Below are 71,901 nucleotides of genomic sequence, written 5' to 3'. Positions count from 1 at the left end.
AAGAGAAGAAAAAAGTCAAAAAAAAAAAAAGAATACCAAGAAGTCATTTAAAGCTTTCTAAAAGTAATAGAAAGAGGCAAAGAAATATACAGAAACAAAAAAAGAAAAAAGAAAGTGTTAGCTCCTATTGTCTGTAACTACGCTAGGTAGTAATGTGCAACTTAAGAATTACAGAATCCGCCCTTGACCTTAAAATGTTTACAATCAACCTCATGTTATCCACAATGGGAAGCAAATAGTCTAACCTTCCTGGCCACGCCTTGACATCCACATTTGGAAAAATTCTGGGCTAGATGACGTAACATTGAGTTGACCCAATGAAACATTTCATTTGCCTTCAGGTCTTTAGCTTATATAATACCCTCCCATGATCAGTTTCCAACTTCTGGGGGAAAACAGGACTTAGTCTTAACCAATGAAAATGCACCCATCTTCCTGGCACCATCATCAACTGCCAGGCATCTTCCTGGACAAAAGTGGATCCTGCTTGGATTTTAAAGCGCTTATAGGAGAAGTTCTGAAATGCAGTGTGTCCCAATTCTTTTGAAGAGAGAATCACAACCCATTTATTATCAACAATAGTTGAAATGCCAAAATCATCAAATGCTTTTTTCATGAATGTGAACATAATAATAACAATTAAAATATTAGTCTTATGATAGCTTTTTTCCTAATTATTCTTGATATTATTTTATTTTACTTTTTTTCTATCATACAATATGTATTTGTCGTAGAAAATACAGAAAAAAGAAAAATAAGGACTCATCATCCTTGTCTTTCTATGCATGTTTATATATTTTAAATATATTTATCTTTGCATATATCTATAGTCACATTTTCTTTTTAAATCCTTACCACCCAAGGATATGTATATTGCTTTTACCTTTTCTTTTTTATTGTTATTCTGTTACAGTTGTCCCAATTTTTCTCCCTTTGCCCTCCTCCTCCCAGCCCACCCTTCACCCAGCTCCTTCAGGCAATTCCCACACTATGGTCCATGCCCATGGGTCATTCATACATGTTCTTTGACTAGTCCCTTTCTGATATATTTTGCTAAGTGACAGAACAGTGAACTTATGGTCTGCCCACTAGAAACTGTTCACATGAGGATTACCCAATGTCAATATCATGCCAGGAAATCTGGTTGAGAATAAATGATCTGTTGGCTCAGCAGCTTTGAGGCTGTGGTGGGGGAGTAAAAGGACTTTTATCCTGGACCAGGACACCAAGATAAATATATATATGAGAGTCTATTAAATCACCATGTGCTCTTTTAATACATTAACTTAAATTATCACAAAATAAGTCAATTAACTACATATCCAGACTATGAATTCTCTGTTCCAAATATTATTGTCACACCATCTTTCCTCTCATACCCTCTGAACTTCTGAGTTTTCTTCTCAAACATCCATTTAAAGATCATTTCATTATTATGTCCATATCACATATAATTAGAAAAGAGACTCTTCTACTGACTCTAGTATTCTAAAACCAATGATAAATAATTTCCATTTTCTGCAAAATATATCATTGCTGAAATGTACCTCTCCATTCATCCATCCAAATTTTTATTAAGCACCTACCTTTTGCCTGATTCTCCACTAAGCATTTACAAGGTTATAACGATGAATTAAATGAAGACATTGCTTTTGGAGAATTTATAATCCAGTCTTAAAAATAAGACACTCATCATACCAAATTAATATACCAGAGGGAAAAACAGTAAAGCATGGTGGTTGAACTTTTAACTTTGGATTTAGATAGCTTAGAGCTGAATCCTGGCTCTGGCAGTTCACAGCTTTGTAGGGAGGGAGAGTGGTGACAGTTGTCCTCATGTGACGGAGCATTAGATTGGGACAGCTGGCTGTGAGAGATGGGGAGGTTAAGGTTGTGTGACCGCTGTGGTGAGTGAGGTGGCTGATGAGAGAGGAGCATATACAAAGTGCTTCCAAGTTCCCAGCTGGGAGGGATTCACTCTAACTGAGGTTACCAGGAAAGGCCTCACGGAGAACAGGGCTGGCATTCCAGCTCGGTCTGGAAGGAGGAGTCATTCTGGACATACAGAGGAAGACCAGAAAGAGGACACTTGACAGCAAATGAAACAACATATATAAAAGCAAAATAGTAGGAATGTAAGGTGTATATTCTGGAAACACATACTATTCAATCCAAAGAACAAAGACAGAAATAGGATTGAAAAGAAATGTGCAAATCAACTTGTGGGGAATTTTAAACCTCAAACAAGCTAAGGGATTTTGACTTAAATTAGAGTGGACATTCACAAGAAGCCTAGGAGTGCTTCTTCAGGGAAAGTAATCTTTGTGAGTAAGGCATAGGTTCCAATACAAGGTGATAGATTAATACATTTCTATTACTATTATCCCAGGAAAATCAATAACTCTACAGTGTATTCAATGCTGGAATCATGCCTGCTACCTGTCAACAGACCAAAGAGAAATGGCTTCTAGTAACTAGACATGTAAGTTGGGGGGAAAATGTGTTTATGGATGCTTACTTTAACTTATTGCTGCTTCAAGGGCTTGACAAAAAGAGATGACAAGCTTATAGGAAAATTGCAAGGGTGGTCCCATGGCTCAGATCATTGTAGGGAAATATAGAAATGTTTTGTTCTCTCAAACTATCAAGACACAAAATGAAGTTATTATGAAGTAGACCCTTAAAGGATTTAGAAATTGTAAGGTATTCATGAAATCAACCCAGAGGGCACCAAATCAAGATTCCCTGATGAGAAGTAACTCACTTGTTTACATTGCAACTAATTAAATAAAAATTCTTAAAGAGTAAAAATCTAAGACTTCATAAAGTACTGCAATTACATATGACCCTCATTTTAGCTTTTGCTTATATCAGCCAGGCTTCTTTCAGCTGCAAGTGTCAGAAATCAACTCAAACTCACATCAACAGAAAAAAATTAACTCACACAGTTGTAAAGTCTAGGAATTTAGGCATAGATGACTCCAGGGGCTCAAATGGTGTCATGACCCACATTCGCTGTCACTCAGCTCTGCCCTCCTCTGAGTTGACTTCACTCATTTCATAAGGAGATAAGAATAACCACAGCAATTCCAACCTATATTACCTTTACAACGTAAGATCCCTCACAAATTAAAATAGGAAATCTTTCATTTTATCTAAGACTCGCCACCCTCCTTTGTAAAATGAAGGTGTCAATCAGGTTTCATGGAATGTTCTGATGGAACATGCTTAAAACATGTGACCACACCTTGAATCAATTGCAATAGTCAGAAAGAATCCAGCCTGCCCAGCTTATTATTAAAGGTAACACCTGGTGACCGGAATCTGAGAAACTGAACAGAAAAGAAGTTTATTCCGTCATTAAGCATGAGTTCAGAGTGGACGTTCCGAATTGGCAGAGGGGAGCTTAGCTCCGTACCGTTATTCAGGGTCTTTCTGTGTACTTTATACATATTGGAAAAGCAAAAGAGTTTTGAGCAGGGAAATGAAATGACTTGGTCTTATATCTTCATTTTACAAATAAGGAAAGGGACATAAAGGGGCAACATAAGGCAACTACTATCTTGTTCAAAGGATCAGAGTTCTAGACCCAGAATAGCAATTTGTTCCCTTTGTTACCTGTGATACCTCTCTTCATTCTATGTGAGAGTCCCCACCCTCGCTTGTAAAATGAAGGCATCAGGCCACATCACTCCCCTGGTCCAAGTCTTTACTTTTTAAATATCTATACAATGTATACAGATACAGTGCCCAGCGTTCCTTATAAAAATTGATCATCCTTCAAAATATAGACAATTAAACTCCTTATGATACAGTGGGCTTGAGGGAGTGAAGAAGCTGTGGGAGTCTGATCCTGGCCTGTTTGGATATCAAAAACAGAGATGAGGCTGTTCTCACAGGATAGAAATAATGTTTCTACACCCACGTCTTGACATATGGATGTGCCTGGGTATGGTGTTGTGATGAAAAAGTGAGAAGTTATTGTAATTTTAAAGCTTATATAATCTTGTGAAAGCCTTGTTCTCTGAGGCAACTTGGATTAGGAAATTGTACCAATTAGCTCTCCCAAGGTTCTATCTGCCAAAAAGCCTCTTATTTATCTCCTGACTCCAATGTATTATAATTACTGGTAAGAACACAAAGGGCTCCTGGTACTTAAAACACTTAGAACCTAAGCCAACAGATTCTACTGCCTAGCATAGATTAAGTATCAATACATGTTTAAGGAAGAGAGGAGGGAAGAAAGGCAGGGGAAGGCAGGGGAATAGAGGAAGAAAGGAAAAGGGGAATAGGAGAAAGTGAGAGGGAGAGAGAAGAAGGGAAAGAAAGGTAAGTTTACAGCTGTAAATTGGTTGGGAAGATTAGTTTCAGTGCTTACCACACATTCATGCATAGGCACATGCACACATACATACACAAAGATACCGACTTGCCCTTTGCTAAAATCATGAAACATTCTCTTGTGCCAAAGGAAACTGCTTTCAGCAACCTTCCCCCTCAGGGATAAAGGGGGCTGTTGTAGGAAATAAAAAGGCCCATTAAATGTAATCCTGTCCATCAGCACCCACACTGCACGGACGACATTCCCCTGTGTGTCTGAGACCACTCAGTGGGAAAATATTTTGTTTATGATAACCACTCCTATAACACTTAAATATCACTCAGAGGAGCATACATGCTATAACAACTCCAAAATGTAGGTGGCATAGGCAATTTTTTGCATCACTATCCAGTGTGGGTTAGCCATGGGGAAAAGGGTCATTCGGGATGACTCAAGCTCCTTCAGGCTTAGGGCCCCACAGTTCTATGAGTCCTCAGAATCCGCCCAGTTCAGCTGTCAAGTGGGGACAAAGAACGGAGAATCGCTCCTAGAAGGAAGTAGGCCAAGCCTAGAATCACTTACAATCAGACACAATCCGTTGGTCAGAACTCAGCCAAATGGCCCCACCTCACTGCAATGCAGGCTGGGAATGTGATCTACCTGTGCTCAGGAGGAGAAGAAAAATGGTTTCACAAGTAACCAGTCAATCTCTGATACAAATTACCCATTATTTCTCCCTACTTTTCTCACCAATTCCAGATTTCTGCTGCACTTCTGTGACTTCCAATGCCAATAATTTTTTGAAATAATCTGTACGCTGACTAAAGTCACCCAGAGAGGATTTCACTAACTGGGAATAAAGAGGCTAAGGCAGCACCTCCATTATCGAACTCCCAATTCAGCCGAAATATTAAGGAAAAAAACAGTAAAGAAAATAAAACCTTTGGGTTGCCCAGGTGAGCATCCCATGTTGACCAAACAGTAGATCCTGACCTCTGACCGCTCCTCCAGCCACAGCGTGGGAGGCTGCCCCAGAAAGGCGAGCAGCCGCATACCCGTGGCAGAGAAAGGCAAACCCAGCCACATGGAAAACCACCTTGAATTCTGCTGCATAATTCATGTCATATCCTTTCTGGTCAAACTATTAAACCCCTTCTCTTTTTACCATGGTAAGGCCGTGTTTAAAACTTTGTTTCTGGTAACTGCGAGTGCTAGCAGCCCACACCGTTAAGCGGGGTGAGGAGTTCATGCTCTTCTGAAAGTAGCTTTAGCTTGGGAAGCAGAGCCTGAGGCAAAGGCTTAGGTGATCCTAACTGTATTTGGGAATTCAAACGCATGTGACAGGAGAGGAGGACAGGGGAAGTGGGACAAGGAAGAAGGGGAAAAGCTAACTGAAAACACATGGTCAAACGGGCTACTGCTAAGTATCACTAATTGCTCTGTCTTGTAGAATCATCATCCAAAAAGCTACAAATGCTACTGGTTAAGTTTCCCCCAGTCCCATTTCACATTTCCAGAGAGGAAATCATTTTAAAGCCGCTCTGCAAATATCATGAGTTATTGGCTATGCTGTACCAGAATGTCCTGCTCCTGGTTGTTTTCCCTGTGGCTAAGAAATAAGACCCTGAAGCTTACTGCCCATTATTTGAGACTCCAGAGGACCAAATCACTCCCCTTGCCAAATTCAAACCAACTGAGGCCAGCACAAGGAGCAAAATCAACATCAAATCGGTGTCCACTTTATTCCTGGTGTTCCTAGACTGGGAATCATGGCTGGGCCTCCCACTTCCACCTCATCTCTGAACTTGTCCACCCAATTACAGGCAGAGAGCCTAGGACAGAGGAAGCAGAGGCCTATGTAGAAGCAGACTCCCTTTGCTCAATTACCAAATGTAAACCAGAAAGGAAAACTAATCCACTCCCTTGAGCATAAGCTCTCTAAGAAAGAGGGGAAAAAAATGTCTGGTTCTAGTAAATTCCTGGAGAACCCACGCTGGTAACTTGGAACAACTTTTCTAGTCATTTGTCCTCCCTAAGAAAGAGCCAAGTAAGGAAGTAAGGGAAGTGATAATAGATTCCTCTCCAGTCCTTCAGAGGGAGCAGACACGGAGGCCTATTTTCCTTCTGTAAGAAGGAATAGAAGGGTGGCGTGAGAAGAGAGAGGGGCTCCCCTCTACTGACTCTCCAGGGATTGCAGGTGGGAGTTTCCAGCACCCACAGAGAAATAAAAGTCTTCCTTTCCAAAGAAAGTCAGAGCAGAGCCAGGCAGAGAGCAGGAAGAAGGCTCTTCAGTGATATTTAAAACTCTATATAAGAATCCTATCGTCCTTTCCTTTTGCTTCAAAATTGAAATCTGTAAGATGAGGCGTCTGGCATCCAAATGATTTCAACACCAAGAGGGTATTACTGAGGAGAAAGGCAAGCAATCGGAATGGGCAATTGTGCATTCCCAATGGAATGGCACTGGGGAGGTGTTCAGAGTTGTTGCCTCTCCTGCTGACTGGCAGATTGAAAGCCATTTCTTGGAGGTCAGGAGTGAACCTGCTCTTTTGCCTATTTGCTTCTCCTTGGGCAGGCTGCAGGGCTGCAGGGCTGTCAGCAAAAGAGTTCAATTCCCTAAGCACCCCCTGCAAAAAACTTCCTTCTCTATTTATGGGTTGAATGATTTGTATCAGCATTTGCCCAAAGTGGCAATATAACTAGTTCTAAGTAGACTCTTGATGCCCAGATCTGCTTGAACAGATTACCCCATGTCCACAGAGAGGTGGGATAAGGAACTGCATGTGGCAGGAGAGTATTCTCCTCACATAATTTGGGGTACACTCTAGTGCACAGTCAAATGGGTAATAAACACCCCCAAATCATATACAGACCAACTGCGGGCCTCGGTGTGGGAGAGGTGATAAAGTGATTCATTCATTTCTTGGTTTGCTCTTCATTCAACTTATTTACTATCTACTATGTACCTACAGTTACTATAAAAGTTCTACTAATGCATGTATGCACCAAGAATCTGTAGACTGAATAATACATTCATCTTGCATATATGACTGACTTTTTTTTTAAGTAGGTATGTAGTGCAGATAAGAGGCTACACCCTTGCTGGCTTCCTCACCTCCCTTACCCTCAAGCTTCATACTCTTCTCTACCCATACCCACTCTTTGGATGATGTCACCTAACTTCATGGTTTTAAAAGTTATCTATATATCTAATATGTATATCTTATAATAATATTTTATATATCTAGCTTAGGCCTACCTCCCCACTGAACCTGAGCCTAAACTCTTCCACTCCCTGATTGGCATCTATCTGTTGATGTCTATAGACTAAACATGTCCAAAACCAAGCTTATCTTTCTCTACCAAGCATGCACCTTCCAGAATCTTCCCATCCTTCAAGATGGTCATTCCAAAATTTGGGATATCTTTATCCCTTCTTTTTTAATGATAAAAATAAGTAGCAAATTATGCCAGCACTCCATCCAAAATGTATACAGCATCCAGCCACTTCCTACAATTATCACTGCCACAACATCCCTGGGCCAACCCCCTTCAGCCCTCACCTGGACTATCATAATTGCCTCCCAATTTATCTCCCTGGTTCTGCCTTTGGCTCCTTAGCATCCATTCTCAAGACAGCAACCAAAGAGATCCTTTATATACATAAATCAGATCAGCTCACTCCTCTGTTCTAAACCTTCCAATGGCTTCCCATTCCACTCAAAATAAGACCAAAATTCCTTCCAATGTCCCATAAAGGCTATTTATTATATACACTACACCAGTCACCCCGCCCCACTCCTAGTCATTCACTTTGCTACAGGAACATGGGGCTCTTTGCTCTTTCTGGGAACAACTAAGTGGACTTCTATCTCAGGGCCTCTGCTCTTGATGTTTCCTCTTCCTGGAAGACTCTTCTCTAAGTTATCAGTATGGTTCATTTCCTTACTTCCTCCTGACATGTCAGTTTATAAAGAACACTCCATATAAAACAACTACTCTCCCTCAAGACTCCTTACTCCCTTACCACATTTTACTTTTTCCTTTATAGTATTTCACCACCTTACCTGCCAAAGTGCTCTTGCTTATTTCTCTTCAAAAAAGCATAAAATTTGTTTCACTCACTGGTGTATTCCCAGCACCTACAACACTGCATGGCACATTGAAATTCCTCAATAAGGAAAATGTATGCACTATTTGATGCATGAATGAATTGCATTAAAATTGGTAACAATTTCTCATAAAGAGAAAGCTGACTTCATTGGCAAAATACCTTAATAAGTCTTTGGGGTACAAGATGAAATCTTGGGGACATGGGTGTAAGTAAGCACCAAGAGAACAAAGAGGAAGACCATGAGATAGTAAAACAAATTTGTTTCTTGTTGTTAAGAGAAACGAAGAGGTAAAAGAAGGGACAGAGATGGTAGGTAGGACCTATGGAAATGGTGTAGATAAGGACCAAGTGAGGCAGAATGGCCAGTGAAAAAAAGAACACTGCAAAGTGAAAAATAAACCCTATTTATACAAAGAGGTATCCAATATTCCCTTTGAAGTTGGCTTGTGAAATTTCTTCCATTTCCTCTATGCCTAAACCTTGTTAAACTTGTACATTATAAATGTCTTATGTATGTAGAGCAACAACTCTAAGTACTGGACTCTTTCACGTGGACAGTTTGAGGGAACCAGGCAAGAGATGATAGAAGCACAATCAAAAAGCCACAGTCTAAGTTCTGGCTGTCACTTCTTAACTGTAAGTCCCTGGGCATGTATCCAAGTTGGTTTCCCCAAATATACAAAACAGGTATATTTAGCTACCAGCTCTGGGGATGCAAGTACTGTCACATCATTTCTATTAGCTGTGTTAGCAATAAAGCCAGTATCTCCCTCCTGAAGTTCTTCATTCCCATAAATGGATTTTTCTTACCCAGGGGTAGGGAAAATATAGTGTGATCAGCCCACAGGCCTGCTATAGTTTCTGTGTTGGAGCTGGTTCCTTTTTTTTTTTTTTAAGGTTTTATTTATTTTTAGACAGAGGAAGGGATGGAGAAAGAGAGGGAGAGAAACATCAATGTGTGGTTGCCTCTTGCGCACCCCCTACTGGGGACCTGGCCTGCAACCTAAGCATGTGCCCTGACTGGGAATCGAACCAGTGACCCTTTTGTTCACAGACTGGTGCTCGATCCACTGAGCCACACCAGCCAGGGCTGGAGTTGTAACATTTCACTGCTCCAGATTCCTGCACAGCCTGCAGGGATTCTTCTAGAGAGGTAAGTTTCCATCCCTTTAGGAATAGGCTCAGCCAACAAAGCCCAAAAGTTAGACTTCTGCCAGTTACAGACCTACTGGCCTAGACTTGTAGTTGCCATATACCACAGCTCTCCAGGGAACCATGTAGCCCAGGAGGACTGACTGGATCACCCTTGGCTCTTTATCCTCAGCCTCTCAGATCCAGAACAACCCATCTACCTTCTTTCCAGAGTAGGGATGTTTCTGTTTTTCTTTTGATGCCAACAAAACTAAAAGAGCATAGTTATAGCCTCTGCCTTCAGAATATGAGGCTGATTGTCTACACTTTTAAGAGTGGAGACTCAGAGATTCAATAAAGTATTCCAAGAAAAGCTAGCCTCAGTGGTCCTCAAAGCATTTACCCTTCTAAAAGGATGTTCCCTTAGTGATGTTAAGGTGACCACACCTATCCTACTGAATGACAGGGATCTGCCTGCTGATTCCAATGTGATTTCCTGGCACCCAGAGAAAAGAAAAAATAATCTCGAGGGTGACATTGCTGTATGTCCAACTTTGTTATTGGAAGGATCCTATGTGATAATATAAAACTGCTTCATTAATCATGGGGTACTATACTGACATTAGTTGTAGTCAGAGACATGGGTGAAGCAGTCTAACAGTGCAAAGAACAAAAGCCAAAGGGTGAAGCAGGTGAGGAAAATAATCCAGCTCTGCCACTGACTATCTGTGAAATTTTGTGCAAGTTACTTAACCTCTCTGAGCATTCATTTGTAAAATGGGAGTATTATATTAATATAATAATATTAGTTATATTAACACTTTATATTGATAACATCAGTGCAATGTATATTTAGAATATTAATATATTAAAGTAATAATAAAATATGAATAACTATCTCTTGGACTTGTAAGGAATATTAATTAAAGTAGCAATCAAATAAACAACACATCTGCATTAACTCCAGGCACAGAGTAGTAAGCGCTCAATAAATTGTAGCTAGCATTGTTATTATGCGTAGAGCTTTAAACTAATAATGTTTATTGAGTAAAATGTATAAAGAAACCCGCTTACATGTATTATTTCATTTAATGCTTATCTGTGTGGTAATTATTATACTGCCCATTTTGCAGATAAGGAAATTAAGGCCTAAAGAAAGTGGTATGTTATCAGAAGTATATAACTAGATGGTAGCAGAAGGCATATTTGTACCCAAGTGTCTATGCCAGCTACATAACAAACCACTCCCACATTCAGTAACATTTATCTTCATGCTCAGGAATCTGCAGGTCAGCTGTGATTCAGCTGATAAACCCTCCTCAGCTGGGTGGCTCTACTTCAGACTGCAAATTGCAGGTCTGCTCCACGTTTCTCTGGATCCCAGGCTGAAAGGAGAGCTGCTACCAGGGCCATGTCGTTCCTGGGATGGACAACCAAAGCACAAAGAGGCAGGCCCAACCACGCCTGCACATTGCAAGCCTCTGCTCCCACCACATTTGCTAAAATCCCATAGCAGGTCACATGGCTAAGCTCAATATCACTGTAGAAGGCAAGTGTACCACCCTACAAGGCAATGGGGGAGGAATATTTTCAGAACAATAATTCAGACTATCACAGCAGGTCTCACCAACTCCAGAATATGGGCCCTATTCATTATCCTACAGTGCCTCTCTACTGTTCTAAAACAGTGTCTCTCTGACCAAATAAAAATAATTATGAAACATCTTTTTTCACTATTAATCTGCATGGGGTTTTAGGCTGTTCCTTTTACTTATTGCCCATAGTCAGTCACCTGGTTTGGCTCTTTCAAACAGCTGAGAGGGCCCAGCTGGAGGGTAAATGTAAAGTTGATCGTCCATCATCCCATGCTCATTGCAGAAGCCAGACTGTGCAGCCCCAATAAACAACCTGCTGGGTCTACAAATTTGCCATGTTTCGCTCTGTGAAATCTTTATTGGGCACAGTAGGGTAACTCAGTTAATAGTGAGGATGACACTGGAAAGTGTCACAGGAATTGCTACCAATTATTTTTTCCTTAGTATCTTTTTAAGTCACAAGCTGACCAAGCTCAACAGGAGCCATGTCCTTCCATCGGGCATATTTAGTCTGTCTCTGCCTCATCCATTAGCCTCCATTACCAGAGTCCCATAACTCTGTCGCTAGCTGTAAGCCTCTCCCAACAGCAGTGTAGCTTCCCCCCAAAGGAGCTACTTGAAAACACAAATCAAGCTATTTGGCAGGATTTTGTGTTATTGGTACATTTTTGTTTGTTTGTTTGTTTGTTTTTCCTGTAAATTAATAATTTACTGGCTTTTTTCTTTTTTCTTCCCCACAGTGATCCTGATTTAGAAAGCACACGCACAGAAACAAACCCCAAAGCAAACGTGAATTACCACCTAAAGAAATGCATGAAGATGAATTCAAAGCCAACAAGCACCTACCCTGAACAACCCGTCAGTGTCTGGCCTTCCAAGGTGCCCCGGGCCCCAGCTGTCCCGTGGGACTTGCCATCTTCAGTCCAAAGTTTAAACTTGCCTGGCTCACAGTAGCCAACCGCGCTTCACATCCCATGGCTAAGAGTCACCGGATGACTAAGTTTATTCATAATCAATTGCCTTGCCAGTCTATAATCCTCAAAAAAGAAAAATTCTACCATACATAATGTTCAGTCCGAAAAGTCTCATGATGAAGAGTTGTTCTGAGCTTTTTAAGCTGAAGTCCAGATGGGCAGGGGATGACCCTCTGTGTTAAATACATATTTGTCAGGATTGAGGAAGTCTATGTCATCAAAAAACAGAAGATATGTGTATTTAGAGTTTCAGAAAAACCACTTTCCATCTTGTCTCTTGGGATTAGATTCTGAATATTATTCACTGAGGAAGAGCCACCTGCATTAATGCTGGTGTGCTTGTTGACACACTGCAGCATCTCTCGCCCGTACCAGATCCTGGCATTTCTCATCTTCACTGAACCAATATAGAGAGAACAGGCTCTGCGATGTCTCTGGTCATAGCAGATTGAAACTGTCTTCAGGCCAGGTCTCCATATCCTTACGGCTAGCTTTGCGGTTAATGCTGAAATGCATAATTTCTGGGTTTGGCCCAATCTTAAACTGATAATACACCCATACGCGGTCTGCATAAAAGTTTCCACTAGCTCCGTGTGGTCATCAGTCAGACCATGGTGTGTACGCAGAGTCAGGGTCTCAAGCACAAAACACACTCAAAGATCCCCCTTGGCTCTGAATTTACCATCTGCAAATTCCCCCACAAAAGTCAGCTTGCTGGGCTCCAACTGCTGAAACAGATGCGTTTTACTCCTTCTATGGCTTTACTAGAGTCTTGTAGAGACTGAAGGTCTGTCTTTCCTCCTTGGATCCACTGCTACAGCAGGGCTCTAGCTTCCAAGAGTGAAGACCCACTAGAATGAAAAAGCTACCGTGGGTATAAATAGGAGCACTAGCCCATCATTCTTCCCAGGCTGGGGACCTATATCCTTTGTCACTTCCATCACTGCCTCCTGAAACTTCTCATCTCCAATGCGACAAGTCTTCGCCGAACTCAAACAGAATGCTCGTCACTTTTGGCACTAGACTGACCTCTAAGGAGGCTTCACAGCGACCAAGTTTATACCAAAGTACTATGGAAAGAAGTTCCCACCTAGTCAGAAGGGCTACCAGGGAAGGAACTAGATGCCGTGAGGGTAACTTCCCTTTGAGAACACAAGCGCGTCTTTCACCTGCTGCAACTCGGCTCACTGAGGCTCACAGACACCGAAGTCACCTCTCTAAGCAGTGGCCGGGGCTCTGAGCGCAGGTCGTTCTGCTTCTGCTTCCACGTTCTCCTTCCAGAGCTCCTCAGCCCGCCCCGTGCAGCACTGCGCCTGCGCCTGCGCCTACACTAGTGGCTCTGGCCAATTTTTACACTGCGAGCAAATTTAGTTACTCGTCTCTTAGCCATCGGGCACATTCGAACCCTGTGGTTTAATAGCACCGGATGACAATGTTTTTATGGTGAACGAATGAAAAAAAAGTGCCTCATCAGGAGCCAGCGGCCGTCCTCTCTGCGCGGTGAGGTCGTAACTATGCCTGGACCGAATTCATGCAGCGCTTCTCAAACTTGCGTGCCTGAGAATTATCCGAGGGCTAATTAAAACCCAGGCCGCTTGTTCCCATTCCCAAAGATTCTGATTCAGTACATCTAGGGTAGCGAGGAGATTTGCTTTCTTAACGAGTTCCCAGGTGATGCTGATGCTGCTGACTTGTGCTGGCTTACAAACCATACTGAGAGCCACTCCTCTGACTCCTGGCAGTTCTAAAAGCAACAGAGCTGGGGACCCCAAGATGGCCAGGCTTGGGACCATCTCCCATCTCCTTTTCCCAAAACAGGAATTCTCTGTGTTTTTGCACAGCTGGTATTAGAATGAGACTTCGTTCTGGTTCAGGTTTCTGCGCTAAGAATGGTTGGATAACCGTTTCTCTAGATGAAGTCAACGTTTGGGATTGTGCAAACTAAAGGAAGAGAAAGAACTCACCTTAAGAAAATCAGAGGAGAGAAAACAAAAGCTTTCTTCTCACTTATTCAGCAAAAGCTGAGGCTTACTAGATGATGAAAGATTGTGCTTGTTGCTGGGGGGAAAAGACAAATAAGTCAGAGAAGTGCTCACCAGGACTCACTTCTGGTATAACAAGACAAGCATGCAAAACAAATGAGCGCAACTAATTTCTATCTTTGCTATGACCGTCCTCTTTATGGAAAACAAAATAGTTCACGTCTGACTCACATGCTATCCTCCCACCTCCCATTCCAGAAAAGACTTGGCTAATTGATCACAGTAATCCTCCTCGTAACAGGTCCCAGATATAATCTCAGAACCTTTCTCAACATATCACTCTAAGCCTGAGCCACAAACAAGTGATTGAAGTTAGTATTCAAATTGAAAACTGTGGACTATCATTGATTCAGGTTCTGGTTGGAATATCCTCACACTTCTGTATAGGTGCTCTAGACTGAGTGTTCGCAGTTCCTCAAAGTTCGTAGGTTGAAAAATAATCACAAACGTGATGGTATCTGGGTGAGGCCTTTGTGAGGCGATTAGGTCATGATGTGAGAGCCCTCATGAATGGAATTAGAGACCCAATAAAAGAGGCCCCAGAAGAGTTCCCTCAACCTTTTCACCATATAATGACACAGAGAACCAGGAGGCCCATCTTTACCAGGCACCAAATCTGCTTGTGCCTTGAAATTAATTTTTTTAATCATCCTTCAAGTCTCACCGGCCTTCCCTCTGGGAAGCTTTTACCAGCACCCCTTGTCTCAGTTAGTGGTACCCTGCTCTGCCTTCTCCAAAGGTCCCATAACACTTCATACTTACCTCTCCCAGAGCTCTCACTGCATTTGATGATAGCTACCTGTGAGTTTGCCTGTATTAGCGGATTAAAGCAAGGAATAGAGGAAAGGACATAGGCTTTGAAGTTAGTGAGAACTCATTCAAATTCCAGTTCTTCCTCCTAGCTGTATAAACTTGGGCAAGTTATTTAACCTCCCTGAGTTTGATTTACTGTGTTTGTAAAAGCAGGATAATTCCTCGAGGAAACTGTTGTGAAAATTTAAATGAAGTGAGAGTATGTCAAGCCCTGACACATGGTAGGTACTCAGTAGGTGATAGCAATTCTTATAACTGTGCATAACTGTTAGGTGAATGAAGGACAGTTTTACCTTGACCCACCATTGGCGCTGTACTTCTGACAAGTTGCGATGGCAACGTTTCCTTACAACATAAATTTTGAGGAAAATATTTAACTTCCTCTTTTAAGAAAAACAATCCTTTTGCAAACTTTTAATTATAAGTGATTAAGGTATTTCTTTAAATATCTTTCTAACAGTTATCAAAATAGATCCCATAAAACCTTGGCTTCTCAGCAGTTAAATTTGAATTACTATAAGGCCTTAAAAATAATAAAACTACAATTGTCTTTAAATAGCTGTCAAGTATTTACTAAATTAGATTCCAACCTTTTTCCTCTAATTTATCTCAATGAATGAAGTTTTATTGTCTTTACATTTTAAGTTCAAGAATAAAGTAAATAAGACACAGAAATTTCAAATCCAAATGTGCTTTGAGATTAATTATAGGATAAAAGGGTTTCTAAAGAAGGCAAAACAATTTTCTGCCTGCAGTAAATATATCATCATATGAAGGTGAATGTAGAGCAAGACTAACCATGTGAATGATGGGTACATGGGGTTTTATTATACCCTCTATACATAGTATGGAAATGTTTGAAATGTTCCATGACAAAAATTTTTTTAGAAAATCAGCCGAAAATATCATCATCATTTGTTAAACGTATTAAGAGTTTGCTGCCCTGGCTGGTGTGGCTCCATGGATTGAGTGCCAGCCTACAAACCAAAAGGTCACAGGTTTGATTCCCAGTCAGGACACATGCCTGGGTTGTGGACCAGGTCCCCAGTAGAGGGCATGCAAAAGGCAACCACATAATGTTTCCCTCTCTTCCCCTCTGTCTAAAAATAAATAAATAAAATCTTTGGCAGGGGGAGTTTGCTAGATAAAACATCTCTCTTAATTCACAAAATTATTGCTTCCTTTTGAAGAGAAGAAAACTTAAGCTTAAAGAGATTACATACAATTATCAAATTCACACTCCTAATAACAGGCAGATTTCAGAACGCAAAATATTGCTTAGCTCAAGATGTCCGGAAGGAAAAGGGAGGAAATATAGTATTCTCCAGGGGAAAGAAATGTTTCCTTCTTCTGCGTGAAAACTGTAAGCAAAACCCCAAGCGGAAAGCAATGTGACAGCTGGAGACACTTATGTGGCCCATGGCCTCCTAGAAAGTGAGACAAGTAGAACAGGCAACAGCCCCACCTGGGGATGGAGCCGGCAGAAGTGAGGACACCACAGTTCCATTGGGATCTAGCGGAAAGTTAGGTGAATCAGAGAATTTGTCAAATCAGAAAATTTAGAATGCATTATGTACAAAACTGGGAAAGGAGTGAATAACCCACCCTAAGAGAGGTTTATCCTGACATTTCCTCTCCAAGAAAGTGAGAAGTGAGCACTTTTCTTTGGGTTTCAGGAAATTCAGGCAGCATAACCAAGGGAAGCACATACCCCAGCATTCCCCAAGCAGGATGCAGCCTCCCCGTAGGTAGAGGCAGGAATGACCACTTACAGCCCAGTGTCAACCGAAGAAACAAATTAAATTAAATTAAATTGTCCAATGTCAACCAGAAATTCTCAATGACAATATGATAGATACACATTTAGTGTTTTTTGTCAACATGCAACAAATATTTATTGAGCAAATATTACAGTCAGCATTGCACCATATGCTGAAATACAACAGTGAAAAAGACAGATTTAATTCTCTTAAGCCAGTGAGGAAGCAGACAAAACAAATCAAACAACAAATAAATAAAACAAAAATTTCTAAGTGCCACTATATTTGCTATCTGGGCCTGCCATTATAAAATATCATGGACTGGGTGGCTAATACAACAAAAATTTATTTTCTCACTATTCTGGAGGATATAAGTCCAAGATCAAGGTGTCAACAGGTTTAGTTCTTTGAGGTCTCTGTTGTTGACTTTCTCACTGTGTTGTCACATGGTCATTTTTCTATGTTTTATCTGTGTCCTAATCTCTTCTTATAAGGACACCAGTCTCACTGGGTTAAGGCTCACCCATATGGCCTCATTTTACCTTAAACACCTCTTTAAAGGTCCCATCTCCAAATACAGTCAGTCACATTATGAGGTAGTAGGAAGTAGAATTTCAACATATGAATTCTGGGGGAATACAATGCAACCCATAATAGCCATAAGTTGAAAAACAAGATACTGGTCTCACCTCTTCCTGAAAGTTCTGCTTATACAATCTGACTAAATTAGAGTCGAACCCTTTCTAATAGCATGGAGCACCTCCTCCTCATGGTTCCTTAACAGTTGCAATTTTACATTTTCTTGTGTTGCGATCACTTGCACAAGGTCTTTTTCCCTCTCCTTACCATAAGCTTCAAAATGGCTAAAATATTTTCTGCTTTTGCCTCTTATAGTATTCTAGCACATAGTAATAGGCAGTAAGTAGTAAGCACATAGTAGTAAGTAGTATATGGCACCTGGCACATAACGGGCGACATGCTCATAAATGCTTGAAATAAGAGAATGAATGAATGAATGAATGGGCACCAAGCTTAAGAACAATGTTGAGATGGTAGTAGCACCTAAACTGAGACCTGAAAGATGAGAGTACAGCTAGCCACAGGGGGTGATAAATGGAAAAAAGACAACTCCAGCCAGAGGAGAGTATGTGTGGAAGGGCCTGAGAAAACAGAGAACCAGACATGCTATCTAATGTATGTTACCAGTGCCACATGTTACACTTTATATGACATTGAAATAAGACTGTCTTGTGTTTCAAATATTCTTGGGTATGCTGAAAAGTTTGGAGTACAGAGTGAAGGCTAGCAATATCCCATGAAGCTAATTACTTTAGGAAATTCAAATAAAAGTGAAGCAAGAAGAAAACAGCAGGGATCAATAATCCCTAATTTTTCCCCAATCTCAAACTAGGAGAGTTATCTTCTTCAATCAGAAGTAAACCCTCCCAAATTGCAAGACATTAACAATTGCCAATCTGTAGAAAATCGCCTACCATGAATAACCTATGAATATAATAAGACTTTATTATAACTTTGCAGCTGAATTGTGCATGACCTTGGACTCAGGTTATTGTTACTGTACAGGGGCTTTTAGAGCACTTTGTGTTCCAGGAATTCAAAGGTCGCTCCATTGGTTCTGAAACTCCTGCAGTGAAATAACTCTTTCTGTGTGTGCACATAACTTTGAAAGACTGCTAACACAGGGCTTTATGAGCCTGCGTAGAGAGCTGCAGTTGGTAAGATAAGCAATAAACATGTTTAGGCTTCTGCTCCTGAGTTACACGTTCCTGGAAATAAATAAATGTACACATCTTTTATGAAATAGTCACATACACAATGCGCTGCTCGCCAGGAAAGAACAGAGTCTAATGGTCAAAATATCCCATATTTGAGTCCTAACCTTGCCAGTAGCCAGCTGTGTGACCTTGACCACGTCATCACGATATATTCAGGTGTGCGTTTATCTCCATCTCTAGATTATAATCTCATAAAGGCAAAGGCCATGTTTTATTTTCTTTTCATCTTTACCAGCTCCTATTTTGACAGACACTCACTCAGCAAATAAATGTTAGTTGACTGCATGGAATAAACAAGACCAGCAAAAGATAAGATAGGTGTTATCCTGTTTATCAGTCAGTTAATGGAAATAAAACATATAAAACAAATGCAGGTAAAAAGCATATCTAAAGAAGGTAAAATTGCATGATATTAATAGTTAATTCAATAGAGAGAGGAGAATAAGACAAATCAATTTGTCTCTGAACTTAGCCAAGACTGCATTTGATTCACTTAAAAATACCTCTAGTTGGGGGTGTATAAGGAGGATCCAAATAAACCAGTTTTATTTATTAAAAAATGTGTATTTATTCTTACATATTTAAACTTCAGTCACCTTCAAAGCATTCTCCATTTGATGCAACACACCTGTCAAGACATTTTTCCACTGCTCAAAACAGTTTTTGAACTCGCTGATTTTGACGCCTTTTAGTGCTTTGGCCATTTTTTTTGTTTCACCTCTTCCACAACAGCCAAACATTTCTCTTTGAAGACTTTTTTCATCCAGGGAAGCAAAAAGAAGGCTCTCTGGGCAAAGTCAGGTGAATAGGGAGGTTGGATCAGGGAGTTCATGCGTTTTTTGGTCAAAAACTGCTAAACACTCAGCTCAGTGTAGGCAAGTGTGCTTGTAAATCACCCTTCATGAAATGGGCAAAGGCATTGAAAGAGTCTTCGGAAAAAATTCACTGAAGCCAAATTCAGCCTCTCACAACAATGCCAGCTGGTGCTCTGATACAGATGAGTTCCTAGAACACTCACCTAGTGGGGGAAGCCTGTACTACAAGGGACCCGCCCTCCAGAAGATAATTCCAGGTTTTTTGGGTCCCCCCTTGTATAAGTTGACCGGCAAGGAAGCAGCAAAAGGACTAGTAGCCACTGTGGCACCTGGGTTCTCTACCCCAGGGCACATCCCCTCCCCGTTCCTTAAACTTTTTGGAACATAACCATACATACCCATGTTCTGCTGTAAAAGGAAGTGAAAGTTTCCCTTTTTTCAACTATTATATCTTTCAAATCTAATTTTTTTACTTGGTTTTATTTTAGAAGATCGCAAATATCTTCCTTATTTCCTTAAGTATATTACTCATACTTATGTTAAATTATCTTCCCATCTGTTCCAATACTTTTGCTTCAGATGGTAAATGTTAACTAATTTTGTATTATCTCTCTTTTGGGAAAATTGTACTCCTCTGGCATTCAATTATTTTGGCCTGCGAGCTCACGTTCCCCTGGGTAACAGCCGGCCTCTGCGGCCATGCACACTGAGGAAGGTCCGAAGGCCAGGCCCTGCCTTTGTCACTACCACAAAGATCAAAGAGAGGGGAGGAGCCCGGTCTCACTGCAGAGAACCCTGCGCTGGGACCACCACTCCTACTTGTTGCCACCCGGACAGATAACTTCTCTGGCCAGGTTTCCAACACTTCAACACTTATTTCAGGAGAAGCGGCATGGGGAGAAGGCATAGTTCTAGTTTGCAAAATAGTAGTCCCTAGGGTGGGGGGGTGAGGAGTTAATGCCCAAGAATGGTTAGTCCACACAAATTTCCATCAACCCCGTCATCCCAATAAAGCGGTCACTTGTACTAGTAGCCTAACACTAAGAGAATTAGGCATTGATTTGCCCTAAGGCAGTGGGGAAAGAGGTGAGAGTGAATCCCTAATAATTTCCCTCTAGCTTCTGGCTTCCCTGTGCCCCAAGCCACAGCCACGTGCCTCCTGCTCTCACCATCCAAGGTAGCCTTCCGTCTGCCGGGACTTCTCGTGCTTTGCCTTCTTTGTCCCTGAATTCCACCATCCTGGATCCTTCTTCTAGAGATTCTCTCAGGTTGACCCCTGGAATAGGTTGCTGGACACCCATGCTAGTGTGCTTGTTTTGGGGACCTGGAAGCCCTTCTCTTCGATGGATTTCTTTAAACACACATTTTGGCCTGCTTTCAGGTATCCTTAGGCAACATGTAAATTGCAATACCTTTGAGGAGCAGTTTAACCATATGAAGCAAACCCTTCTGGTGTGCCCAGCAATTCCACTTTTAGAAATATATCCTAAGGAGATAAGCTGATCGGAATGCCGAGTGTTTAAGGTTGTCCACTGCAGGAACAATTGGGAAACAACTGGGTGGTTGACGACAGGGGACTGGCTAAATGAAGGCAGGTATGCAGATGCAACCCAGCGGCACTCAGTCATAAAAACGATATAGATCTATACACATGAGCATAAGAGATATTCTCAGTGATTGTTAAATTGCATTTATAATATGATTCCATTTATGTAAAATGAAAGAAAAAAGGAAAAAGAGGTCTGGATCACAAACAGCAAAATGCTAATGATTGCATTAAATTGCACAAAAATGCAAAATGAGTGCCTGAATTTGGGATTTAAGATTATTTTTGCTGTCTTCATTATGATTCTCTGTATTGTTTGATATGCACTCATTTTTATAATCTTTATGATCAGAAAGAAGTATAAATCTATTTTCACCTTTGAAAACTAAAAATAACAAACATCCTCCCATCATAAAGCCACTGACTAAACTTCTCTGATGACTTAAACCTCATTCATTCAGTGGCAGGGGCTTCAGAATAATCTGCCCAAGGCCTTCAGCAATAATTTGCTTGTTTTATAACTTAATAGCCCTTATGACCCAAGGGTACAATAAAAATAGGAGTGCTAATTCAGTGGCACTGAAGGAAGACTAATTATCCTGGGGAGAGGGCTTCCCCTGAGTTTAGTCACTTGTAACCCATGGAGAGACCATCAGGGGTAAAGAGAGCCACTGCAAGCTGATGAATTATTCATGGTCTTGACTGCTTGGAGGGGTTTATGAAGCATTATTTATGGTGCTGCTTCCTGCAAGGCTGAGGTGACCAATCAGCTGATGTTAGTTGGGGGAAAAGGGCAGCACTGAACAGAAACATTGTCACATTGTCCGGGTCTGGTGTTGGAAGCAGGAGTCAAAAATGAATCATAGGATGGGCTAACCACTCTGCCGTACAACTGAAACTGAATCAAAATAATATTGAGTGTAAACTGTAATTTTAAAAATAAAAAAAAATTAAAGGATAAATAAAAAGTAAAGTTCAAATCAGGAAAGAACAGTTTTGTTGCTGGTTAGGAAGATGACAAAAAGAATTATACTTATGAACCTTTTGTGCAAACAGATGTAATTCAACAAATGTTGAAATCTTTCCCAGAGAAAAAATGAGTCAGATAGTTTGCTGATGCTCCATGGCCTTATGACCTTGAGACTGAGTCTGGAAACTTAATTCAAATGAGCTAATGGGCTCCCCTGGAGCAAAATAGCTTTTGGTACTGGTGAGAAATGAAGAGACAGCTACAGCTTCCTGACACAGCAGGAAAGGATCAACATTTAGACCAAATACAATGGGTGAAGATTCCCAGGATGAGAGAAAAATTACTCCAGGTCAGCAAGATGTGGGGGGAGCTGTTCCGTGTTGATTATCGATATTAAAATACATTTCTATTTATTAGAAATTTTAAGAAATCAAGTTTTTCCCACTATTCAAAAAAGAGATGCTGAGAATAAGAAATGAAGCTATTTCACAATCTACCTCCACCACCTATGTGAGGATACAAAGGTGCAGCCACAGCTTGGCAGGTGGGCTAAATGACCCAAGGAAAAGTCATTATGCTGATGACTTCAGAATCAATTTAATGACTATAAACTAAAAGGGAACTTATCTACTCTCTGCCATGTACTATACTGGGTATTTTATATGCATAATCTCATTTATTTCTCACAAAACTGAGTAAGATAGGAAAATTACCTCAAAGTTGCAGAGAAGAAAAAATGGGGATCAAAAAAGTAATTATCTTGGCCAAGATTCAAAGCCAGTTTAGAGGTTCATACCCAGGTTCAAGGCTCAGATGCGTTTGGCATCACAAACAGAATCAATGCTCTCAAACTCTTCTCTTGGCCCAAATAGATGCAAATCAAAAAGTTCTTCAGTGTGACCAAGATGAGTCTCAAGTTGGAGGTGCCAATAATTTGGCTGGGTCTGTTTAGTAGGCACACCAAGGCGTCTCTCATGGACTGCAAGCTTGCTAATTGTTGATTGAGGGTCCATTCCTTCTTCCCTCTACCTAATTATACCTCTATGGAGCTCAGATACTTCAGGGAATTTTGACTCCATCCCAGCTCCAGGACTAAGTACCAATTTACTAAACCAATCAGCACACTTCATTATCCTGGAGGAAATGGGTGGATTGGGGGAGGGGGCATGTAGGGTGTGTTTCAGAATTCTCACTTGGAATGCTGGTAGGGCCTAGTGTGTAGATGCCAAGCCTGGAACAGCTGCAGCCTTTTTAACATCAGGAGGAATGCACTGTCTAGGGTGAAGCTTACACCTAGTAAAGGGCAGAATGAAAGAAAAAAAAAACTGGATCTGCAATAACAACCTTAAACTGCTAGATCAAACTTGTGTCTGGATTTTTCTATTGTGTAAATCAATAAATCTTCCTTATTATTTAAGGCAGCATGAGTTTTGATGTTTCTTAACTGATACAGAATTGGGTACCAGAAATAGAGTAAATGGAAGTAATAAACCTATAAATGTGAAACTGGATGGGAAGAGCAGGTAAAAAGAAGTGCAGTAAGAACCCATTGATCTGAAACTGGAGATTGATTATGAAACAGCTGGTTATACTGTAGCCTATTTAAAAAAACTGATCAGATAGTTTATTGCCCAGACAAAAACACATTTGACAATGAAATAGAATTGCTGTTATTAATTATGTTAATCAAAATAACCATTCATTCTTCAGGTTTTACCTTTTTTTTTTTTTTTTTTTTTTTTTTGCTTAACTCTTGGAGCCCAACAATGCATTTATGATATATATTTGTTGTGATTTATCCAGGATCTGGTATATTTTAAACTCCCCCTCAAAGTATGCAGTTTGTCTTTCTTTAGTGGAAGTAAGAGTCCGTAACAGTTCATCATGATTGGACTGAAGCTGCATGTAGGATAGGAACAGGCCAGGAGAATAGAAAATCGGCAACAGACAAATCACAAAAAGGTTTTGCTGAGCTCAGGAGGCAGACTTGATGTGAAGGTGATAGGAAACCACTACAACAGTTTAAGAGAAGTAGCCACCTATCGCTCTTACATTGTTAAAAAAAAAAATCACTCACAATGAGGAAAACAGAGAAGGGATGAGGAAGCCACATGCGCACTATTGCTCTAAGAATAATGAGTATTTTTAGCACAGAGGGTGGTGATGTGGATGGAGAGGAGAGGACAAATTTGAGAGACTGAGAAACAAGAAGGCTGATTCGCCTGAAGCCATTCTCACAGTGATTCCTTGGCCTAAAATTCTTGATAACAAACTTCAAAACTAAAATAACAGGTTCAGACCATTTTGAGAAAGTTCACATCCTTTTAGTCCTCTTTTTCTTATTCTGCATTGTTCAAGGAGCTTTTCTCAATGTATCTGAGGTGTTTTCACATTGAGGCCATATATATAGCTCCTCAATGTTTAAGGGATGCAAAGCATTTTGTATCCAAAACTTTGGGGTGGTCCCTTTTGTGTATTTTTTTTTCATTCTTTCAGCTGCCTCTTCCTATTATGCCTTCCACTGATTTTTGTTCAATTAGTTGAAAGGCTCATCTTAGTTTTTTTTCCTAATAATTGTTTATCACATTTATATAATTCCCCAGGACTCTCCTAATTTATCCCTTCTGAGGGCCCTTGCCTCTTTCTTGTCGATTGGGTGTATGTTTTGCATCTTCTGAGCACTAAATGGATTTATTAAGCAAACTTTATTAAGCAAACTAAGTTATATCTAATATTTTCCCATGTTTAGCTAAGTATGACCTTTTATACAGCGGCAATCAATGACTACATAAAAATTACTTTCAGCTCCACTGAATGAGTGAATGTGTCTAAAGTGCATAAACCCCTACGCCAGGCACATAGCTTTACTACATGTCAATGGCGTGTGTCTAACCACTAAAGCGCTTACACATTAGCTCCTTTAATCCTCATAATAGCTCTTTGAATTGTTACTTTTATTATCTTCATTTTACCAATTAGGAGACTGAAACACCAAAAGCTTGAGTAATTTATGCCAATTACAGGGTGAGTGAGTACCTGAGCCAGGATTTGGATCCAGTCGTGCCCACTTCATCCCACTATTCTTCCTCCACTAACGGTGGAAGGGAAGTGACCAGTGGAACCGGATTCAAATGGGGAACAGTCAGGCTCCATCCCAGCCTGAGGCTCCAAGGAGCTCCCCATTGTGTGTCCCACTCTCCTACCCACCCTTGCTCACCCACCCCTAAAACATGCCATAATAAGCTGGAATAAACTGCCCCTTGAAGCCATGAGTATGTAAGGGACATTTTTCCAAATGTGACAAAAGACAGCTAAGCTATACCTGGGTCAGTTAAGTACCCAAAATAGATAAAAACCACACTGAGCCATGCTTGGCACTTTCTGGCCATGAAGTTAATTTTGAGTTTCCTGAAAAGGATGCCCAGCTGAGCTGCCAGCTGGGCCAGGTCCTCAGTGGGAGGGTGTGGGGCAGTGATGCAGAGGTGACCCAAACTCTTATCAGAAAAACTTGAAGGGTTTCAAGGATTAGGTCCCCACGGCCACAATAGCATCTTCGCACTGAACAGCCCCAGTGCCCCGGCAGTCCAAGACCTGCACTGGCTCTTTTCCCAAAGAAATCTCATGCACTTAGGAGAACTCCCAAGCTCTGTGTTGCCCAGAGCATTTTAGAAGCCAATGAAATAGACAGCCTCCATGTCTATAAGCATTTCTCGGAGTATCTTTTCATTTATCTGTTTGCGTATCTTGCTGCCTCACCAGACGGAGTGACCTTGCAGAAAAAAAGTGTGAGGGACTGTAAAACTGGCTACAAATATCTCCTCCCCCACCAAAGGGTGGAGTCTAATTCTCCATCCCTGAATGTGGGTTGATTGACCATGTGCCTTGCTTCGGCCAACAGGACACTGGCTAACAGGGAGTGGGCGTGGGGGTAAGCAGAGATTCACCGAGTGATGGTGCACTGGGGCTTGCTCTTTTGTTATGCTTAGAACCCTGACAGCACCGGAGGAACAAACCCAGGGCAGCTGCTGAATGTTGAGAAGCTGGGTAGAGGAGGGTCAGGGAGCTCAGCCAATGGTCAGGAACCTTCGAACATAGCTAAGAACTTCCTGAACACCCAGTTCCCAGCAAACCACCAGGTGACCACAAACACATGAGAGGGAGCAGTAGAAATTTGCGACTATACCCAAAAACAGAAATATCTCCCAGCTGATGCACAAAATCATAAGCTAAATAAATTGGCTACTGTGTGAAGCCTCTTAGTTTGAAAATGGTTTGTTACCCAGCAAATGCTAACTGCTATAAGAAGGTAAGTTATTGAAGGGAAAGGGTTTGGAATCAAAATGCCTATAGTCAAATCCCAGCTTTTCTTCCTACTAGGCATGTGTTCTAGACAACTAATTTAATTTCTCTGACTCCCAGTTTCTCCATCTGTAAAATTAGGAAAATAAAAAGAGCTATATATCCTGGGGTTTTCTAAAGAGTCAAACGAGATATGTATGAATCACTGTATTGGCTATATGGTAGTTATTTTATTATTATAATTACTATTATTAAAATATGCATGACAGTGAATGGTCCTAGAACAGAGCTCTTGGTGTTGCCAGGTTTCAGAGATAAATAAATGATTCTAACATGTGCTGGCCTAAGCAAGGAGTCAATAAATATCTCTAGACGTGAATTGCATTGTGCAGCCAATAACCACTCTCTGAGGACTTCCAAGTTTGCATAGGGTTGATCCCTCCCAGAAAACATCACTAAAGCTTCTTCAGTTCTCGGGTTTAAGGTAGGATAAAGGGAGCGCAAGAAGCAATCAAATGGGGGCATCCTATTGCGACAGTATAGATAGGGGAGGAATATTGGTTTTAAACAGAGAGCTGCTCAAGAGGAATCCCCAGTGGCCTTCGGGATCCTTGTGAAATACAAGCAAAAGATAAACATTCAGGGGCATCTTCACATGGAAACAACACAAATTCTAGAATCAGAAAGACTAGTTGAAATTCCAATACGGGTCTCAGTTTACTCAGCTACAAACTGGGACTATAATTCTAACATGTTTCACCTGTTGGTTCATACAGTTGGTCTGAGAATTTGACAAAATACTGATATAAAATGCATAGCATAGTGCACATGTTAGGCAATCAACCAACATGGTTTCTTTCCCTATTTCTCCCATGTTTATAAAGCCACCATTGCCCATCTCCTGACATAACCAGTGCACTATGACCTGAGGATGTGGCAAAACGTGAAGGCCAGCACACTGATCACAAATACCACTTCTGATTGTGTGACCTTGAACCAACCCCTTAGCCTCTCTGTTAGTCAGTTTATCATGGGTGAAATGAGGATAATACTTTCTGACCCTGACGCAGTCCTCCAGGATAATGGGATGATTCATTCAATTTTAAAACCTAACTCAGGGCTTGGTGATGCTGTGTAGAAAATAAATACAACACAAAAGGAAAGTCAAATGACTAATATTTAAAGTCCCAAGGCACTAATGTACAGTCAGTGGGCCTGTGCTTTGCCGCCTCTCTCTTTTCCCCCTTCTCGCCACCCTAAGCTTGCAGCTCCTCAACATGAACAGAAAGCCAACCCTCTGAATGTGTGGCAGGATGCAGAGCTAGAAGCAGGCCTAGGGAAATCACACAGTCATAACTTACTGAGTACGCACTCTGCTGGGCGCTCTGCTACGCACTTCGTACGTTACCTCAGCTAATCCCAACAACTGAATCAAGGAAATGCTATTTTAATCTTAGAATGACTCAGAAATTTTCCAAAACTCACATAGCTAATAGTAACAGCAGGGTTGGGATTTAGATCTAGCCTGGCTGACCTCAAAGCCCACTTGTTTATCCTTTAGAGTACAATGTGTATTCAAGATCAGTGCGACGAAGTGCTGGAGACCACAGGTTACGAAGTCAGAGGCCTGATATGAATGCCATAATAAGCTGGAATAAACTGGCCCTTGAAGCCATGAGTATGTAAGGGACATTTTTCCAAATGTGACAATAGGTAGCTAAACTATACCTGGGGCAGTTAAGTACCCAAATATTTTGCCATTACAGAATCACTTGGAGAAATCACTTAGCAATATCTAAGATATATGACATATATAGGAGTATATTATATGTATATAATATTAATTATATCATATAGTACAATGTATTGGAATATATGTAGTGTACATGTAATATATACATAGAATAAATGCATTCTATATATTTAAATATATTATATAATACAAATTTATAAATATATGTAGTATGTTATATACTATAACATATGTGTACTATACCTACGTGAATACATGTGTAATATATTACATTATTATAATAATATAATAATGTAATATGTTACATACATGGTATGTATGGTAGATTACCATAGGCCAGCTCTGTTGTTAATACTCACAACAACCCCATGAGGAATGTTATCCTCACTTTACTAACAGGGTGAGACACAAGAGGTGAGGACACTTGTCCAAGATTATACAGCTAGTAACTTGGCTGGTCTAGGTCAAGGGTCTATGCCCTTAACCATCACACCCAGCCTCTGCTACGGGAGATGCTCAACTTCAGACCTGACTCTTCACCATATCCTTATGAGCTGCTGCTAGTTTTGTCTTCTCCAGCCTTGATGGCAACCCAAGTCTAGGAGACACAAATCAAGTTGACCCCAGCACCCACACCACACTCCGCTCTGGCCCAGGGCATCATCTGGGGAGCTGAGGAGCTCCTCCAGCTCCGCAAGCAGCCCACTAGGCTCAGGCAGAGATGGGAAAGGTGCCAGGCTCTCCGCATGCAGATACCCCCAATTTCCACGCATGGTTCCCTTAGGGCCGCTTCTTCTGGCTTGAAGTGCTGTGGTGGGAAGAGCAAGCCCCTTCCATTCTGCAAATACCTTTTGCAGAAAAACACGGCTGCTGCCTCGGCATCTAAGTCCCTTGAGATCTCTTTTTATCAGCTCGCCCCCAGCTCCGCAATGCCTGGCTGCCGAGGCTGGCATCTGGACGACGAAGAGCAGGCCCTGTGTGGGAGAACTGAAGCCCAGGTCCTTTGCCTCAAGAGGGAACAAATGCTGAGGTATAACTTACACTCCACAGCTCAGCAGGTGTCAGCCTGAGCCACAGGCCTCAGCCACAATAGCCCCCTCCGTTGGCCTGCCCCTCCCTCCCTGTCCGACCTCCCTCTCCCTTGCTGATTTCTCCACAGGGCACTTCCTCAGTAAATCACCTGTACGTGAATCTTTAGCTCGGGTTCTGGTTCTCGAAGAACCCAACATAAAGGAGAATTTTTGGTTTGGTTTGTTTTAATGAATATCTGGGCTAGAATGAAATGCTCTTGTTAAGAGTGACAGGGCTGGGCGGCTATCTCTTAGCAAGTCCTGCACAGACGTGATTGACAATTCTCTCTGCAGAGGGTGTAAGTATTTATCAACCCATGTCCTCACCTTCAGGGCCCCAGCTGAAGCTTTAAAAAGAGCAGGATATTTTCCATTTAACATGTCGTTATGTGATTTTTTTTTTCCCCCTCAGAATTGTCCTAACTCTCTGATAGAGTAAACCTTCCTTTTCTCTTTTTTATGCCTGTTTTGGAGCGGAGCTTTCTCTTCGGCTCTGACACGTTCACTGGGGCGCTTATGCGTCAGCTGCCACGGAGATGGCTTTGGCTCCATTTGGAGAACTGACAGGCAGGAAAAATGTTTATTAAACAAAAATCAAAACTAAGATACCTAGCTTCCACTTGGGAGCCTGACAGTGTCGCGTGAAGCTTTTCTCCTCCACAGACTGTAGTCCGTATCTCTCATGCTAACAGGCTACACATCGGTTTACCCCGTTCTTCTCAGGTTCGCTTGCAGAAGCCAACAAATCCCACCCCTGTGAAGTGAGTCATGTCCCCGGGGACCGCAGCCTTCTTGGAACACCTGGGGTAAGCGGGTGTGCCTGCGAAGAGCTGGAGGTGACCTTCCCAGGGGCCCCTGCCGCCTCAGATCCATCCCAAGCAGGCCTGTACTTCAACAGCAACTCTGGGGCTGGGAAGCTCTGACCTGGGGAATGAGGACAGGTGAGGAAAGCGTTTGTAGGTCCGAGTCTGCCTGGAGCCGTCCTGTGTGAAGCCTCTCACTTTAGGTCAATGACCCGAGTGTCCATAAGAGTAGCACGGAGGCACACTCAGAGAAAAATCAGTGTTGAATGTCATGTGGCGGAAGAGAGCTCAGGGGTAATGTCACACACATCTGAGTTCAAAACCCCTTATAGGGATTGTACCTTAAACAAGTTTGCACCTGTAATAAGCTATGTAACTTCTTAAACCTTCATTCCTCCCTCTGTAAACTGGAGCGCCTGCCTTAAGAGGTTGCTTTGCAGATAGATGCAATCATGTATGTGAAATCATTTCACCCAGGGAGGAGGTTTTGTATATTTTGTTGAACCAAGGTGGAACTACGTTTTTCAGAATTCCCTTCCCTGCCTGGTCCTGGGTTTTGGTGGGTCACAGAGAAACGTGGGTGAGGTTAGGAAAGTGGCAGCAAGGGTCTCTTGAAGGACCGTGGAGGGCGCCAGGCACCACTGAGCTCACCCGTGTGATTTCTTAGGTGCAGGAGGCTGGGCTCGCTCTTCAGCTTCTTTGAGTCCCAAGCAGAAACAGGTGCCAGCCAGTTGGGTCATCCAAGTCTCCAAGAAGATGGAGGTGAAAGACAGACACGATTCCAGTTTGTCCTCCCTCTCCCCAACTTTGGAGCTGGTTCCTACAAGCCCTCCAAGGGATTCCCTTTGAGCTCAAGTTTGGCTAAGCCCTATGGCTAAGGCCTATGGCAGGCCTTTCCAGCTGCCTGCTCTGCCGACTCACAGTGACCTCAGGCTCAGGGCCAGCGGCAGAGACGACAGCCTCCCTGAACTCCTCCGACTCCACAGCCGTGCACAACCCAATCCCAGGGATAAACGCGTCCGTGCATATGACTCACAGAGGTTCTGCTTCCCGAGCAAATCTGAACCGATAAAACCTGACTGGCACAGGGTGAAAGCTCACAAAGAAAACACTGGCAAAATGTAAGTGTGGACAGTTATTGAGAGTGCTGTCTTTTGATTCCAATCCAAACTCCACCTTGGACAAATCACTTAGCCCTTTTGAGGCTCAGTGTATTCAGCTGTAAAATGGTGATACTAATATGATCTATTATGAATCATATATGATCTATTATGATACTAATATGATCAGCCTGTGAAAATGGTCACATGAGATTGAGCGTGCAAACACAGTGCCTCACACGAACAGTGTGGAAAGGAGGCAAATCTTTATTTCCCATTGTAATTCACATGCTTATCATTTAAAAAAAAAAAAAAAAAGTCCCTCACCAACAAATAAAAGCTTTATCCTTCAAACTGTCTTTGTCAATAATGAAATGGTATTTCCACCCTCCAAGTTATTCATCAATTGGATTAGAATTTAGCCATGAGGGGGTAGGCAGAGACAAATGTATTTGAAAAAATAAATTAAAATAAAATTTAAAAAAAAAAAAAAGAATTTAGCCACGAAAGAAGGATGCTGCATATTAGTCCCCCTCAAAAATGCCCCCTTCAACTGTTAGGACTCAATAATACTATCAGTAAGTGATAATAATACTTTCCCTATTTGTACAAGCTCTACAGAGATCCTTTGACGAGCATTCTCTCATGTGCCCCCCATAAGGCGACGACACAGACAGCATTAAAGAGAAGGCGCTGCAGGCTCCGCACCATCCTGGCCTTACCAACAAGCATGGGTCTCCTCGTCATTCGGAGCCTCTGTTTCCTCACATACGAAGGGAAAGGGCTGAATTCATAAGGTCCTCCAAATCCCAACAGACCCTAAGTCTATTAGTATTTTTGTTTCTATCTGTGGAAGAAAAAAAAGAAAGTTGCAAGAGATTAAATAGTTCAATTCAACGGATTCCAAAGTCCGGTCCTTGAGCCAGCGGCAGCCAAGGCGGCACCCAGAAATTATTAGAAATGCAAATTATCGGGCCTTTCTCCAGACCCATAGAATCAAAACCCAGAAATTCATGTTTAACAAGCCCTCCAAGTGATTCCCTTCATGCTCAAGTTTGAGGGTGACAGGCTTCATTGACGTCACATCAAAAAAGTAAGTGTCTGAGCCAGGACTTGAACCCATGTCTACGACTCCTTTCCAGTTGTCCTATGGATCTGGAGATAAGAACCTTATAAGAACACATGCATCTGAAGACAAAACAAGCCCAAAAATATAAGCAAAAAAGCAAAAATAAATCCTGAGTAATATTCTTTTAAAAATCTCAGAGTTCTACCATCAAGAACCTTTGAGCATCTAGCCCTGGACTGGGCTGAAACTGACCTTTGGGCAGTCTCTGACCCAGCCGTCCGGGGTTATCCCTGGAATATTCCACTGAGCTAGTACAGCTCTCCGGTGGCAGCCAGGGAGTCTGCAGCTTGCAGACAGGCAGAGTGCCGCACAGAAAGGGGCACACTCACTGTTCACACTCAGTATCTGCTTTTTTCATTTCTGTTATTTCTTTTAACACATAAACACACATATTCAAGAATGCATAAACAACATAAATTCAGGGATGCTCTAAGTATTTCTAGTTCCATATTTTACTCCTTTCTTTTATTTTTTATGTTTTGATTTCTACTTCCCTTCTTCTTCCCTACTCCCATTCAGATAATGAATGTTAATAACCTAGTATATTTTTCTCCATGGTTATATAATCAGATACAAATACACATACTTTCACATGCATATCTTGTTTTATTCATATTTCATGTAAATTCTTCCACAAGAGATAAAGCACAACTATCATCCATGTTTCTTAAAACTACCTAATAGTCCCATAATGTGAACCTACAGTAATTTATATGGGCAGTCCCAGACTAATGATCATTCATTAAGTTTCAAATTTTTTGCCACCTCAGGTGCCATGGTAATAAGTAACTTTGTACATATGTGCTTGTGTGGTGGCAAGTTTATTTGTATAGTGGCGAGTTTATTCTGAATGTGAAATACTGGGTTCAAAGGCTCTCTATATTTTTATTTTAATAAATGTTCTTACATGGTTCTGCAAAAAGGCCACAACAGTTTACATTTCCAACACAATGGATGATAGTGCCATTTTTTGCATCCCAACCAGCAAGAAATGTTATCTGTCTTTATTTTTTTTCATATTTGAACATTGGAAAGTGATATCTCATTGCTATTTTAATTTTCAATTTTATAATTTGCATTTGAACTTGACCTTTTCAAGTGTGTGTTGAGTATTTGAACTTGTATTCTGTGTCCATGCATGTATTCATGATTTTTTTTCTCCTTTTGGGGTAGGGGGGCTTTTGCCCCATTCTTGTCAATTTTTAAGGGCTCTAGATACATTAGAATATCAATCCTCTGTCTGTCATCAGCATTACAATTGTTTTTAAGGCCACCTGTTCTCCATTAACTTTGGTGACACCATTAATTATAGCTATTTGTATATAGTCAAAAAGCTTAAGATCTCACTGTGTCTATAATGTATGTGGAACCACCTAAATTTCTTATAGAATTTTTATTTTATTTTGTGTTTTGCACTTTTCTTTTTATTGAATTTATTGGGGTGACATTGGTTCCTAGGGTCATATAGGTTTTAGGTGTGCATTTCTATGACGCATGAGCTGCACAGTGCATTGTGTGCCCACCACCAAAGTCAAATCATCTTCTGTCACCATACGTTTGGGCCCCTTTACTGCCCGCCCAACCCCCTTCCCTCTGGTAACCACCATGCTGTTGCCTGTCTGTGTCTATGAGTTTCAGTTTTATATTCCACGTATGAGTGAAGTCACATGGTTCTTAACTTTCTCTGACTGACTTATTTCATGCAGCATAATATTCTCAAGATCTATCCACGTTGTCCCAAGTGGTAGTATTTCACCTTTTCTCCTGTCTCAGTAGCATTCTATTGAATATATGTACCACTGGGAGGAAGCAGAGGTGGGTTTGGAGGCTGGGTGGCGGGGAGCTAGGCTATTGATTGGCTGGAAGTCACCGGAGCCGGGCAGGACCTGGCCGGGACCGAGATGGGCGGTGCCGCGAGTTTTGTCCCGAAGGTAGCTACCGGCTTCAGTGAGGCGATCATGGCAGCTCGGACCGGTCAGAGGACCCTGAGTAAGGTGGTCTCGGTCTCGGCTTTTCGTCCAAAGTCGTTGGCGGCAGCTGGAGTCCCGATCTCCGCACAGGGGCCTACGCGGAATGTCAGGTACTACACAGGGGCACCGCGACCAGGGTAGTTTTCCGCCGGGCCCTGCTTAGTTGCGGGGCCTGGGATACTAGGTAAGGCGGAACCCGACACGGAGAGAAAGGGTTTTCTGGTTTCTGCATTTGAAGGATTAGGGCGCCGGGTTCGTAACCTGGGCCCGAGGCTCGCCAGCCTAACCCAGCCGCTCCGTCTGGGTCTGTGGCTCACTGCCCTCGCGAGAGTCGGTGAATCATCGGCGAAGCAACTTTGGAAGCGGTTGATAAAGCAACTGGGCTTCGCGCGCCTTTGGGCTTTGCCGATCTCCTCCCTTGGGGCCTGCTGGTGCTACTGGAGGAAACTTTGCATACGGGGCTGGCGGCCTGCTGGGCTTGTCGGAGTTTGTGGCGGGCAGTGAACCCCCTTCTCCAGTTCCCTCCTGCGTGCCAGAGAAGCAGAGGTGATTTTCCAGTTTCTGATAGAGGTCTTTGCCCCCGCACTTTGGTTCTTGCAAAACTAAATGTAGCCGACGTAGGGGACTTGGATTTTTTTCCTCTCTACTGTAACTTACATGTCCTGCAACCTTGAATCGGAGTCTGCCTTCGATTTTCCTGCTTGGTTCTTTTTTGGTGGGTAGGGGTGGAGAAGGACGTGGAACATGAGGAATTACATACTTCCACCATTTACTTTCATTTTACAAATGACATTGTAACTTTAATTATACCCGAAAATTGAAGTTAGGATTTATTTTATTTTTTCTTTTTAAAAATTATATTTTATTGATTATGCTATTACAAATGTCCTGAATCTCTCCCCTTTGCCCCCTTCCACCCACACCCCAGCTGCCTCAGGCTATCCTCCCACCATTGTTCATGGCCGTGGGTCATGCCTACAAGTTCTTGGGATAGACCATTTCCTATACTGTGCTTTACATCCCCATGGCTATTCTGTAACTACCTATTTGTACTTCTTAATCTCCTCACCTCTTCACCCTTTCTCCCCCATCCCACCCCTATCTGGCAACCATCTAAACCTTCGTATCCATGATTCTGTCTCTTCTCTGTTTGCATAGTTTGTTTTATAGATTCAATTATTGATAGATAATGTATTTTTTGGCCATTTTATTGTTCATAGTTTTGCTCTTCTTTTTCGTAAATAAGTCCCTTTAACATTTCATATAATGTTTTGGTGATGATGAACTCCTTTAGTTTTTTTCTTGTGTGAGAAGCTCTTTATCTGCCCTTTGATTCTAAATGATAAAGCAATCTTGGCTGTAGGTCCCTTCTTTTCCTGACTATTTCTTGCCAATCCCTTCTAGCCTGCAAAGTTTCTTTTGAGAAGTCAGCTGACAGTCTTATGGGCGCTCTCCTGTAGGTAACTAATTGCTTTTCTGTTGCTGCTTTTAAGATTCTCTTTTTATCTTTACCCTTTGGCATTTTAATTATGATGTGTCTTGGAGTTGGCTTCTTTGTATCCATCTTGTTTAGAACTCTCTGTGCTTCCTGGACTTGCATGTCTATTTTTTTTTTTTTTTTTACCAAATTAGGGAAGTTTTCTTTCAATATTTTTTCAAATAGATTTTCAAATTCTTGCTCTTTGTGTTCTCCTTCTGGCATCCTACAATGTGAATGTTAGAATGCTTGAAGTTGTCCCATGTACTGATTATACTATCCTCATTTTCCTTATTCTTTTTTTTTTCTTGTTCTGATTGGGTTTTTTTTGCTTCTTTATGTTCCAGATCATTGATTTGATTCTTGGTTTCCTCCACCCTACTGTTGTTTTCCTATAAATTGTTCTTTACTTCAATAAGTGAATACTTCATTTGATTGAATTTTTAAAAATAGGTTTTATTGATTATGCTATTACAGTTATCCCAGTTTTTTGCCCCCTTTGCCCCCCCTCCGCCTGGTGCCCCACTTCCTCCAGCAATCCGCCACCCTTAGTTCATGTGCAAGGGTTGCACATACAAGTTCTTTGGCTTTTCCATTTCCTATACTATTCTATAGCATCTCCCTGTCTATTTTGTACTTACCATTTATGCTTCTTATTCCCTATACCTTTTCCTGCATTCTTACCCTTCCCCCTCCCTGCTGATAACCTTTCATGTAATCTCCATCTCTATGATTCTTTTCCTGTTCTACTTCTTTGCTTAGTTTGTTTTCATTTTTGTTTTTTTAGATTCAGTTGTTGATTGTTGTAAGTTTGTTGTCACTTTAGTGTTCAAAGTTGTGATCTTCTTTTTCTTAAACAAATCCCTTTAACATTTCACATAATAATGGCTTGGTGATGATGAACTCCTTTAGCTTTACCTTGTCTGGGAAGCACTTCATCTGCCCTTCCATTCTAAATAATAGCTTTGCTGGATAGAGTAATCTTGGTTGTAGATCCTTGCTTTTCATCACTTTGAATACTTCTTGCCTGCAAGTTTCTTTTGAGAAATCAGCTGATAGCCTTATGGGAACTCCTTTGTAGGTAACTCTCTTCTTTTCTCTTGCTGCTTTTAAGATTCTTTTTTTATCTTTGACCTTTGGCATTGTAATTATGATGTGTCTTGGTGTTGCCCTATTTGGGTCCAACTTGTTTGGGACTCTCTGTGCTTCCGGCACTTGTATGTATATTTCTTTCACCAAATTAGGGAAGTTTTCTTTCATTATTTTTTCAAATACATTTTCCATTTCTTGCACTCCCTCTTCTCCTGGCATCCCTGTGATTTCGGATGTTGGCTTATTCGAAGATGTCCCAGGGTCGTCTTATTCTTTCCTCGTTTTTTTGAATTCCTGTTTCTTTACTCTGTCCTGATTGACTATTTATTTCTTCCTTATATTCCAAATCATTGATTTGAACCCCAGCTTCCTTCCCTTCACTGTTGGTTCCCTGTGGGTTTTTATTTATTTCACTTAGCAGAGACTTCATTTCTTTCCTTATGTGGTGTTCATACTCAATGATCTCTAAGCATCCTTATCTCCAGTGTTTTGAACGCTGCATCTGATAGGTTGGCTCTCTCTGTTTCACTTAGTTCTTTTTCTGGAGTTTTGATGTGTTCTTTCATTTGGGCCATATTTCTTTGTCTCAAGTTTGGCAGCCTCCCTGTGTTTGCTTCTGTATATTTGGTAGAGCTGCTTGTCTTGGTGAATCTGCCACGTTGGAAGGGCCAGAGCCCTCAGTGTTCGCCAGAGTAGGGCAGCCTGCTTCACAGCTTTGTGTCGCTGTATGTGGAGGAGGGGTTGGATGGGGAACAATGCTGGTTGTTCAGTTCTCACCCTATTTTCAGTCACTTCCCTCACCTCTCTTTTGCAATTGGCGCCCTTCTGGCTGCTACTCTGGTGCTGAATTCGAGAGTGGGTTGTTTTTTGCACATGCTAGTATCCTGGGGGACCTTTAAACAGACTATTCTGAGAGACTGGCAGTTACTTCCACCCCCACCAGTTTTACAGCCAGAAGTTACAAGGTTTTAATTCCCAGCGCTGGGACCCTGGGCTGCACCATCTAGCATGGGACTGGGATGGCTCACTGCACAGGTGTCCCTCCCGGTTATTATCTGCTCCAGGTGAACGCAGGACCGCCAGCTGCAGCCACCACTGCCACACTGTGTCCTCTCCCCCCACCTCCCTTTCTCCGCCCCTCCTTCCCATCTGGATGAATATTTCTTTTTTAAATCCTCAGTTTTCAGACTTCCACACAGTTTGACTTTCTGGCAGTTCTGGTTGTATTTTGTTTTGAGTTTAGTTTTGGTCCTTTTTATGGTTGTGCGAGGAAGCAAAGCATGTCTACCGATGACTCCCTCTTGGGCAGAAGTTCTCGATTGCATCTCTTTTATACTGTTGAGGTCCTCACTAAGTTCCTTGAGCATCCTTATAAACTAGGGTTTTGAATTTGGCATCTGATAAATTGCTTATCTCCGTTTTGTTTAGTTCTTTTCTGGAGTTTTGATCTGTTCTTTCATTTGGGCCGTGTTTCTTGGACTCCTCATTTTGGCAGCCTCCTTGTGTTCGATAGAGCTGCTATGACTCCCTGTTTTGGTAGCATGGCCTAATGTAGTAGGTGTCCTTTAGGGTCCAGTGGCCCAACCTCCCTTATAACCCAAGCTGGGTACTCGAGGTGCACCCTTCATGTATGCTGAGTACATCCTCCTCTTGTAGTTGAGCCTTGATTGTTGTTGGCAGATCAATGGAAGAGATTTACTCAGGCAAGGACTGGCTGTGACCACTAACCACCAACCTCCACTCTCTGTGTAGGGTCAGCTGTGCAGAGGCAGGGTGGTGGTGCTTCAACATGGTCTATAGCTGTCCACCGGGTGTGCAGGCTGTGGGGTTCCTGGGTGATGCAGAACAAGGTCAGCCCCAACCTGTGTTTTGTCCAGGACCACACTTCCTGGGCTATAAAGCAATCTGAGATGGTTGCTACTTGTCCTGGGCTTGGAGATTCCTAGGTGAATCCTGGCTGGCTGCTACTAGTACCAAGCCTGGTACCACTTAGCAAGAAAGAGGTGCAGGGGCCTGGGGCTCACTGAGACTGGCTGTTGCTTGTTTGAGAGAATTTAGGACGTTGTAAAGCAGGAGCCAAGACGAGCCATTCATATGGAAAAGTCTCTGTTAACTGCTTGGGTGGGCCCTTAAGTTCGGTGGGACAGAATCTCAAGTGATCTCCAGGGCAGGGCAAACAGCTTTAGCCAGGTTGCTGAAATCTCAGATACGGCATCAACACTGGCTCTGTGACTCTTGGGGGGGTGGTTCAGAAATGGGATGATGACCTTTCTGTCTGAGAGGAAGCTGTCTCCCACCTATTGTTTTGATGCCAGACCATTCACTTCTTCCCTGTGTGCCACTGGTGCCTTTCAAACTGCTACCCCAGTGCTGGAGCTGAGAGGCAGTGAGTCTGAGTAGGTGAGTCCATGTGTGGGCTCTTTAAGAGGAACTGCTTGGGACTCCAGTAATTTCTTACACCAACTCAATCTCCTCTGGTTTTTGCAGTAAGAAGTTATGGGGACTTACCTTCCTGGCTCTGGCACCCTGGGCTGGGGGGGCGGTCTGTTGTGGGGCTGGGACTCCTCACTCACGAGATATCCCTCTCGAAATTTTATCCACCACACTTGAATGTGGGGCCAGTCCATTCTCCACCCCTCCTACCAGTCTGGATGGATGTGGTTTCTTTAATTCCATAGTCGTCAGACTTTCATTCATCTAAATTTCTGACGGTTCTGAGTGATAGTTGTTCTATACTTTAGCTGTTATTTTGATGTGGTTATGCGAGGAAGTGAGCTGTGTTTACCTATGCTACCATTTTAATTGGAAGTCTGCTTGTATTACTGTTACAAAATTTTGACTTGCAAATAGAGAGGACTGTTGTTTTTAATAAGACTGACACATTTGCTTTAGTGATATAATTAAGGCTTAAATTTCAAAATAAGTATCTACTGTTTACGAAAATGAAGACATAGGGAGTTTATGAGTTCATTTCTAGTCAGAAGTATTAACATAGATTTTGGACTTACTAATAGGTTATACAATGATATGCAATTATAATAAACATATACTTAATACATTATTATAGAGAATTATATATATACTCTAGTATTTGAGATGTAATATTGGAAGATTAGTGACAAAAAAGGCTGTCCTTCATTTGGTCCACTTTTCATTTAATTATTTAACCATATACGTATATGACTTTATGATTGTGGTGCTCCTCATATTGCAGTTAAAGAAACAGTATTCTTTTTTTATTATTTATTTTATAGAGAGGGAGAAAGAGGGTTTGATCAGTTGCCTATAGTACATGCCCCAGCCGGAACTGAACTTGCAGCCTAGGCATGTGCCCTGACCTGTGCTCTGATCCAGAATCAAACTGGCAACTTGTCGCTTTGCAGGATCCTGCCCAACCTGCTGAGCCACACTGGTCAGGGCGAAGTTACAGTATTCTTGGTGGTGTATGTCCAGGTCATTGTAACCATAGTATACAGACTGATCAGGGAAACTATAAGCTTGCTTTAAACACAGATAATTCCCTTATGATTATAATTGGATAGTGTAAGGGTTTCTTTTGACAGGCTGAAGGGATGCTATTAACATGAACCTACTAAAAATTCAAAACCATCCATATACAATGAAAAGTAAGTTTCCTATTCAGGCACTCAGTTCACCGTTTCAGAAGCAAAAGTCTTTTTTAAAAATAAAAGAAGCTGCCTTTTGTGATACTAATTTATCAGAGAATAGGTAAAATTGACCTTGGCTGGTGTGGCACAGTGGATTGAGTGCCCACCAGTGAACCAAAGGGTTGTTGGTTCAATTCCCAGTCAAGGCACATGCCTGGGTTGTGGACCAGGTCCCCAGTAGTGGGTGTGCAAGAGGCAACCACACATTGATGTTTCTCTCCCCCTATTCTTTCCCCTCTCTGTTAAAATAAATGAATAAAACCTTTAAAAAAACCAGATATAATTGTGCACAATATCTGCCATATAGTTGGATTTTTATAATAGAAAACAAGGTATCTAATACAAAAAGTGGGGGAAATTGGTAAAACTGTTATAACAGTAAAAGACATCTAAAAATGTCTTAGAGCTCTGGCTGGTGCATCTCAGTGGAACAAGTGCTGGCCTGTGAACCAAGAGGTTGCTGCTTCGAGTCCTAGCTGAGGCACTTGCCTGGGTTGTGGTCTGGGTCCCCAGTTGGGGGCATGTCAGAGACACATCAAACACATTGATGTGTGTCTCTCTCTCTCTTCTTCCCTTCCCCTCACTCTAAAAATAAATAAAATCTTTTAAAACATGTCTTAGAATGGAAACAGATAATTAGGCGGTATAGGGGAATGGGTGAAGAGGTGAGGGGATTAAGAAGTACAAATAAGTAGTTACAGAATAGCCACGCGATGTAAAGTACAGTATAGGAAATGGAGTGGCTGAAGAACTTACACACATGATCCATGAGCCCAGTGTGAGGCTTTTCTGAGTGGAGGGTGCTGGGTAGAGGGGGACAAAGAGGGAAAACTTGGAACAACTGTAATAGCATAATCAATAAAACATATTTAAAAAAATAGAATTACCCTAAACAATTAATATTCTACTTACCTTGGCATGTGTTTTAACATACATTCATGAAATAGAGATCAGAAAGTCAAAGGCCTACGGAGCCACAGTTCCCGACAGGGTCACCAGATCTCCAATCTGCAAGTGAGACCTAACTTCAAATCTAATAGAGTAGATTCATAATTAAGGAACCCTTATGGATCTTCTGGGAAAACAACCTGGGTAGATAAAATGAGTTGAAAAATATATGATCAATATTCTAGCAAGTGTATGGCAAGATTTTGTTGTAAGATGTGACTATAGACTAAAAGCCAACATTTTGGGAGAGATCCTTTTTGTGCCAGATGCTTCTAACCCTAACTGTAAGCTGTTATTTTTAGTTGTCTTTATGGTGCTTAAGAGGTTTGTTCTTTGTGTGTACATGTGCATTTCAGGAATATTGTAAAGTTGCAGACCCTTCTGAAGTGTTACAGTTGTTCTAAAATTTCTATAATTTGTGATTCCTCTTAATATTTAATGTCACCCTAAGTCATGTAATTTTTGTCTTTTTAGATATTTAGCTTCCTGTGGTATACTGATGAGCAGAATTCTTCCACTACATACCTCAGTTTTGCCTAAGGAATTATACGCAAGAAGTTTCTTCAAAATTGCGGCACCATTAATAAACAAAAGAAAAGAATATTCAGAGAGGAGAATTTTAGGGTTTGTATATAATATTAGTTCTACTAAAAGACCATGATCTTATCTATAGACTACCTATCGTGCCTATTTCTTCTGGATTCTCTGCTTACAGACTAAGTTCTGGTTCTTCTAGTTTTTGTCTTTCTATGGCCCTTGCTTTTTATAAATATTTGTTGAGTGGATATAATTATGTGGTAACTTTATAGGATATATGTACACCTTGGCATGTAAAGGAAATAACTGAACTGGTTACAACCTGCATTTTTGTACACTCTTTTCTATAGTGGCAACATTACTAATACCTAAGATCTTCCAGTTATGGGAGGACGCTCCAAACAACTGAGCCACACCAGCCAGGGCAGTCTGCTTTACTTTTGAATCATGAATACCTTCCTTTCACTATGTGCCTGTCATATGACAGGCATTGCTGAGTGCTTCATATTTATTGTTTCATTTAATTCTCCAGTAGGCATGTGAAGTAGGTATTTTTCCCACCACATTTTACATATTATTACTTGCTCCGTTATTCTGTATCATGCTAAAATTATTTTTATTATGAATTGATTTTATCCTATGATCATCTTATTTATCATTCGCCATATTTGATGTAAACACATAATAATAGCTACATTTTATTAAGTGCATATTAAGCATTGTGTACTATGCTAAAACTATTTCATTTAACTGTCAAAAGAATGCCATGGGGTATTTTTCAATTATGGATGACGAAAGTGAAGTTGAGAAGTTAAGCAGTCTATCCAGGGTCACACGGCTTACTGTGCTTTAGAGTTGCTATTTGAACACAGTCTTTTCTGACTACAAAGTCCATCCTCTTGACTGCTATGCTGTACTGCTTTCTTAATCTTTGTGGACTACTTTTATGGCAAATGGCTTCCAGGCTGCAAAATTTCAAACTTCTTCATGAACTGATTTTGGCATTTCTCTCAAAGTGTCTGAAAACCTAGTGAAGATAAGTTTTTCTTCCCCCTACTCTGTCTCATTTCAAGATTATAAAAATTAATCTACACATACATACTTATTATGTCATATTCAAAAATTCCCTTTTGTAATTTAGATTGTGATTGTTTAAATTACCTTATCATTTTGAGGCAAATTATGTTTTAATAATGTTGAGTCATACTACCTGCTAGTTGATAATTTTACCGAATTATTTTCCGTTCAGATTCCTTTATTTCATACTGTTTTAATTAGTTTGACTAATATTTTCAGAATAGTGTTGCATGACTAATGATTGCTGTTATCTTTGTCTTATTTCTAACTCTAATAGGAATGCTTCTGGTATTTTACAACATATGGAGAGAAGCATATAATTTTTCTTCTTTTGGCTAATTAATATGGTTATAATAATAGCATTCTTAGTATTAAACCATTCATACATCTTTAAATGAGTTCTAGTTGTTTGTATTTTGTAACACATTGCTAGATTGTATTTGCTGATATTTTACTTAGAATTTTTGCTTCCATGCCCATAGGTGATCTGTTGTTTTGTTGGGTTTTTTTTTTAATGTTCTTTGTCAGATTTGGGTTGTCAGGATGTTATGCTCACTTTTAAAAATATTACAAGGTTTCCTGTATGTTCTAAAATAGTTTTAATTTAAAAAATATACTTCTAACAATGTAGAAATATATACACTAAAGAGTTAGTCTGTCTTTACTCCTACTTCTTTTTCCTGAGTTAACAACTGTTAATTATTTAATCTGTATTTTTCCAGAACTTTTTAATGCATTTTCATTATAGATATTATAGTAACATAATGATTATTTTCAGTAAATAATAAATATCCAATGTTTAAAACTGAAGAAATATAGCATATACTTACAGTTTTTCTTAAGTAAATAATAGAATTGCCCATATCCTGCCTGCTTTGTAATGTTTTTTTAAAATATAATTATATTGTAAGCCATTTTGCTCTAAAGTGTATATTTGATCTTTTAAATAACTGATACAATGTCCCACAGTGTAAGTATACCAGAATTCATTAATCATGTTATTATTTAAGCATTTATTAATGTCTATCAACTAGTAAACATTTAGGGTTTTTTCTCTCAAACTCTTAATTTTTTAATACTGGCCACTAATTAAAGTGTAGTAAAAACTACATTTGCAAACCAGATCCACAATGTGGTCTGCCAAATTATGACCTCTACTATATATATATAATTAGCTCCCTTTTATTTTGTGTTGCTTTTAAGTTATTCATTTCAGAGTATGTATGATTCAACATCTCCCAAATCATTTATTGCCTCATGTACAATAAATTTTAGTTCTATTCATTTTAAAGTATATGTATACCATATAACTAAATGCAGTTAACAGTTTTCCCTTTTTTTTTTTTTTTTTAAGATACTCTATGCAGGAAATGTATGATGTTGTATCAGGAATGGAGGATTACAAGCATTTTGTTCCTTGGTGCAAAAAATCAGATATAATATCAAAGAGATCTGGATACTGCAAAACACGATTAGAAATTGGGTTTCCACCTGTATTGGAGCGCTATACATCAGTAGTAACCCTGGTAAAACCACATTTGGTAAAGGTAATAGTTTTGTTTTGTTTTTAAATATTCCCCAAATGTTGATTATATGAATGAGTTAAAGTGTAACTGCTTAAAAAGATTTTTCTAAACTAATAGAAGAGGAGGCGGGAAAACAAACCATTTATTTCCTAATTGTTTTATTTTAGTGATTTACTTATTTTTTAAGTTTTTATTGATTGAGAGAGAGAAACATCGATTTGTTTTTCTACTCATGTATACATTCATTGGTTGATTTTTGTATGTGTCCTAAGCAGGGATCCAACCAGCAACCTTGGCATATCAGGACGATACTCTGCCCAGCCAGAGCCTAATTGTTTTATTTTATACAGTATTAGCATAATTCTTTTCAAAAAGAAATTTAACTAGAATATGGAAATGAGAAGCTTTCTGTTTTGTCCTCTGTTGAAGACTACTGACCCACAGGAAAGACTGGGCCACACAAGTGAGAAATGTTTTAAGCTAATCATTGCATTATATTTTTTTAAGTGAAGGAAGGGAAAGTTGTGAAAGGATGAAGAAATGTAGAAGAGATAAATGTGGAGAGCATAAACATTGTTGTGGTCGTCTTGCTGTGTACCAGGTGGTGAAATGCCAGATGCTGTTACATGCATTATATTAGTCATATTATCCTTATTAGTCAGTGACGGGCATACATAGAAAAGGTACCCAGACTTCAAACACATAAATGCAGAATTCCATAGAGTAATACCCATTTCTTTTGAATTCCTAAAATGTGGTAAACAAAGACTTTTAATGCAGAGTTACGTTTTGTGCCCACAGAACTTAGTGGTGACATCGTTTCTTTGTTATTGGCCAGAGCTAAAACACCTTCATCAGTTCTCTGTAAGGCATTGAATGAATTAAAACTCCCATACTAGAAAGGGTAGACTTGTCCAGTGAAACTAAGGCCTTCAATTCCACCCTAGTCTCACTTTCAAAACTTGAACTCTACTAAAAACACTGTGTTTCACTCTGGGACTTCGCCATTATTACGAATGTTTTTGCCTGTTTGCCTTGTGTTTTGGAGTTTTTACCTACTATAGTGAATGCCTCTCTCATAATAGCTATAATTTAAATAGCTACTTATTGTGCTATTTGTAGTGATTTTCTTGAATTACCTGTTTAATCTTTACAATAGCTCTTTGAACTTCAAATATTATTCATATTATAGTTAAGTGAAACAAGGCCAGGAAGAGTAAGATAACTTGTGCACAACTTGTACAGCTAAGACTATAGCTCAGTCTTCCTGATATCAGTGAATATCTCTGTAATCTTAAAATGTTTTCCTTCCCTGACCTCAATCTCTTACCATTTAAAGTCATATAATTTAAGTCTCAATATGTTATGAAGTGTCTAAAAGAACTCCAAAAAAAAATCTCACTTTCTTGGTCCGGCTTTCTTCTCTTTCCTAGCTACTTTTATTTTTTTAAATTATATGTTATAGATTATTCATTACAGTTGTCCCAGTTTTTCCCCCTTTGCATCCACCCGCCCAGCACCCGCCCCCGCTCCCTCAGGCAGTCCCCTCACCATGGTTCATGTCCATGAGTCATGTGTTTGAGTCCTTTGGCTGCTCCATTTCCTATACTGTGCTTTACATCCCCTTGGCTATTCTGTAAATACCAATTTGTACTTCTTAATCCCCGTACCTCTTCACCTGTTCCCCCAAGCCCCCTCCCATTTGGCAACCATCAAAACACTGTATGTCTCCATGATTCTGTCTCTGTTCTTCTCGTTTGCTTATTTTGGTTTTTAGATTCAGTTGTTGGTAGATATATATTTATTGCCACCTTATTGTTCATAGTTTTGACCTTTTTTCCAAATAAGTCCCTTTAACATTTCATATAATAATGATTTAGTGATGATGAACTCCTTTAGTTTTTCCTTGTCTGGGAAGCTCTTTATCCTTTCTTTGATTCTAAATGATAGAGCAATCTTGGTTGTAGGTCCCTGCTTTTCATGACTTTGAATATTTCTTGCCAGTCCCTTCTAGCCTGCAAAGTTTCTCTTGAGAAATCAGCTGACTGTCTTATGGGAACTTCCCTGTAGGTAGCTAACTGCTTTCCTGTATTGCTTTGAAGATTCTCTTTTTATCTTTAACCTTTGGCATTTTAATTATGTTGTGTCTTGGAGTTGGCCTCTTTGCATCTCTTTTGTTTGGGATTCTCTGTGCTTCCTGGACTTCTATTTCCTTCACCAATAAGGAAGTTTTCTTTCATTATTTTTTCAAATAGGTATCCAGTTTCTTGCTCTTTCTTTTCTCCTTGTGGCTCCCTATGATGCAAATATAGGAACACTTGAAGTTGTCCCACAAATTGCTTACACTATCCTCATTTTTTTGGATTCTTTTTTCTTGTTGTTGTTCTGATTGCTTGTTTTTACTTCTTATGTTCCAAGTCATTGATTTGAATCTTGGCTTTATCCACTCCGCTGTTGATTCCCTGTAAATTACTCTTTATTTCAGTTAGTATATCCTTCATTTCTGCCTAGGTCTTTCTTGTGCTGTTGAGGTACCTGCTGAGTGCCTTGAGCATTCTTATAACCAGTGTTTTGAACTCTGCATCTGACGGACTGCTTGTCCCCCCCCCCTTTTTTTTTTTTTAGTTCTTTTCCTGGAATTTTGATCTGTTCTTTCATTTGGGCCATGTTTCTTTGTCTCTTCATTTTGGCAGTCTCCCTGTGGTTTTTACTGTGTATTAGGTAGAGCTGCCATGACTCCCTATCTTGGTAGTGTGGCCTGATGTAATAAGTGTCCTGTAGGGTCCAGTGGCACAGCCTTCTTTATCACTGAAGCTGGGTGCTCGAGGTGCACCCTTTGTGTTGGCCAAGTACACACTCCTCTTGTAGTTGAGCCTTGGTTGCTGTTGGCAGATAAATGAGAGGGGACTGACCCAGGCCAGTCCACTGCAAGGACTGGCTATGACCACCGACCACCAACCTCCTCCCTCTGTGGAGGACCAGCTGTTTGGGGGCAGGGTGGTGGTGCCCCAACGCTGTCTGAAGCTGTCCACTGGGTTGCAGGCTCTGGGGTTTCTTGGGTGGTGCGGCCCAAAGTCAGACCCCACCTGTGTTCTGGCTGGGGCCACCTTGCAATCTGAGCTACAAAGCAATCTGCAGATGGCTGCTACTTGTGCTGGACTTTGAGGTTCCCAGGTGACGCGAAGCTGTGAACCTAGGCTTATTGCTGGGTCTGGGGTCACTTAGTAAGAGGTACGGCATCTGGGGGCCCACTGAGGCAGTCTGTTGTTTGAGAGGATTTAGGCAGTTGCAAAGCGTGAACTAAGACCGTGATAAGCCATTCATATGGAAAAACCACTGTTAACAGCTTGGGTGGGCCTGTAAGTTTGGTGGGGCCTCAGGGAATCACCAGGGCAGGACAAACTGTATTAGCCAGGTTGATGGAGTCTCAGATATGGCACCCTCCTGCAGAGTCTGTGTCTGTTTGGCTCTGTGGGGGGAGTGTTCCGAAAAGGAATAATGGCCTCAGCCTGTCATTCTATCTGGGAGATAGCTGTCCCCCAGCTTTTGCCTTAATCACAGACACTTCACCTCCTCCCTGTATGCCACTGGTGCCTTTCAAGCTGCTTTCCCAGTTTGGTGCTCAGAAGGAGTGAGTCTGTGAGTTTGAGTAACTCTGTGTGCCAGTTATCTCATAAGAGCTGCTTAGGAATCTAGCAGTTTCTTCTGCCAATTCAATCCTCAATGGTTTTTGTAGCCAGAAATATGTGGACTTATCTTCCTGGCACTGGAACCCTGGGCTGAGGGGCCTAATATGGGGCCAGGACATCTTGCTCCCAAGATATTCCTTCTTAGTTTTTATCCACCACGTGTGGATGTGGGACCAGCCTATTCCGTGTCTCCTCCTCTCTTACCAGTCTGGACAGATGTGTTTCTTTAATTCTGCAGTTGACTTGCATTCATCTCGATTTGATGGTTTTGAATGATAGTTGTTCTATAGTTTAGTTGTAATTTTGATGTGGTTCCATGAAAAGGCAAGCCATGTTTACTACCTACACTTCCATCTTGATTGAAAGTCTATCTTTCCTGGCTTCTTAACATATACAGAATGAAGTCAATCATTTTATTGCTCATTGGTTCATCTGCTTCCACCCCCCCCAACCCCCGCCCACACACATACACACTACACTTAATGTTTAGGCAGTACCATATATCTTAAAGTTACATGAATGTACCATATAGTACTTATTCCACAGCCCTGTGCTTTTGCATATTGTTCACTTTTCTACCTGAAATGAACTTAACTCCTTGTATATTAATTTTTCAGATTCCAGATGTCTGATGTTGCATTTTCCCTTCATTTTCATGTAGATAATCAGTTCTACCTCTGATTCCTCTGGGCTTTTCGTGTGCGTTATTTATCTCTTAACACTCTGTAACATACTTTATTTCTTCATCCGGAATTTCTGCTTGACAAGATTGAACTACTTGAGGGAATGGGAGGTCCTTTTTCATCTCTGTATTCTCAGCACCAATACTACAATAATGGAAATCATCAGGGCTCCTTACTTATGAAGATTTTACTGCTGTGTTCTTAGGTTATTACAGATCTAGAGGTCTTCATAATAATCTCGGGGGCTTTCAACACGATGAGGAGGGAGCAATCTGTATTAGAAAAAAATCATAAGATGTATTAGATGATAATTGCTAGGTCAGTTTTATGAGGCATAGGGAAATTAAGAACCTTACACAAATTCACACTTATGTGCCTGATTCTAAAACTATTTTTCTTTTTTTGTGTTGTTCTTCAATTACAGTTGTCCCCATATTCCTCCCGTTACTCTCCCCTGCCCTACCCACCCTCCCAAACTATTTTTCCATTAAAATAAGTTGCCTCACTTAATGTACTAATTTATTGTTTAAATATATACTTGAGAATAGCACAACTATTTATGCTCAGCTTTCAGTTATCCCTGGGTTCAGGTTCTGGATTATAATACCTAATATGCATATGTAACATTCAATAAAAACCATTATAACCAAGGAGGGAGCGGAAACCATGTGACATTTTTCTGTGAATCATTAACTTCCCGAAATGTGCCTATGACTTAATGTGTCAGTTGTAATGTGTTCGTCTACATGAATCTGTAGTGGTCAGAAGCCCTTGCAAGTTTTCAGATTTAGTAGAGGCAACAGTTCAGTGAATCTTACTGCCTAGGTTGCAACATAAACATTTTATATAGCATAGTTTCTGTGGTCAGGGTCAGTTCAGTCAAAACAACAAGTTGAAGGTCATTATCATAACACCTCTGCTGTGTACAGTTTCTCTGCTGTTAGGAATGAGGTCTCTGGCAATAATACCCATATCAAAATGCAGCAGTAAAAATCTATGAGTCCTTGGGCTAGATGAAAAAGTAGTCAGGGAGAGGTGCTATATTGTCTTGAGTCTTCTCAGCAGCTCTTTCTCCTACATTGTTAAATTTCTTGTAAGCTCCTTACGTGATTGTATGGAAGATAGAATGTGTTATCTTAAAATTGGATAATTGAAATTGTAACATTTTATTACAAGTTTTTTCCTTTTTTAAAATTGATAATGGTATTACAGTTGTCCCAGTTTTTCCCCCTTTGCCCCCTCCACGCAGCACACCCTACGCCCTCTGGTGGTCCCGCCTCCTTTGTTCATGGCCATGGGTCATGCGTACAAGTTCTTTGGCAACACCATTTCCTATACTTGCCCTTAACATCCCCCTGCCTATTCTGTAACTATCAACTTGTCCTTTTTAATCCCTTCACCTTTTCTCCCATTCCCCCAGACACCCCTCCCCACTGGACACCATCCCAAGGTTTTTGTATCTATGATTCTGTTTCTGTTCTGCTTATTTGCTTAGTTTGTTTTTTAGATTCAGTTGTTGATAGTTATATATTCATTGCCATTTTAATATTCATAGTTTTGATCTTATGTTATCTTAAGTCCCTTTAACATTTCATATAATAAGGGCTTGGTGATGATGAACTCCTGTAGCTTTACCTTGTCTGGGAAGCACTTTATCCTCCCTTTGATTCTAGATGATAGCTTTGCTCTATAGAGTAATTAATCCAGGTCGTAGGTTCTTGCTTTTCATCACTTTGAATACGTCTTGCTAATCCTTTCTAACCTGGAAAATTTCTTTTGAGAAATCAGCTGACAGTTTTATGGATACTCCTCTGTAGGTAATTATGTGCTTTTCTCTTGCTACTTTTAAGGTTCTCTCTTTATTCTTAACATTTGGCATCTGAATTATGAATTGTCTTGGTGTTATCCTATTTGGCTCCAACTTGTTTGGGACTCTTTATGCTTCCTGGACTTGTATATCTGTTTCCTTCACCAAATTAGGGAAGTTTTCTCTTCCTTTATTTTTAAAATATGTTTTCAAGTTCTTGCTTTTTCTCTTCTCCCTCTGGCAACCCTATTAAGTTGTCCTAGAGGCTTCTTACACTATTAAAATAGTATTTTAATGACTACTATTTTACAATGTCTAAATAAATTTTAAGACATTCACTGGTATTTATTTTTAAAATTAAAATAATATTTATCATTAGTGTAGGTGTAGCTGATCTTCTTTGTAATGATTCTACCATGTTACTATCTGATTTTTGATTCAAAAGGGTTTAGATGAAGAGGAAGTGAGGAATAAACTGCAAATAATGTTTATCTCTCTGGCACCCAGTTTGAACTATCTGTAGAGAGATCTAGATACAGTCAGAGAAATTAGGTACAAAGGGAGGCTATAGCTAGGGAAAACAAAGTGACTGTTGACTTTGGGGGAAATGAGTTTTCCTGTGCAAGTTCTTATTTTGCAAATCTGTAGTGTAGAGCAAGAGGGGAGGACAGTGCAGACTCCTGAGAGAATAACTCATCAAAGAGAAAGGGAATAGAGGGGCTTAATCATTTATTGGCTCCAGTGTATGCCAAAAAGGCTAAAAACTTCAGGCTTATTTTTAATCGAGGAGAGAGATGTAGACTTTGAAACAGGATTTTTAAAATTGTCTGCTGCTGAGGGAAAATGATACGTACCCTTGAGTCAATTGTCTACTAGTGTGATAAAGCCCAGAGACCATTTTAGGAGAGTAAATAAAGAAGCTGAACTTCATTCAAGGTCATAACCCACCCAAGCCAGCAATGGACTGATAACTATGGCTCTGATCACCATTTTTCACACTGCAGAAGGCAACTCTTTACTGGGTCTCAGTCAGCAATTTTTTAGTGATATAGAATGGGAAGTGAGATGTCCTACACATAATCTCACTAGGTATTGTATTTCAGTGCGTACACACGCACACTAAGTAAATGAGCACTGAAGGGATTAGAAGTCAGAAAGCAATGGGTCAGGAAGACGGGTCAGGGACAGACTTTTATGAAAACTGGAACCATAGAAGCCTCTAGAAACAAAGGATAATGAGTGAAGGAAATGTGATTGGTAAGAGAAAACATTTGGGTGGAAAAGAGGAAATACAGAATTGTCATAGGGATCTGTGCCAGATACCTTATAAACGTTTTAGCCACCTCATAGTGATGGTATAAAATAGGGATTATACTCATTTTACAGGTTAAGGAAATACGGTACAGGGAATTAACTTGTTCAGGATCACTTAAAAGTGGCAGAGCAGGAAATAAACTTCTGGAAAAATTACCCCCTGTTCTGCTGCTGGAGGAGAGAGCTCTGGGTAGCACAGTGGGTGATAGCAGCGGAGGAGAGTAACTGGTGAGCTCGAGGATGCCAGGGGAAGAGAAAACGGCTTCCGTTGGCAAGAGGTCGCTTCCTAGTACCAGCCTAAAAATGAGATTCCTTCATCACCTGTGGTCTGACTAAAAAATAGTTACTTTTCAAAGAAGTCATCCTCAATTCTAGATTCTAGACAATCCAAATGGTATTTTATTGCACTTTTATTTTTCATTTTGTTCTAGGCATCCTGTACTGATGGGAAGCTTTTCAATCACTTGGAGACTGTTTGGCGTTTTAGCCCAGGTCTTCCGGGCTACCCGAGAACGTGCACCTTGGATTTTTCAGTAAGTCTCCCACAAAGCCTTGATTTATTTCATATATCAGGTGAAGTTGGTAAAGAAGAAACAATCCATTTATTAGAGCCCAGATGCCATAATTAATAATCTTATTCTCAATTACTTATGGCAATTACTGAAAGACACTTTTTAAAAGTCTCAAATTTTTGAGTATTGAATACCTTTTTCTGCACTAATTTTATAAGAAAGAATAATGAATCTCTTTTTCTATTCTATTTCTTGAAACCTTGACTAATCATTCCTTCTACTTTCTAATTTTTACAATTCCTTAGGTTATAAGATACATGCTATGAATTTACTACCAGTTTAATAACAATTAATGAAATGTACATATTGATCTGCATCTTAAGATGCAGAAATAAAGTGCAAAAGCGACAAATAATGTTTTTAGAACCTAAAGACTAAGGTATTGTTTACATCACCTTAGCTATAGAAAATTAAAGCCACTTTTGGCTTTTTCTTTGCTAACAATATGTGTGTTCTCTATATTTGCAAATCAGGCATTACATTTTAAGAAATGGCCGTAGTTTTGACTAAATTATTCTATTCTATTCTCAGTTCTTGAATTGCTTTCATTAAAATATTAGTGCACATTAATTGGACAGTTGGGGAAATTTGAATAAGGCCTGCATAGATTAGAAAATAGCATTATTATTTAGTGGTATTAACTGCCTCTGTTAATTTCCTGGTTTTAATAATTGCACTATGGTTATAGAACACATTAAAATAGGAATCTGAGTGACGGGTACATGAGAAATCTTTGTACTATTTTTGTAACTTATTTTATAAATCTTAAGTTATTTCAAAATGAAAATTTAAAGTTTAGTGGATATTTATTTGGTCCTTAAAATACTACTTCTCAAATCTTTCCTTGAGTTCTATCCTGAGGGGCTATAAAGTTCTAGATTACTGTCCCCTTCAAGATTGAACCACCTACTCCCTCTGTTTTGTGGATCAATCTCATCCTCTCGCTGCTACTTCCCATGAGAATACCTATCAGAAGGATCGCAGCTCTTCCTTACTTTCTGTTGGGAGGTAGGGTCTTGATCTAAAAGGGACCCATTAGTAAGAAGCTGGAGTGATAAACACAGTATTCACAAAGCCTTTTTTTCATTTTTTTAACTTAATAAAAGCAGGCTCAACCTTGAAGTGAGAGTCGCTGGCCTTGTTTACTAAAGTGTATAATGCCAACAGTTGTGCTTATGCAGTAAAGATGATTCCCTCTTCTGAGAGGTGTTTAAAATCTCGTCTAGGTAGCCCCTTACAGCTCTGCCTCAGATACTGGGCCAAGTAGCCCATTTCACAGTGCGCACACCACTACCCTAAGTAGAGATTTAGTAAAAGAAAGAGCTTCCTAAATTAATTATTACCATTTTCCTACAGATTTCTTTTGAATTTCGCTCACTTCTACACTCTCAGCTTGCCACATTGTTTTTCGATGAAGTCGTAAAGCAGATGGTAGCTGCCTTTGAAAGAAGAGCGTGTAAGCTGTACGGTCCAGAAACAAATATACCTCGGGAATTAATGCTTCATGAAGTTCATCACACGTAAAGGGAAAAAAACAGACTGGAACTGGTCACCCACTAGTAACTTCAGTTTATTCACTTTTAGAACGTGCTTTTGTCATTTGCTTTCCGAAGTCAGAAAGCATTTGTTCAACCCAACTTTGATTATAAACCTGCACCGTTGAAAATTTGCACTTGGAATAGGGAACCACGTGTACATAGAATTCAATCAAGTATAATTCAAAGTAATATGTATATAGCATATTTACAATAATGGGATGTCATCACTTTACTAAGACACTGACATCACTTTTCTGAGCAGAAATGGAAACTAAATTTAAATCTTTTAGTTATCACTTTATCTGAAACAGCTTTGTTGAGATACTCATGCAGTATGTATTTTATTAACCATATCACGTTTAACTTATTAAATTCAAACTATTTATAACTTATTGTCATAGGGTCTGCCTCATAGGTTAGGATATTTGAGTAATCATCAGATACAGTAAAACTTTGACTTAAAAATACTGTTAATGAAGGTTCCCTGGCACTTTTCTTATTTTTAAATTGTTCTTATGGGTAATAGGAAATAATTCAATGCTATAGTGAGGTTAGCTCCCTGATAAACAGCAAATTTTTTGGTGAGTGGTCCAGAGCTTTAAGCTACTTTTTAAAAAGTTCGCAACCCTCTGAGAGGTTCTTTGACTGCTCTTTCAGTAATGCTGATTGCGCATCAAATTGTGTCTGTAACAGTGGGCAACTGATGAAGATAAGTTGGCTGTTATGTCTCCAGCACCATGCATCCCTATTTTCTATTTATTATGTGTACTCACTTTCAATAATGTATTTCAAACTGATATTTTTGTAAACAAATCGATGTAAGGACTGAAGTGGTAACTTAATAAAGTTAATTTGTTTATTTTTTGTACAGTTATTTTGGTTATTGCAGTCCTCCTGCATTGTTTCAGTGTGTCTTTACGTTGACATAGTACTGTTTAATTATGGAATTTACATCTTAAAAATATTTTCATGTAAACAAATCTGGACAAAATTCAGCCTTTTAATCAGTGTTGATCTCCTGCCCTCCTTTGCTCCATGCCCATGTAACTCTCTTACATTATCCTTCCAATTACAGTGCTATAAACTTTGTTTCCTCAGATCAGTAAGGGGCATCAATAATTAGTTCCCTACACAAATGCAGGCTTGCATCAGTTCATTCAATAAGCCCATGTTAAGTACCTGATCTCTGCCAGAAGTGGAATAGACAGTGGTGAAGGACTCACTTAATCCACTCACATGAAGCTTGGCTGTGCCCTCACACAGCAGTATCTTCCCACTTAGAGATGTTGTATCTGCCCTCCTCCTCCCAGAGCTTAAGTAATTTGTATATGGTATAAATGTACCATTTAAATAATGAAGTTTTTTATTAAATGGCAAAGACAATGCCCAGATATTTTCTTTTTTCCCTGAACAGTACTTTCTCTTGATGGAAAAATAAGAACCTGTACTTTACCACTATTCTGAACACCATAGGTAAATTCTTAGTGGTTGGGATATAACGGGGCTGATATGATAGCTTGCAGGTGGTGTTTTGGTGAGGGAACCCAGGAATACCCAAATCCTGCCTTGATCTAGCTATCCCTTTGACCCATGAGGCTCCCCAAGTATGTTCAGAACCCAGGTCACAGTGAGTGGTAAAGACAGCATATGAATCCAAGCATTCCGGTTCCAATATCTATGTTCTTGGGTTCACTTTATCTAGCACAACAGTCAAGAAGCCATAACCTGGGGACTTAAAATTGGGCAGCTATGCTTTCTGTATCATAAGGGAAAAACAACCACTGCCTTTATTAACTTTCCTTGAAGTGGCACATGGTCTGTGGAATCTGAGGGGAAGACTAATGAGATAGGACTGATAAGACTTCTCTCTGTGGAAAAACCCAGAAGAGACAAATCTTTCTTGGTTTTTGCCTGATTGAGTGAGGACATGAAGTTTGCAGCTACACCTTCCATCTTCACAGAGAGGGAAGGAGTAATTATTCCAGAGAAGGCAACTCAGAACTCTAACATCAGGGTTAGATAAACCAACCCTGTAGTTGTCAACTTTGCGCTTCCGGCTATTTGAGGTAGCAGACCTCTACTGCTTAAGTCGCTTAAAGTTAGGTATTTATCCAGTTACTTGCAGCCACCCCTTCACCCTGCTCTGGTCTGAACTGGTTGCTCTGTAGGCTGTTGTGTGGCATCCATCTTAGGATTTCCCTTCTCTTCTTTGGCACTCCCTAGTTCCTAAATCTTTTGGCTTCCTCTTTTTTTTTTTTTTTTTTTTTTAAAGTACTTTCAAAATGCCAAGGAAATCCTCCAGTGCCTTCCCAATAGTGAGAGGTAAGTTTTTAGAATTCTGAGTGTCAGATTATGTCATTGTTGTATACTCATAATTGATTGAGTATAGAACTCTACATTAAAAATACCACTACAGCCTCCCACCCCATCGCCCCTACATTGGCACACAATACTACTTTTTATTTCAGGTTGTAGTAAAAGTTTATTTAGAAAGTCGCAGTGGTAGGGAAGTGAGCCAGCTGGGCTGCCTGGGCTCAAGGAACAAGTTACAGAGGCAGAAGAAGGGCCCTTGCAGCTTAGGAGAAAGAGCAGAGAAGCTCAAAGGAAGAAGGTGCGTGCGGGCAGCTCCAGAGTGAGAGTGCTGCAATTCTTTTTAGAAGTTCGTCACTCTTGTTCCCAGTCCTTTGTATAACACCCACTTTTTTTTGCCTCTGGAAGCTTTAAAAATCTACTTACTCTGGGTGGTCTAAAATTGCATGCTGATCGGTCCTACTGCCCTGACTCAGTTTTGTTGGGCACTTTGTGGGCCCTTTGAGTCAGTCTCTCTCTTTGAGCCCTGGGGAATTTCCTTGAATTATGTGTTCGATATTTCTTCCTATCTATGTTGTCTGGTTCTCTATTCAGTAATTCTTAAGTGGACATTTTACCTCTTGTACTAAATCTGTATCTTTTTTCCTCCTATTTTCCATTTATTTTTATTCTGCCTTTCAAATTTCTTCAATTCTATCTTCCAGCCCGTTTTGTTAACTTTATATTTCTCATAGTTCTAATTTCCATGACTGATTTATTGGTTTCTAATTGTTCCTTTTTTATAGCTTTCTTGTTTTATGAAAACGATCTCATCTTAAAATATTAATTACGATTTTAAAGTTTCTCCAAGGTCCCTTCTGGTTTTTCCTCGCCTCCTTCATGCTGAAGGCTTCCTCAGCTATCTGATGGTTCTTGTGTGTCCATTAGTATTTGAGAACAAGTACCTAAAAGTCTATTAGAATTAAGGTGGGCATATTGACAGGTGAGTTTCCCTGTGAGGTCATCAGGTGAGCCAGCCTTTTTCATTGGGGGACTCCCAAATGGCAGGTTTCAGAGATTTTTTTTTCTCATAGTGCTTCTTCATAAGGATTCCTCTCTTGCCTTAGAGAAATATGGGGATGGGGATACAGAGAGGGACAGATAGAGTACAAATAATGCTGTCATTGTGTAAGGCTAATGATGGGACCACATTTTAGGATGGAGGTTCTCAATTTTTTTAGCTTTCTCAGCCTAGCTTTTGGGTTCTTGTTGCTGTTGGTAGTGGTGGTTTTAAGTGTCAGAAGGGCTTTGCAGCAAGGAGTGAAATAATTTTTTTAAAGACTTTATTTTTAGAGAGGGGGAAGAGAGGGATAAAAAGAGGGATAGAAATATCAATCAATGTGTGAGAGAGAAACATCGATTGATTGCCTCTCCTCATACACACCCCAGTGAGGGACTGGACCCGTGACCCTTCACCTTGTGGGAAGACGTCCAACCACCTGAGCTATACTGGTCAGGGCAGAAGTGAAATAATTTTACTTAAACCTTGTTTAATGCCCAACTTATATTAATCTACTTATATATAACTTATGAATCTAAGTGTATGGAATTAATAAGCTTCTCTGAACACTTAAATATCACAAATTTAATCAAAGACTTTGAAACATTTAAAATTGCAAATCTCTCACTAGTTTTGTTTCATACCCATTTATATATACAGAACCAAGAAAATCTATACTTTATCAGCAAATGTTTATGTCAGTACTCTAGCTTCTTAACATTGTAAGGCATTAAATGTATTTTCACCAGTTTATATTGGAACTATCTTTTTCTTTGAAGTTTTTATTTATTGAAAGAGAATGTTTATTTTTGTTGTTTTCCACTTATTTATGCACTCGTTGGTTGATTCTTGCATGTGCGCTAATCAGGAACCAAACCCTCAACCAACCTTCACAATATCAGGAAAATGCTCTGAGCTGCTTGGCTGGGGCTGGAACTATGTTTTTTTGTTCTTTACATTCACTTTCCTCTTTTGAGTATCATTATGAACTCCTGGCTTTGTTATAATTCACTATAATTATTAATATTGATACTCAAAAAGTGGGAACCCCTTGAGCTGGCTCCTAAAACAAATAAACAAACAAACAAAAACCCCACAAAGACCCGGCAGTGGATATTTTTGAAAGTATTTTTGCTATCAGGCAGCAACATGGTGTTCCAGATCCATCCGGATTTTTTCCTTTCTTAAGGCACAGCTGCATTGCCATCCAAGGAATACTGTTCCCTTTTAGTGGAGACCAGTGTAAGAAATCAGAATCTGGTGCTAGGGATGTACATGAGAACTGGTAATGGGCACAAACACTATAGCTGCTGCTACTGTTAGGCCACTTCTTGGTGAGAGCCAAACATACAGACCACTTAAGTTTACAAAATTCACAATGATTATTTTCAGTTCAACAGTTGATACACTCCATTTTTCTTAGAGCATTTGATTTCATCAACTGCTTATTCCAACATAGATAGCTCTTTATGTTTAATCCAGTTTGACAACTGCCAGATTGGAACTGGCGCTGCTTGTTAGGACCAGGACGATGACCCTAGTCATGTGCTCCAAACTTCACTTTTCAGTTTGAGATTCCAGCCTAGCTGAGGCTCCTGGAGTTCAGTAGAGACATCTATGTTCTCTTTTCCTGAGATATTCAATAACATGGCTTTATAGTGGCATTCCATGTTTCTTGGTTATTCCCTTATTTTCCACGCAGACCTAACTGCATTTTTAAAACTTCGCCTCCATGTTTAAGGCTAAGTATGGATTATTGGATCAGTGTTTTCATCCCCTCACTTATCCTTTGTTTCCAGGCTCATACATTGGTTCTTTTAACACACACCTGCAAATGTTGACTTGAAAGGCTCTTCACGGATCTATACTGTTCAAATAAATCCTGCTTGCTTTCCGTGAGGCAACTCCACTCTGTCAACATTTTTCCATCGAACATCTGATTTGGGCCTGGACATTATTATATTTTTATGCCATTTCCCCAAGGGATGGCCATGAACATCCTAGGTGTATGTCCTCAGAGATCTACCATTCCTGCTTCCTTATCTAGTCATTGGCATCTTTAATCTTGACCAAATTGTTTGAAGGACCATCTTGATTCTTGATACTCCTGCTTCTCTGGAATCTCCAAAACCGTAGTCAAGAAAGGAAGCTTCCCAGCCTTCGTTTCTCTGTCAACAGCTTTGAGAGGATTTCTTATAATTGCTTAGGTCTTGGTTTAAAGAGAGCTTCGTTATACGCTTGCTCTGACTTTTAAACTCTTTAGACCGTCGATCTAATCTGGGGTCTACTATTTAAATAGCTCTTGAGACTTTGTATACAAAGTTACTTAACCTTTCAGACCCTCAGTTTACCTAGTTGTAGCACAGGTGTAACAAGTAGTCCCTAATCCGATTGTTCAGAGGGTTAAAATAATCCAAGTATTTAGTCCAGGGTGTGGCACGTAACAGTAATTTTCTTCTGTTAAATCTCTTCAGGTTCCTGTTACTCTAATAGCAACTAGAAGTCTTTTAAAGACCAGGTGTTCCCATTCCTGTTTTTCTAATCATCTAGCTGAGAATGTTTTTAGTTACAGGATTTCAAGTGACTTTCTTTCCATTTCTGTGCAAGCTACATATATAAAATGACAGCAGAAACATTTGGCTCAATACCTAACTTAAACTAGACTAACAGTGGCTGCAGGGCCATATTGAGTTCCCTCCCGCCTGGAACAGATCAGGTGCCATAGCTCCAAGATAGACTAGGTCATTGGCACAAATGAAAAGTAAAAATTTAAATGTTACACAAGATCTTATACCTTCCGTTTATAACTTAGTGAACCTAGAAAGCAATGTTACTGCTTGCAAATCAGTATCTGCCCCCAACACGCACACACCCAGGTACCGTTTTATAAGTAAGCCAGCCGTCTGGGTAGCTCAGTTGGAGTGTCATCCCATACACCAAAAGGTTGCAGGTTCCATCCCTGGGCAGGGCACATAACTAGGTTGCAGTTTTGATCCTGGGTCCAGGAGCATACAGGAGGCAATGGATCAATGTTCTTCTCTATCCCTTCCTCTCTTCCTAAAATCAATACATATATCCTTGAGGATTTAAAAAAAAACAAAAAAAAAAAGGGAGCCACCCTCCCACAGTATTATCTAATAAAGACCAAATGCACTGAACCAGACACCTATTTCAACTTAAGAATTAAAGGTGGAAACATTGGCAGTGCATTATCATGTGGTGGATGCCCTGCATGCCCCCATCCATTATGCTTGAATGGCGTGCCTCTCTCCTTTCCACTGAAGCACATCCTGCCCTCCTAGTAGGAACCCATAGCTTATCTGCTGTGCTGAGGCGTTGGAGTAATAACAGCTCCCATTAAGAAATGACCACTTGCTCCTTTATGACCAAGACCCCCACACGTACAATAGTTTTTCTACAGGATTCAGAACTGTTACCTTTACATTTTTTTCCCCATTATCACCCTGGTCAGTTAGCTCAGTTGCTCAGTGTCCCTGATACACCAAGGTTGCGAGTTCTATCCCCAGTCAGGGAACATGAAAGAAATCAACCAAAGAATGCATAAATAACTGAAATGGCTCTGCTAAGGTGTGACTCAAGTTTGGAGCATTGGCTCTTGCACCAAAAGGTCGCACCTTTAATCCCTGGTCAGGGTGTGCATGAGGCAAAGGATTGAACATTTCTCTCTCCCCCTTCCTTTCTAAACATATCCTGGGGTAAGGATTAAAAAAATAAATTAAAAAAAAGTTAAAAATAAGTGGAACAAATCAGATTTCTTGCTTTCTCTTTGAAAATCTTCCCCCATTATCAACGTAATAATGTAGTTCAGTATGCGAGACACAGGAGACCAGGATAGGTGGAACAATGTTTCACACTTGTGCCAACCCGATCCCCTCCTCTTCAATTAGCCGTCACTTCTCCTATCTTCTAGTTCATAGAAAGGCTAACACAATTAACTTTAAACAAATTTTTATTACACAAAGGTCACATAATTGGATATTTCTCTACTTTGTACACAATTCTTCTTATTCTCCACAGAAAGGCTGCTTAACTTCTCATCAGGTGATGGCAAGCACTAAAATCCTGATTTTAACAGAATTGTAGTAAAAATACCTCAGTGATTTAAGTTGAAAGCAGTACATTGATACATGGCTCTTGCACTTAGTTATCAGGAATGTACAAATGTATTTTTATTCAAAAATACAAAATAAATTATCTGTAGGCATGGACAATGATAGCAGTAAACCATTGTATGTTGTCAACTGAAACCAGGAACTGATGGTTATAGTGATTTTCTTAAACATCAGCCAGCCTTTTCTTCAGTCATTTCCTTCAACTGACTTCTCTGAAGTTACAGGTGAGGAGCACTGCCTTGAGCTTCCTCTCACAGTTCTCATTAATAATGGTAAAGCACTATTCCACGATTAGAACATTCCACCTCCCATACCACCTCCCATTCCGCCCATCCCGCCCATCCCAGGGTCTTTCTCTTCTTTAGGAATTTCTGTGACTACAACTTCTGCTGTTGTTAACAGAGAGGCTACTCCAGCAGCATCCAATAAAGCCGTTCTTACAACCTAGGAAAGAAAGGTGCATGAAATTTTACTTAGTAAAAAATGAGTAAGACTTACTGAAGAGTTATTGAAAGAACTTTTATAAAGTGGTCAATTATTTACCTTAGTTGGATCGATGATTCCTTTTTCCACCATATTCACAAACTCTCCAAGCATAGCATCATAACCAACTTCTGAGGAACTCTGCATAATTTTCTCAACTATCAACGATCCCTCAACACCTGCATTCTTAGCAATGGTCATTGCAGGAATTCTGAGTGCTTTTTTAATAATTTCTATACCTATAAAGAAAACAAATTTTAGCCACTTCATTTTAATTCTTTCTTCTATACACGTTACAACACAATTCTACTTGTGAGTACTGACACAGAAAAATTCCAGTTGGAGAAAACCACAGGCCAAATCATTTCCCCTGAAAATTGTAACGCATCTTTCATCTCTTTGACCTCAGTGCTATTGGACTTTTGTTATTCTGTAAATTGCTTTGTGATTTGTGTTTCATTTAGTGGGCAACAATATTGTTCTGACAGAAAGACTAAAATCAAGCCACAAATAAACTAATTTTAAGTAACTTTTTACCAATTTTTTGATCTTCATTAGTTGGAGTTAAGGAGTCCAAGGCTGGAATGCACCGAAGCAGGGCACAACCCCCTCCCAGAACAATGCCTTCCTCCACAGCAGCTCGAGTAGCATTGAGGGCATCTGTTACTCTGTCTTTCTTTTCATTCACTTCAACATCACTTGTCCCACCAACCTAGAGATTTAAAAAATTCCAGTTAGTAGGGCTTCTCCAATTCAAGATGCTGACAGTCAGGAGCCATTGGCACCTATTTTACTTAGAATTTTATATAATGAGTATCTCCAGAAGGAAGTTAATTCCCTGAACAATAAAACCCAAGAGGTCCACAATGAATCTTACTTTCAGCACAGCTACTCCATCTGAGAGTTTTGCTAGACGTTCATTTAATTTTTCCTTTTCATATTCACTAGTTGTGATATCTAACTGCTCGATGATTTCTTGAATACGTTTTTCAATTTGAGCCTTGTCACCTTTTCCTTTCAAGAGCATGGCATCATCTTTGGTCACAATGACCTCTCCAACCTTTCCTAAGTCATGAGGCTGAACATCTTCAAGATTTAGAGTTAATCCTTCTTCTCCAAACACCTACAAAAATATTTTTAAAAAAATCAACAAATTTCAGCTATGGTTTTTTTCATTATACCGAAAGTTTATTAATAATACATCATGCAGGCGTTTTGATGAAAGAAACATCTTGTCATAATGTTATTTCTTTGAAATGTGAGATTTCAAGACCACTGAATATTGTATCTCCTACTTCTCACTTAAACCTCAATTAGTATTAGCTTTATTTGAGAAAAGCATAAATTCAGGAAACTCATCCAAGGTCACACTTTTGGTGTAACCAGGGCTAAACCCTAGGCCTAAACTCTTAAATCCTGTATGTTTTTACTATATTCTTAAATTTAGATTAGTCAATAAGACCGTCCACAACGAGAGAGAAGAGGAACTGTAGCGTTACTTAATCCAACCTCTACCTCCCAGACATCCAAGAGAAACAGATTAAATAAACAGCTCAGATGGTAGCATCTGATTGTAAAAAAAAAAAAAAAAAAGTGAATTCTACACACTAATTTTAGACCTGGAAGTATAAACAACATTCAGTAAACCAACATCACATTTATGTTACTTACTGCACCACCAGTAGCAATAGCCATGTCTTTAAGCTGGTTCTTTCTATTGTCACCAAAACCTGGAGCTTTGACTGCTACAACCTGAAGACCAACTTTTAGCCTGAAAAGAACAGTAAGTAATGTTTAAGTTAAAAACAATGGTAACTATTTCACAGATTGTGAAAAATCAGAATTATTATATTTGGGGGTCATTTAGTAAGTACTCACCCATGGTTCCATTTAGTATTACACTGAGTTGCTATTAAGTTTGAGCAAGCAGTGTTCTTAACTTACTTCCTTTATAAACATCAGTAACATTGATAATAGCAATTTGAACAGGTAATGAATACTTGGAATACACGATCAAAGAAATGTCCACTTGAGACCAGATTGTGAAACAAAAGAAATACACAAACTTCCAGACAGCTGGTCTATTTTATTAAAAAAGCCAAATAAAAATCAAGAGGGATAAACTCTAATGGTATGTCAAGTAAATCAGACATCCAACTTTTCAGCTACCAATAAAATGGCTCAACGAAAACGCTGTACACCTATTTTTTTATTTTGGCTTCAAATCCCACAATTTCCAAGGTTTTTTTTATAATCCAAAAAGCAAATCCAAGCTAACAAATATTCCAGGACAAGTAAACTCAGAGCTTTTGGATCAGGTCAAGGTATGCAATCTCTAATGCACACATAGCTATTTCATTTGTGCATTTCCATTTAATAAAATTGGGAGATCTTATTTCTGATATACCTCAATTCTAACACTAGGAAGAATATATATTTGAATAATGGCCTGAGATTCTCCTGACAGCATTAACATTTCCTGTCTTAAAGTCAAAAGTAATGCACTAAAACTCCGTATTTTAAAAATTAAATAAATAGAGCTTACTTTGAGTCCCAAATTTCTGTTTCAAACTATTCACTAGTTCAAAGTTTACAATGATGTAAACAATGGGCCGCTGAATACATTTTAGATTTCAAGTTTTTGGTATGGTAGTTGTTTACGTATCTCTTCCCACACAAAGTTAATTGTAAAAATATTTTTCCAGAAAAATTTTCAAAAATAAAAACAAAACTCATTTACTTTCACAACAATTGTGAACACTTACAATAAAAAATAGATACCACATACAAAATTAGGCCATGCTATGAGAAAGTTGTACCAAATATTAAGGACTTTGGGGCTCCATTTAAAAAGACAGCCACCCTGGCGGGTGTGGCTCAGTGGATTGAGCACCAGGCTGCGAAACAAGGGGTCACTGTTTCAATTCCCAGTCAGGGAACATGCCTGGGTTGCAGGCCAGGTCCCCAGTAGGGGGCGTGTGACGAGTAACCACACAATGATGGTTTCCTCTCTCCTTCTCTTCCCCTCTAGAAATAAATAAAACCATTAAAAACAAAACAAAACAAAGTCATTATTACTAGACTAAGGGTTCATGAAGTATACCTACATTACACACAACTCCAGGCGCAAACACAAGTAGGCTGAGGTACATTACGGAGAATTCTATCAATACAAATTTATTCATCTAGAAATGTAAACCAAGTATCACTGCCTATTACCTATTCAAAACAAGTGTACTTAGAGCTTCTCCATCAACATCTTCAGCAATTATGACCAAGGGCTTACGGTGAGAATTGGCAATTTCAAGAGCAGGTACAATGGACTGAACACTAGAAATTTTCTTTTCACTCAATAGAACATAGGCATCTTGGAATTCACACTTCTGACCTACAAAAACAAAGAACATTTCAAACCATGTTAGAACATTAATACTCTGAAAATGACTGAAATTTATCTAACTGAAAAAACTGTAAACCAAAGTTCCAGGCCATTTTTAAAGTCACTGATAAGTTCCATGTTTTTCTTAATGTCTCATGTATGTTTTAACTTTTGGAGCATATGAATTCACATTTTCAGAGGTATGATGCGAACTAATGCCAATATTTTGACATATAGCAAATAAAAGATTTTTATTTTTTATTTACATTTTCCTTTTTTAATAGAATTCATTGGGGGTCACACTGATTAATAAAATTATATAGGTTTAAGGGATACAATTCTATAATACCGCACCTGCCTATTGTATTGTAGTCACCACCCCAAGTCCCGTCTCTTCCCATCACCGTTTATTCCCTCTTTACCCCTCTTTACTGCACTCCCATGTTTTTGAATTGGTTCCATTAATGACTTGCTCTTACCTTTTGCTGTATTAATAAAGTATGGAGAAATATAACCTCGGTCAAACTTCATGCCTTCAATAATTTCTAATTCATCATTCAGTGTTTTTCCATCCTACAGGGGAAAAAAAAATATCAAAGAATTGTGTGTATGAATTTCATTAAAGATACACAAAAACTGTAACTATAAAGCAGATTAACAATATCAATCCCTCTTGTCTTAAAGGATCCAGACAGGGATCCAGGTAGGTGTATGTAAATGCCCTGGGCAGCCAACTTCTGCGAAAATTCCAAATACATATTTGAATTAACTTTTACAGTTAGACGACAATACCATTTAAGTTAGGATGGATTCATTCCTGACAGCAAAGGCTAATAATTCACACAGAACATAGTTAAGTACTTTTTTAAAGTGCTAATATTATACATGATGGAATAAAATAGAATATACTTTTTGAAACATACAGATCAAATTTTTGTATCTGGAAAACTGAGCTTTGATCATCAGAAATCTTATGTCAAGCTATCACGAAAAGCACACTTACCTTTACTGTGATGACGCCCTTTCTTCCAACCTTTTTCATTGCATCAGAAATTATGTTGCCAATTTCTTTGTCTCCATTTGCAGAAATTGTAGCAACCTGAAATAATCAAGTTACCTTTCCAAATTAAAAAGTAAAGCTAGTGTCCTCAATTACCTCCTCTTCCTAGTAACTTCCAAACTGATACATTCATGCATGGAGGGGTAAGATTGGGGGGAAATGAGGGGGGGGGAATGGCACGGGGGACTTTCTGGCATAATACTTCTAATGAAGTATTGGTTCTGTTTTCAATTGTTTTTCAACTCATTATTTGGCTACATTATTTTCAAAACATATGAAGCAAATGTAATTATTTTTTTAAAACAAAAATAATAAATTAAAAAGCCCGACCCCCATTATTTTGTTTTCCCTTGGCAGGTGCGATGGCATTATAACCTAACAATGGCTGAAGAACATTCTGCGTACACACACATGAATTTTACTCAGTGTGTAGAAATAAAATGGCAGCCCACGCAGACTCATGTCACAATCACTGAGTCATCATTAAATGTTTCAGTGACCATTTAGTCAGAAAAATGCTTCCAATGCTGGTGGTTGAATAGTATTGTCAATTCTGACATGGATGTATGATTTCCGTGGAATAAAATATCAGAAGCAGGTTATTAAATTTGTTTAACTTTACCATAAAATATTATGAAAAAATTCCTACCTGAGCTATTTCTTCAGGGGTCGTCACAGGCTTGGACTGCTTCTTAAGTTCAGAAATTACAGCATCAACAGCTAACATCACGCCTGGGTGAAGAACAAATGTCATTACAATGCCCTTTCTTTCAATGACTACATGTTATATAAAAATTCTGATTTATATACATGTTTCCATGTCTTAGCCTATACTTTGCTTATGTGCCAGTACTTCTCCAAATCACATGGAGTTGGATGGCATGCACTGAAACAGGAATTTTAATAAAGTCCCCCAATGCCAAAATATTTTTAAAACTGGATTAAGAAATTCAGGTGTACAATTACAAGAATCTCACCATTCAACTTATTCTGTGTAAGTCATTCCCAACCCAATCATGTTGCATATTTCCAACAGGGCCACCCAACACTTCTCCACTCAACTGAATGACACAAAAAAGGACCAAAATGGGTTATAAGTCCCTTACTTTCAACAAGAAGTATAATTGTCAAGGATAAGGAACTTCTTTCGACTATGCCCCCCACAGGTTTTAATTATCCAATATCTCCTCATTTAGTATCTAATTATGAACCTACAAAATATTTTTAACAATTGATAGTACCATAATATAGATTTATGAGAACCCCATTCTGTTCAATTGGGATGAGCATTAGCTCTTTCCTTGAGACATGTTGCTTCAAGAAAAAAATTTCAAAGCAACGTGTGTAGTAGCAATGACCTTCTTTGGGAAGTAATTTTAATAACCTCAATTAATAATTGTTAGTGATTTACAGTCAAACCGCTTTTAATGCAACGCATTTCTACGTTTGGACCTCAAACATCAAGATAGGTAAAAACGAAGTATCAGTATGCCTGGGATGCCGATTCTGACAAAACTAATAGCATCACCCTTTACAGAAAGTCTCCTAGTTTGGCCAATAAGACCCTAGAAATATGTGGTAATTCCATTTTCAAGGTATGAAAACAAAGTTTTAGTACATAGATAATAAATGACAATGACAGGACTTAAGTGTCTATCACCATAAAGTTCATGCTGGGGGGGCAAATCTTTAAATTGTGATCTAGCTTCCCAAAACAAGAAATAATAAACAAAACTCAGGCCAATAGTATAGCATGTGCTGTTAAGAAGTAAGAAAAAAACTGCTTTGCAGAATCTAATGAACAAACTGAACTAACAAGGAAAATGGGGACAGTATCATAGATGGAGAGCAGGTTGAGAGTTGGGGCAGGGCGTGAGCGGGTAGGACTGAGCAGAAAGGAAAAGGGACTCACGGACATGGACCACTGTGGTGGTTGCTGGGGAAGAGGAATATAAAGGGACTAAATGTTAATGGAAAAAATTCAGGAAGAATTAAAATCAAAATAAGTAAATAAAAGGAAAAAAAATTGCTTAACTACCGCCCCTGCCATTCTGGGTGACTTACTTGTCAAGCCCTACTTACCAAAGTAGAACATCAAAGCTGTGCAATCTCTCTCTGCTCTAACCCCCCCCAAGTTTACCCTTCTCAAGGTACACAGTATATGCTTTATCTCCCAACAATACTATTGGCTTTCAGGGCAGTGGGGGAGGTTTAAGAAATGGGAGGGGGTGTAACAAAGACATAAGAGACAGACCAACAATAGGAAGTGTCTTAATCACATTTTCCTCATACACCTAATATGTATTAGGTTTCCTTAACACCTAATACAGTACCCACCACATAGCAAATCACTATTTGCTGAAGGAATACTCAGCATGAGAAATTTTAGGAAAGAGAATAAAATCAGTTTTCTAGTATGAACAACGTGGTGTCAATGAAGAGACATTCCTACCTCTCCTGATTTCCACTGGATTAGCACCTTTACTGATCTTCTCAAAGCCCTCCTTGGCGATAGAGCGTGCCAGTACAGTAGCAGTGGTGGTGCCATCACCAGCTTCTTCGTTTGTATTATTGGCAACATCTTGAACAAGTTTAGCGCCAATATTTTTATATTTATCTTTTAAGTCAATGGACTTTGCAACCGTCACACCATCTTTTGTTACTTTGGGACTTCCCCAGCTCTGTTCAATAATCACTGTTCTTCCCTATAATTGAAGAGAAAAAAAATGTTACAGAATCACACACTTAAAGTACTATTTAGCATAAAACAGAACAGTCTTTACAAAGCAATTACTTGAAAACCTCAAGAGATTATCATATTTGCAGCATTAATCTCCAGGACAAGTTGATCAATGTTCTTAGTTTACAGACAAAATCATCTCTTTCTTGCCAACTGTGTAACTCTGGATAAGGTATTATGGAAGATAAAAATCGTAGAGACTAAAAGATGTTATAAAACGAGAACACAGATAGAATAACATCGATTTTGTAGGTTATAGTTCTTCACATAATTTATACTCAAGTTTTGCCCAGTGCCTGTTATCTTTGAAAGCAATGTGAAGACTTACTTTAAAAATTAGTTACAAAAATACTAAATAGCAGGCAAGCACAGTGCACTCTTGCACTCTTCCAGGGTTGTTCAACATTAACTCTCAAACTCTGTGCAGAGCACTGCAATTTTCAGTTTCAACAAAGCTCTACTTGGGAGGCATGCCAGTGTCCTATTTACACAGTTTGGATCACTTTGAGATTGGAATTGTTTTCAACCCCAAAAGAAGCATCACTTAACTGTGCACAACCTTCAAAGGCCTCTCCTATTTATTACCACTCACTCACCAATTTCTTTGTGTTAAATGAGACAATTTTAAATGCACTTTGGAACAGACGCGTCAGCAGAAAAATATTAGGTAAAACTAGCACCTACAAGAACATAGTTGTGGTATTATAGGAGATAAGGAACATTCTTCTCTCTATGCTTGGTACTAACTACTGGAAAACAATCCAAATTTTAACAAAAGCAAGCAAGCAAGATTAACTCTAACTTTAGGTTAGGACTCCATCTTGAGCTATATATTACTAGTGGATAATATCACACATTGTATCAAATAAAGCTTTCGCAATTTGGCAGAAGGAATTTAAGTTTTAAGACTGTTACATATAAACAAGAGAAAAAAATTAACCAATGTGAAACTTACATGTAAATTGGTTTCTCTTAAAAAGTCAGTGTGACTATCTGCCCTTCGTAAAATACTATTCCTTAATTAACAGTACTATAAATTACAATAAAATAAGAATATGATACCTTTGGCCCCATAGTAACGGCTACAGCATCGGCTAAAAGGTCTACACCTTGAAGCATTAAGGCTCGGGCATCTGCACCAAATTTTACATCTTTGGCATAAGCCCGAGTGAGATGAGGAGCCAGTGCCCTGGACACTGGCCTAATCTGTCGAAGGACTTTGTGTAATCGAAGCATTTCTGGGGAGGGAAACAAAAAATTCATCAGTACATCAATACTAGCATTACCTAAGGTGCATTATAACACAAACATGACACCCGTGCAACAGAACAAATGTTAGATGCAGATGTGAGTTGGGCTGAATTCTGCCAGCCACCGCCTAGGCCACGGGCTCCGCCACAGCTTCAAAACACCAGGTACTGGCCCAAGCTGTAAGAAAGGGCCGCCCCCACGTCCCACTTACAGCACTTGCACAGAGCACACCCATCTTCTTCCCCAAGGCCATCTACCCCTGCAGTTAACAAGTTAATCTTTCACTGCTGAAATGGCCTTCGGCACCAACCCACTCCAAATGTGCCCCTGAGAAGCTGGATCTGCAGGATACGGGCACTTTGTAAACCCGATGATTTAGGGGAGTAAAATATTCCTGACAATGCAAAAACCTGCTTAATAAGAAGTTAAGCAGGCCGCGAAGCTAGCCGTTGCGGCCCGGCCCACTCCGCGAGGCCCCACGTGTCTTTTCATCCGGACGCCCCGAGCAAGGTCAAGGGTGGAGGTGCGTATCCTGCCGAGTCGGCAGGGCCAAAGGCGGTTCCCACGCGGCTGCGACCACCCTTCCCAAAGCTCTGCAGTCGGCCAGGAGCAGGTTGTATCGGAAAGCCCAAGTGAATACACTCTCCCGATTCCACACACACTCTGGGGCGAACCCACTCTCCCACGCCCTGCCCCGACGAGCGCCCCACGCCCCATGTGATGGGCACCCGCATGGACCCGCGAGGCCTGGGCAAGCACGTCCGGGCCTGCGGCGCTGGAGGGGAACCCAGGCTCTCTGCGGCCGGCCCACTCAGGCACTGGAGCAGCGAGGGAAGCAAGGCTCGGGGTCCAAGGAGCCCGGGAGGGGCGGCGCAGGGCGACCGCATACCTGCGGGGCAGCGGCAGGGCGTGCGAGCGGCGAGGCAGGCCGTCGGCAGCAAGTGAGAGACAGAGTTCAATAAGCACACGGCAATGAGCTAGAGTCCCCTCCCTCCAATGCTCCCCCCGCCCCGCGGCAACGTGCACGCTGGCCCCTCCCACCCCCTTCCCGGCGGCTCGGGCCCGGCAATCTGCACGCGCCGGCACCAGCCCCGCCTTTCCCTACCCGCGCCTGGCCCGGCCTGTGGCCTCAGCCTTCTCCCGCCGGCTTAGGCTAGTTCCCGGGCTGCGCTCGGTTCTAGAACTTTCCGGAAAGAGCTGCGCTCCCTGTAGGTCAAGGGTCAAATTGCATCATTTCCGGCAGGGAGCGAAAGAATAGTACTTTAACCTGGGCCGGAGGCCTGGAAAAGCCTAGAAGGAGCTTCTCTCTTCTTCCGCCTCCAGGTCTTGCCGTCAGTGGGCTGTGCAGAGCCTTGTGGGCGAATCGTGGCGCACGCAGTTGCAGCCGCCCTCTCTCGCGGGGTGGGGCGGGTAGTGGGAGTGAGTGCGCCTGCGTGCTGAACGGCCTTTTCCCAAGTTCACGTGTCCCGCAGGCCCGATTGCTGGTCTCTCCTAGCGGCCCCGGCGCCAGAGCAGAGTGCGAACTGCGGCGGCTGGAGTCATGGTGAGTTCCGTGCTGACTGGGGGCCCGCAGGTCC

The 71,901-nt window shown here is 40.3% G+C and overlaps 2 protein-coding genes across 4 annotated transcripts; one reads left to right on the top strand and one right to left on the bottom strand.

Moving 5' to 3' along the window:
- Window positions 1-33,916: 33,916 nt before the first annotated feature.
- Window positions 33,917-54,799, top strand: COQ10B (coenzyme Q10B). Its single transcript, XM_054585888.1, has 5 exons — window positions 33,917-34,111; window positions 41,661-41,810; window positions 44,155-44,347; window positions 52,251-52,352; window positions 53,748-54,799. Exons 1-5 carry the CDS (start codon window positions 33,933-33,935, stop codon window positions 53,913-53,915), a joined length of 792 nt encoding a protein of 263 aa, XP_054441863.1. The 5' UTR covers window positions 33,917-33,932; the 3' UTR covers window positions 53,916-54,799.
- Window positions 54,800-61,230: 6,431 nt separating this feature from the next.
- Window positions 61,231-71,657, bottom strand: HSPD1 (heat shock protein family D (Hsp60) member 1). 3 transcript variants are annotated; one of them, XM_054585886.1, is made up of 12 exons: window positions 71,592-71,657; window positions 70,136-70,311; window positions 68,786-69,038; window positions 66,983-67,065; window positions 66,277-66,372; window positions 65,753-65,846; window positions 65,114-65,282; window positions 63,566-63,665; window positions 62,772-63,017; window positions 62,432-62,606; window positions 61,955-62,133; window positions 61,231-61,855 (listed from the first exon to the last, which is right to left on the bottom strand). In XM_054585886.1, the coding sequence occupies exons 2-12, from the start codon at window positions 70,307-70,309 to the stop codon at window positions 61,703-61,705; spliced, it is 1,722 nt and encodes a 573-aa protein (XP_054441861.1). In that variant the 5' UTR covers window positions 70,310-70,311; window positions 71,592-71,657; the 3' UTR covers window positions 61,231-61,702. The 3 variants fall into 3 exon arrangements, with proteins under 3 accessions (XP_054441861.1, XP_054441860.1, XP_054441859.1); XM_054585885.1 differs by lacking the exon at window positions 71,592-71,657 and adding an exon at window positions 71,430-71,570; XM_054585884.1 differs by lacking the exon at window positions 71,592-71,657 and adding an exon at window positions 71,214-71,320.
- Window positions 71,658-71,901: the final 244 nt, after the last annotated feature.

This window comes from Pteronotus mesoamericanus, unplaced genomic scaffold (assembly GCF_021234165.1).
Source record: "Pteronotus mesoamericanus isolate MK-2021 breed Mesoamerican mustached bat unplaced genomic scaffold, CSHL_Meso_final contig_90, whole genome shotgun sequence".
Classification (NCBI taxonomy): domain Eukaryota; kingdom Metazoa; phylum Chordata; class Mammalia; order Chiroptera; family Mormoopidae; genus Pteronotus; species Pteronotus mesoamericanus.
This window is presented reverse-complemented; position numbering and strand designations above follow the sequence as displayed.

What these genes read in the sequence shown, in the direction of transcription:
- COQ10B (XM_054585888.1), top strand. Translation starts at nt 33,933, where the DNA reads ATGGGCGGTGCCGCGAGTTTTGTCCCGAAGGTAGCTACCGGCTTCAGT. An exon ending in TCAGAGAGGAGAATTTTAGG is followed by an intron (nt 41,811 to 44,154) that starts GTTTGTATATAA and finishes TTTTTTTTTAAG; the next exon opens with ATACTCTATGCAGGAAATGT. An exon ending in CGTGCACCTTGGATTTTTCA is followed by an intron (nt 52,353 to 53,747) that starts GTAAGTCTCCCA and finishes ATTTTCCTACAG; the next exon opens with ATTTCTTTTGAATTTCGCTC.
- HSPD1 (XM_054585886.1), bottom strand. Translation starts at nt 70,309, where the DNA reads ATGCTTCGATTACACAAAGTCCTTCGACAGATTAGGCCAGTGTCCAGG. An exon ending in CCCCTGAAGAAATAGCTCAG is followed by an intron (nt 66,373 to 66,982) that starts GTAGGAATTTTT and finishes TGATTATTTCAG; the next exon opens with GTTGCTACAATTTCTGCAAA. An exon ending in CTATTGCTACTGGTGGTGCA is followed by an intron (nt 63,018 to 63,565) that starts GTAAGTAACATA and finishes ATATTTTTGTAG; the next exon opens with GTGTTTGGAGAAGAAGGATT.